General features: G+C 40.6%; 2 gene segments (V, D, J or C); both read left to right on the top strand.

The window, feature by feature from the left end:
• The first annotated feature begins 10,806 nt into the window (after positions 1-10,806).
• On the top strand, positions 10,807-17,245 carry LOC116521937. The segment is given in 5 exon segments: positions 10,807-10,907; positions 10,990-11,310; positions 12,500-12,530; positions 16,138-16,333; positions 17,237-17,245. Coding segments are annotated over 5 exon segments (597 nt in total).
• Positions 17,246-18,528: 1,283 nt separating this feature from the next.
• On the top strand, positions 18,529-19,040 carry LOC116522866. The segment is given in 2 exon segments: positions 18,529-18,568; positions 18,655-19,040. Coding segments are annotated over 2 exon segments (426 nt in total).
• Positions 19,041-72,089: the final 53,049 nt, after the last annotated feature.

The following is a 72,089-nucleotide window of genomic DNA, read 5'->3' on the forward strand; positions in this document are numbered from 1 at the left end:
CCATATCATCTGCGAAGGCCTGTACTTTATATTGTTCTTTTTTTATGGTCAAGCCCCTAATTTCCTGATTTGATCTTATCCGATTTAAAAGAACCTCTAGTGACATAATAAATAGTAGTGGGGAGAGCGGGCACCCTTGTCTAACACCCTTTCCAATTTGTATCCTCTCCGTTAGTTCCCCGTTGACTATGATATTTGCAGATTGCCATGAATATATAGATATAGCTTCATTTTGTATCCAATCTTAGTCACCACATTTTTAAAAAGTTGTGGAAACTTTGGAAAGACGACAGAGAAGAACAACTAAGATGGTTAAAAGTCTGGAGGGAAAAACACATGAAGAACGGCTGGAAGCTTTATTTTGGAAATTTCATATCTATAATGTTCCTGGAGAAGCTGAGAACCTTTATAAAATGATTAATGTTTGTCACCAGATAAAATGTCTGAATATTTCAAATAGCAATAGCAGTAGACTTATATACCGCTTCATAGGGCTTTCAGCCCTCTCTAAGCGGTTTACAGAGAGTCAGCATATTGCCCCCAACAATCCGGGTCCTCATTTTACCCACCTCGGAAGGATGGAAGGCTGAGTCAACCCTGAGCCGGTGAGATTTGAACCCCTGAACTGCTGATCTAGCAGTAGCCTGCAGTGCTGCATTTAACCACTGCGCCACCTCGGCTCTAAATCTTTCCTGGATATGAAATGATTGAGGTGCATATTATATTTGGCTCATGTGGAAAAAAAAACATGTTTAAAAATGCATACAGAAATATACACCAATCTAGAAGATTGTAAAGTTCGCCTCAATGTATTACAAAAGAACTTAGTTGAGAGACTATAATCTTTACTAATAACCCATGTCTGACTTTAGAAGAGAAATCAGGGCTTATTGAAGCTTCCCTGCAACTCAATGTAGTTATTTATTTTTATTTATATATTTTGTTTGTCAAACATGCACAAGGTAACAGGTATAAGTATGAACAAATGAAAAGGGGGTAAGTAGGACACGGATGGTAGGAACACTGGTGTGCTTATGTACAACCCCTCTTAGGAATGGGGAGAGGTCCAGAGTAGACTGTTGGAGGTTGAAGCCGTGAAGGATTTGATGATGTAACAACAGAGTCAGGTAGAGCATTCCAGGCGTTGAACACTCTGTTGTTGAAGTCGCATTTTCTGCAATCGAGGTTGGAGGGGTTTACCTTGAGTTTGTTTCAATTGTTTGCCCATTTATCTTTTTTTTTATTTTAAATTTTTATTTCCATTCCATTCTATACAATCACATGTTTACTGTGCATAACCGGGGCATATAACATTGAATAATAAACACAGCCCTCACTTATATAGAAAATGCCCTCTACAATACAAGCCCAATATACCTCCTTGGCCCACCATAGACCCTCTTTCAACCCCCTCCAACTTTCATTCTTCCTTCTTACATACCCCTCTACTACCTACTTCCCCCCCCTCTATCACTCCCTCTCTTAATCCAATCCCTCCCTTCCTTCTCTTCCTCCTCTCTCTCTCTCCTCCTCTCTCTCTCACCCTCTCCACTCTCCTTCTTCTTTCACTCAACTCCTCCCTTCGGTGTACTTCTATTCCAATATATTCAGCTTGTTCTATTTTAACACTAACATTAAAAAACCACAGTATACAAGTGGAATCATGTACCTTAGAATTTAACACATATTGTATTTTCCCCCTCCCCCCAAAACCCCACCTCCCTTCCCTCCCCCCGACTTCCCAGAGCCCGTACACGGTATAGCATTTTAACAATCACAGTCTAAAATATCTCAACATTGAGCTCAGCTTCTTACTGTTACCCAAATTTTGAACAGTTTAAGTTATTACTAATGTTAAACATAAACTATCTGGAGTTTCTTAGTCCCACAATGAGCAGTTTACATTGTTTGTATACATTAAACTCAGCTTCTCACCATTACACAAATTTAAACAGTTTGCTTTGTTCTGTCTATTTCCAAATCCATTAATTTTGTTCCCTTTGTGCCTCCTTCCTCTATAACACAATTTAGATACATTTCGAATTTTTCTTTCGATTTCCTCTTCCAACTCTTTTTTTTGCCTTGTATTTGTGTGTGTGTGTGTGTATATATATATATATATATATATATATATATATATATATATACACACACACACACATATATACACATATATACACACCTTCACGCACCTATATATGTATATATATACGTACATATATATGTGGTTTTTTTATTTGTGCTGATAAATAAATAAAGGGAGACTAGTATAGATCTATTTCAAGCTATTTAGCTCTCATCAGCTAGCCATACCCTTACTGGGATTCGAACCTGAGCTGTATTGCATCTTAGGCAAACTTCTTAGCCATCAAGCCACAGGTCTCCTCCTTATCAGCTGAAGCCAGGGAAGAAGGTATATATTAGTGTCACAACCCCTGGTAAGCCCCAATTATGGGAGGAAGCTAACTGCTTCCAACATCTGTCAATCGGCTCGTCACAAGAGTCCATCACGACAGAAACCCAATATTTTTACTGTTGCCTTTTGTTATATTTGTGTTTTTTTATTTGTGCTGATAAATAAATAAAGGGGGGGGGGCACAAATCAGCACAAATTGACAGATGTTGGAAACAGTTAGCTTCCTCCCATAATTGGGGCTTACCAGGGGTTGTGACACTAATATATGTACATATATATACATATATATTTTTATATTCATCAGTACTCCTCTCATATATGCTTTTCTTGTGTCTCCTAGAAATTCCCTAAATATGCCCTTATTCATATTCCGAACATGATATTCAGATAGCAATTTTTACCATCATTAATATACTTTTCATATCAAAATAGCTCCCATTCGACCTCCAAGATCTTCTTACCTGCACTACCCTTCCCAATTCCATCCAAACTGGGCCATGATCCAAAAGAACCCACACCACAATATCCGTCCTCTTCGCCCCAGAAAATAAATCATCAGTAATTTATATAAAAGTTCATAATTATCCATCAAGTCAATATCTTTTCTTCAGTATGCAACTATGTCATTTTTCTTTTGCATGACAGAAGTCACAAAGTATTGACCATGTTCAAGATTGAGGCTGTTTGAAATAGCAAAATATTTTCTTTCTCTTTTATAAAATGTTCGGACATAACTCTTTAATCAATGGCCAATAACTATTAAAGTTGTTGCAGTCTGCCTTATTTCCCCATTCGTCTGGTGGTCGTACCACTAGGTCCTTGTTCTCTGATCCTTTGCCCTACCGGGAGGGAAAGATGATGCTTTCTATCTTGTAGTTGTGTAATTTGTTGTTTATCTTGTCCTTCTCGTTGTCTTTCTCCGGATCCAGATGGTTCAGAATGTCCCACCTTCAGGGTCTTATGATAGAAATCTCGGGCTTCCCATACAGAATTGAGACGATATTTTTGCTCACCAAGTGTAATTATAATACCAAATGGCACATCCCATCTATACTGTATCTGATGGTTTCTGAGTTCTTCCACTAGAAAAGCGTAATCTCTCCTGGCTCTTAACATTTGGGGTGGTATTTCTTTGAAGACAATCAAATCCTGTCCGCCAATTTGTAGCTTGGTATTATAAGACTTTTGTAGTATCCTATTTCTAGACTCTCTTGTAGCAAAATATATGATTACATCTCGAGGAAGCTGTCTCTGTTTTGCCGTCCAAGAATTATGGCGGTAAATTTTTTCAATCTGCCAATCAAAGTTGATTCCCGGTCTTCCCACCAGACGACTGAAGGCCTCTGAGAAAATCTGTTTCAGGTTCTCCTGTTCCCTTTCACGCAGTCCCCTGATTCTTAATGCAAGCTCCATCTTTTTATAATTTATCATAACGATTTGTTTTTCTGTATTTTCAACTTTTTGTTGCATCATTTCAATTTTGGATGTCAAGTTGGTATTGGCTTCCTCCAGAAGCTCTAGCTTATCTTCCATTCCAGCTTTTTCAACTTTTTGTTGCATCACTTCGATTTTGGATGTCAAGTTGATATTGGCTTCCTCCAGAAGCTCTAACTTATCTTTCATTCCAGCTTTTTCAACTTTTTGTTGCGTCACTTCGATTTTGGATGTCAAGTTGGTATTGGCTTCCTCCAGAAACTCTAGCTTATCTTCCATTCCAGCTTTTTCAACTTTTTGTTGCATCACTTCGATTTTGGATGTCAAGTTGGTATTGGCTTCCTCCAGAAGCTCTAGCTTATCTTCCATTCCAGCAACATACTCTGTCAATACAGTTACAAATCCTATCATGTCCTCCTTTGTATTAGCAATCCTAGTGTCAAACTTGTCAGAAAAGTCTGTAATAAGTTGCTTTATCTCCTCTCTGAATTCTCTAAGTGTCTCAAAAAGAAATTCTTTCGTTAGCAAATCTCCAGTAGGGGGCGTAGAAGGTAAAGGCTGCGACTTCATGCCAAATGCATGAGGTGTATTGCTAAAAGAACGTCTCCCCGACTTTGATTTTGGTGCCATTATTTCAAACAATTAGTCAAGTATTACTCGAACTCTGCTGGCCCGTTATGTAACTTGCAAGAGAAGAAAGTGTTGAGTCCCCCCTTTATTTGTTCATAGAGGTTTTTCAAAAGATTTCAAAAAGGAGCATTGTAACAAAGCACATCTCAAAAAATTAGCATTGTAATGAAACAATTCATATTCATCTGTGTTTAAAATATCTCTATATTGACAAGGAGGCTTAACAGCTTTTAAAAATTGATAAGAAAAAGAAAAATAATTTCTTGGTAGGTCTTCAAGGAAACAATGTTAATTAGTCAGAGAATGCTATCAGGCAATACCTTTGATCTTTCTCTCTGTCGGCTGTGCCAGGAAGCTAAAAATATACAAATGCGAAAGCTACAAGATCACCATCTTAGAACCAATTACACAAGGGGATTTTTTTATCACGTTGAAACTGGGATTTTTGGTAGGAGAAAAAAAAATAGAGTTCTCAAGTCCAGTCTCTGCCTGTCTTAATTTCAATAACATAGTTACAAAAATTGTCCAAGGGGGGGGGGGGGTCTCGCCTTGCACTGTAAAAAAAACAGCTGAGATTTTCTGGCCGGAGTACATGACTCAGCCTTTACAAAAATCTCCCCCTCTGTTCGCAGCCAAAAAACAAACAAACTGTGAACTTCAAAGAAGACTCTTGCCAAGTGAGTCGCTCTCTGCTTTTTTCTAGCCTGAAAAAAGAGATATCTAATAGATATTAAATAGATAACAAACCAGGAATCTGGGGGCAGCTCCGTTAAGCTGCCGACGACGGCAAGTCCCTCCCCGGAAGCCATTTGCCCGTGTATCATTGTGGTTGAAGCTGGAACACTCGTTGACAGGTAAGACGTTGTAGCAGAGAATTCTGTGTACTGTTGCTTAGATCACATCGTAGGACGTATTTGAGGTTTTCAATAAAATAAAAAAGCAATTTTGCAGCAAACATCAGATGTGGTAGCCTTTTGATTTGGGCTCTAATAAACAAGTTTATTCTCTATTGCTTTGCATCATTTCGAGAAGTGTTGATTTTATTTTCAAGCCTTTGTTTTACTTAATATACAATAAATTTGTCCTTTCTCCATTAACTGACCGGGGGGATGTAACACAATCCTTTTCTTAATTGAAAAATGCACAAGAAATCTATATTCTCTGAAATGTATTAATCAATGCCCTGTGTGGCTCTTTTATCCCAACAGATATGCAAATCGAGAGACAATTTCCCCTTAAAAGAGCCCAATGGTTTGCCTTTTCAGACAACTCCCACCAACATAAACCTTGTGCTATTTCCAGAATCCTCCAGAATCCTATCAATTTCATCTATTAGCAAAAATGTGGCTAAACCTTCTTTCCATACTTGTAGTCCTCAAAGGTAATTATTGCCACTACATGGATTATTGCTATGTTCTCTTCTTGCATGCAAGATATCTATTTTAAAAAGCTCCTTTCTTTTTAGGAGTCCAATCTCAAGTCCAATTTGTACAGTCTGGAGGGGATTTGAGAAGACCTGGGGAGTCCCTCCGTCTCTCCTGACAAGCCTCTGGATTCACCTTCAGCAGCTATAGCATGCACTGGGTGAGACAGGGTCCAGGGAAAGGACTAGAATGGGTTTCATATATCTATACCGATTCTAGTAGAAAGTTCTACTCTGACAAAGTGAAGGGGCGTTTCACAATCTCGAGGGACAATGCCAGAAGCCAGCTGTATCTGCAAATGAACAGCCTCAAAACCGAAGACACTGGAGTCTATTACTGTGCAGGATACCCAGTGAGAGGAAGTGAATTTGAAGCCAGGCTAGAACCTTCCCCACTTAGAGCAACTCTTCAATTTGATTCAGCCTCAAGTCCTGGATTAGTCACTGAGGATGGATCACCATCTATTGAGAACTTTAGGGCTCTTTTCTTCTGGATGTCCATTTGGAGAGTTTGCTGAGGGAAAATGTGAAATGTGGGGAAAATGGCTTGTCATTTACAGCTTCCCAATGTAGAAGGTGATCTGGTTCTGGGGGAGGTGTGTGGAATCCACCGAATAGACAGTAGCCCTTTAGTGTCATGGTGATAGGAGGGGCGGTTTCACATAAGTTTACCACCGGTTTGTACAGAAAAAAACGTGACCCAACATGCGTGCATACTCGCTTTGCAACCATGCACCCCTTCTGTGCATGCACATTCTTCACACACACACAGCTTGCACACATGAGTGTGGCTTAGAAAATGTGGCTAAATAGGACGACATAGTGCTGGAGCAGGTGCCCGAAGCTTCCCAGTAGCAGACTCCTTATCCTGAGGAAAAAACATTTTATTCATTGACTGTGAATTCTCCTCCTTCACATCCACCAAAGTCTTTCAAAAAAGGATTTACAGTCACAGACCTTATCAGACTTGGAGAGCTGCCAGGCTGATATCTGAAAAACTTGTCCAGTAGTCTCACAGAGTCACGAGCCAATGAAGCAAACTAATTGTCTCCTGCAAACTCCACTCCCCTGGTGCTCCTCTTTTATTTCCTCTGGGAAGAGCTATTCACTGTCCACCTGTGATCTTACTCCCAAGTTGACTCTGAAGGGAGCTGATAACTGGCATACAGCCCTGGCCCATCTCTGTCTCTGACACAGAGCCCTCCTCAGAGCCTTTTCCAGACTCCAGGACTGGCCCATCTTCCTCCCCAACCTCCTCACTGTCTGGATATACTGCAAGCTCCACTAGCCCCTGGTGGGCCACAACAGGCATGCCCACCTGCAGGTCCCCAATACCGGTTCACCAGTCCCAACCAGCTGAATACTCCCACTGGGTAGAAGAGTAGAAATGAATCTTTAGGACAATGTTTCAAAGTATCCAAACTGCCCTACAAATATTGAAGAAACATCTGGAGCTAAAGAATCTCTTTGGAGAGTTAGGAAGGTGCAACCTCTCCTCACGTTTGACCCTGAGGGGCAACGTTGTGGCAGAAAACTCCCTGTCCTATGCACACAATGGTTGTGGGGTAGGGAATAAAACAAGTGTCATTAGATATTGTCTCATTTTGGAGACATGAGCATAGAGTAGGATAGGATAGGATAGGATAGGATAGGATAGGATAGAATAGAATAGAATAGAATAGAATAGAATAGAATAGAATAGAATAGAATAAACAATGTTAGAAGGGACCTTGGAGGACTTCTAGTCCAACCCCCTACTTAGGCAGGAAACCTTATACCATTTCAGACAAATGGTTGACATTAGAAGAAATGGATAGTTGAAAAAAGTTCTTTTTTCGTAATCACAAATAAAGTGTTAATATTGTTCATGGGCTAAAATATGCTGCAGTTTCTCTTTCCACCTATATTATCATTTGTGGTTGTTTTGTATGCAAGGAAACCTAGGAGACCAATGCACGGAAGGATTCTTTGATCCCAATGGTTATGAATTCATTCATTCATTCATTCATTCATTCATTCATTCATTCATTCATTCACTCACTCATTCATTCATTCATACACTCATTCATTCATTCATTTGCTTCTTTGTTTATTTATATCATGTTTTATCGTATATATGTATATGTTGTATATGTTGTTGTTATGCATTATCCATTTTAACATTGTAAGCTACCAAAGAGTTATCTTGTGCTGAGAGGAATAGTAATTAAATTTACAAAATAAAGTAAAGTAAAATAAGGTAAGTTAAGGTAAGGAAAAGTAAAGTAAAAGAAAGTAAAAGAAAATATAAAATAAGTAATTAAATACATTTGTATCCTGCCAAAGAGCCTAGGTGGTGCAGTGGTTAGAGTGGAGTATTGCAGGCTACTTCAGCTGATTGCTAGCTGCAGTTCGGCAGTTCAAATCTCACTGACTCAAGGTTGACTCAGGTTTGTGCTGAGAGAGAATGAGTAGCTCAAGGACTCTCACCTGGCTTTCAGAGCTAAGGCAGGCCTGAACTCAAGGTCTCTTGCTTCCTAGCCTGCTGCCTTAACCACTAGGGCAAACATATCTGGTTGGATAGGCAAATTGAGGCAAAATTTCCTCTTTAAAGGAGCCTCAGTGCTTTCCCTTTTCAGCCTACACAGTTTGTAAAGTTTCCTGAATCTGTTTTTATTCATTGCAGGGACAGAAAATGGTCTTGCGGCAAGACTTCATCTTGGCGTCCCTATTAGTCCACTTTCAAGGTCATCCTTTCTTCTCTAAACAATTTCCTTCCATTTGCTGTTTCATGATCAAAAAATCTATTTGAAATATGTTTTTTTTTAAAGGAGTCCAATCTCAGGTCCAGCTGATGGAGTCTGGAGGGAATGTGAGAAGACTTGGAGAGTCCTTCCACCTCTCCTGCGAAACCTCTTCAGCAACCATTACATGTACGGTCTTCTAGGCCAATCCCTGCTTAGGCAGGAAACCCTAAGCCACTTCAGAAAAATGGTTATCCAACATCTTCTTTAAAAACTTTCAGTGTTGGAGCATTCACAACTTCTGGAGGCAAGATGTTCCAATAATTGATTGTTCTAACTGTCAGGAAATGTCTCCATAGTTCTATGTTGCTTCTCTCTTTGATTATTTAGTTACAGAAAGTTTAATTGGTCTACTGGAAGTGAGAAACAGCTGACAAATCTCCATAGTGATGTGTGGAATCTCAGAACTGATCTTGGAAGAAGAAGTGGGGACTCTGTTTAGCGAATCTCAGAGCAGTATTGAATTAGAATAAAATAACAGAGTTGGAAGAGACCTTGGAGGTCTTCTAGTCCAATTCTCTGCTTAGGCAGGAAGCCCTACACCCTTTCAGACAAATGGTTATCCAACATCTTCTTAAAGATTTCCAGTGTTGGATCATTCACAATTTCTGGAGGCAAGTGGTTCCACTGATTAAGGAAATTTGTCCTTAGCTCTAGGTTGCTTCTCTCCTTGATTAGTTTCCACCATTGCTTCTTGTCCTGCCCTCAGGTGCTTTGGAGAATAGATTGACTCCCTCTTCTTTGTGGCAGCCCCTGAGATATTGGAAAATTGCTATCATGTCTCCCTTAGTCCCCCTTTTCATTAAACTAAACTTACCTAGTTTCTGGAACCCTTCTTCATATGGTTTAGCCTCCAGTCTCCTAATCAACTTTGTTGCTCTTCCCAACAGAAATATTAGAGGTAGAAATATGGATTGATGTCCCAGGCTACAAGAAGGACTCCAAGTCCAGGCTTAGGTAGGTAAACTGGCCAAGTTCTACACCACAATCTTGTGAGGTGGGTTGGGCTGAGAGAGAGAATAACCAACTCAAAGTCACCCTGCCAGTTAACTTTTTCTGCACTTTCCCAAATAATTTTCCTATCCATTTAGAAGGGATGTCTTAACAGTATTATGACCCCTCGAACCGTCGAACTCCAAATCTTCCTCATTGAAAAGCTCAGTGTCTTAGCCACTGAGCCACCCTTAAAATTAAACATATATTTATTTTTTGGCACTTCCAACAAAATCTCTGTTGAAACATTAAATATATGCTGGCCACAAAAATTAATTGACATGATAAACATTCGAACAATACATGAGACTTGAAAAACACAATAATGCTCAGTAAGCCATACAGTTGATGTACTTATATGATACAAGATGCATTGAAGGGTTAATGTACACAGATTAGTATGGGGCCCCTATGCTTGGGGGGCCTCAGGCAACCGCCCATCAGGCCCCTCAGTTAAGGCAGTCCTGAGTATCCTGGCATAAGACAGGAAATGAAGCATGAGAATGATGTTTATAAATATCCAAACTGCCACACAGATATTGAGGAAACATCTGGACCTAAAGAATCTCCTCAGAGAATTAGGAGGATTGTGTCCTCTCCTCACTTTGGACACCAGGGGGCAATGTTGTCACACCAAACTCCATGGACTATGGGGGTGGGGTAGAGAACAAAACAAGCATTTTTAGATATTGCTTCATTTTGAAAATGTGACAATTTTTTTATTTTATTTTTTGTCATAGTTCACTGAATGTTCTCTCAAGAGAATTTCACATCTCAGGGGCCCTTTGGTCTAGACCACAAAACTGAGGATTTTAATAAAATTGTTGGTGTTTTTCAGGAGGGAAACTGCCTGGAATGTGTAAGAGTATTTCAAATTTCCATGCAGAGACATCACCCTGCCAACAAAAGTGTGTATAGTCAAGGCTATAGTTTACAATATTGTTGTCCAATTAATGGACTATGCAGCTATTCTGTCTGTAATAGCGTAGCCGAAATAGTATGTCTGTGGCTAAGGGTTAATCAATGCCCCTTGTGACTCTTTTATCCCAACAGATATGCAAATCAAGACACAATTTCCCCTTTAAAGAAGCCCACTTTACTTTTAAGACAACACCCACCCACATAAACCTTGCGCTATTTCCAGAATCCTCTCCTATCAATTTCATCTATTCATTACAGGGAGCAAAAATGTGGCTAAACCTTCTGTCCATACTTGTAGTCCTCAAAGGTAATTATTGCCACTATGTATATTATTTAATGTTCTGCTCTTGCATACAAGATAACTATTTAAAAAGCTCCTTTCTTTTCAGGAGTCCAATCTCAGGTCCAGTTGGTGGAGTCTGGAGGGGATGTGAGAAGACCTGGGGAGTCCCTCCGTCTCTCCTGCCAAGCCTCTGGATTCACCTTCAGCAGCTTCTACATGCACTGGGTGAGACAGGCTCCAGGGAAAGGACTTGAATGGGTGTCATGGATAAGCGATGGTTCTGGTACTATTAGATACTCTGACAAAGTGAAGGGACGCTTCACCATCTCCAGGGACGATGCCAAAAGCCAGCTGTATCTGCAAATGAACAGCCTCAAAACTGAAGACACAGGAGTCTATTACTGTGCAAGAGACACAGTGAGAGGAAGTGAATCTGAAGCCAAACAAAAACCTTCCTTTCTTCACTCTTGAAATTTATGGAGCCCCAGGTCCTAGATTACTCAATGGAAGTAATCCATTTACTCTCCAGAGGGTAGAGAAGAGCAATAAGATGATTGACATGTGGAGGCTAAAACGTACAAAAAACAGTTGCAGGACTTGTGTATGGTTATCTAATGAAAAAAAGGACTAGGGGCAGTGGATGAATTCAAAATTTGTACTATTGGTTTTGTGGGCTTGGAGTGTTGGGCATGAGAGGGGAAGGATACTGCAAAATACCCATTCCTACCCCACTCTAGGGCCAAATAGCGGTGGTATTTGCTGGTTCTCCGACTATTCAAAATTTCGCTACTCCTTCTCCAAAACCTGTCAGAATCTGCTGAATTTCACACCTGACTTTGGACAAAGGGGACGAGGGCAATGAGCCACATGAAATCCCATTGCCTATACACCAGAGGGGGGAGGAGGGAGGGAGGTAATACTTCAATTATCAATGGCTCTTTCTCCACTTAACTTACAGGGAAGAGAAATGGACTGGAATGTTAATTACGAAATGGACATACAAGTTAGGTTCACTGAAATGTGCTAGGCAATGCCATAAGGCAGGGGTGTCAAACTTGATTTCATTGAGGGCCAAATCAGGGTTGTGTTTGACCTCGGGGGGTGGGGCTGGGGTGTGTTTTGCCAGGATGGGCGTGGCCAGCTGAATGTCACTCTTGTGGGGTGTCTGTGGAGGCCCGAATACTCTGCCAGCCAAAAAGGGGATTCCAAGCTCCACCTTTGGCTGCAACGGCCTCTTGCAACCCTCTGCCAGCAAAAATGGAGCTTGCAAGGGCCACGTGCGGTCTTCCCAAACTCCACTGTTGCAGGCTTTCAAACCACGGGACAGTCCTTCGCTGTTTCCAGAGTGGCCCTGCAGGCTAAGTGTAAGCACATTGTGGGACCGATCAGCCCCCCTGGGCCTTGAGTTTGACTCTCCTTCCCTGAGGGGTTCTTTTATCCCAACCGATATGTAAATAGAGGATCAGTTTCCCCTTTAAAGAAACCCCATACTTTCCCTCTTCAAATAACACCCACCAACACAAACCTTACACTATTTCATGAATCCTCTCTTTTCACTTTCTTCTACTCATTGCAGGGAATACAAATGTGGCTAAACCATGTGTTCTTACTAAGAGATCATTATTTCAACTACCTGTATTTTTCAAAGTATAAGACACACATTTTCCCCCAAAAAAGAAGGTGAAAATCTGGGTGCGTCTTATACACTGAATGCAGCATTTTTGGCCCATTTTCGCAAAAGAGCAACTAAGATTGTTAAAAGTCTGGAAGGTAAAACACATGAAGAACAGTTGGAAGCCTTATTTCCAAAATTTCACTTCTGTAATACTCAGAGAGAAGCTGAGAATCTTTATAAAATGTTATATCATTAACATTTGTCACCAGAGAAAATGTCTACGTATTTCAAATCTTTGCTAGATATGAAAACATTGAGGAACATATTATATTTGGCTGATATGATTTTTAAAAAAATAAATTGCATACAAATATATACGCCAATAAAGAAGATTGTAAAGTAATACATTGTCTCAATGTGTTAAAAAAGAACTTGATTTCTCAAGCAGAGATGGGTTTCACATAATTTAATTACCGGTTCGCCGCACACCGAAAATGTCCCTGCACGCCTTTTGCGCATGCACTTTGCTCCCATGTGAAGCTTGCACACATGCATGTGCCTTAGAAAACATAGCTAAATAGAACGGCATAGCGCCGGGTCAGGTGGGTGGGCCAACCTACAGGTTGCCACTACAGGTTCTCCAGAACCGATTCGAACCGTTTGAAAACCTCCACTGTTCTTGAGAGACTATCATCCTGACTAATAAGCCAGGACTGAGTTTACAACAGAAAATCAGAGCATATTGAAGCTTCCCTGCAATTTAAGGTAAGTGCTGGACTTTTGATGTCCTCTCTAATAAATTAGTTTATTCTCTATTACCATGCATCCATTTAATATGTGTTGGATTTTCCAAGCCTTCCTTTTATTTAACGTACAATCAACCTGTCCTTTATCCCATAGACTCATAGGGGGAAAAATGTGTCCCAAAATGCATGTGCAACTTATATTCAGTGAAATGTATTAATCAATGCCCTGTGTGACACTTTTATCCCAACAGATATGCAAATCGAGAAACAATTTCCCCTTTAAAGGAGCCCAATGGTTTGCCATTTCAAACAACTCCCACCACCACAAATCTTGTGCTATTTCCAGAATCCTCTCCTATCAACTTTATCTATTCATTTCCTGGAACCAAAATGTGGTTAAACCTTCTGTCCATACATGTAGTCCTCAAAGGTAATTATTGCCACTACATAGTTCCTTTCTGTGTTCTCCTGCATGCCAGAGATCTATTTAAAAAGCTCCTTTCTTTTTAGGAATCCAATCTCAAGTACAGTTGGTGGAATCTGAAGGAGATGTGAGAAGACCTGGGGAATCCCTCCATCTCTCCTGCCAAGCCTCTGGATTCACCTTCAGCAGCTATGAGATGCACTGGGTGAGACAGCCTCCTGGGAAAGGACTGGAGTGCTTGGCATACATAAATTCTGGTTCTACACTTACTAATCCGACAAAGTCAAGGGACGCTTTACCATCTCCAGGGACGATGCCAAAAGCCAGCTGTATCTGCAAATGAACAGCCTCAAAACCGAACACACGGGAGTCTATTACTGTACAAGATACACAGTGAGAGGAAGTGAATCTGAAGCCAAGCAAAAACCTTCCTTTCTTCACTCTTCACCTTTATGGAGCCCCACGTCCTGGATTAGTCAATGAGGATGGATCACAGTCTACTGAGAGCTTCAGGAAGGACTCTTTCATTCTAGATATCACAGAGTTTTCTGTAAGAAAAATGAAAAAAAATGCTAAGTTCATCAGTCTGTTTAAAAACCAGCGCAACCCTTGGCTGCATTAACAGAGCGATAGAAGCAACGTTATATGAAGTATCACTTAAGGATGTGAATCTGAAACCAGACAAAAACTTTCTCTATCTCTGAGTATCTCTAAAATTTGGGAAGGACTAAATAAATCTATATCAATTAAGTTCAATTTATTACAGTCAGAGGCCAGAGACCAGAACAAATAAAAATGCTCAGTAAATTGAAAATTGAAAATTCCAGGATAAAATAAATAAATAACAACTAAAATCTATGATATAATCCGGTCTGTCAATTATACATGGTCTATCTATACTAACATTATAATCCATAAACTGCGAGAACCCGTCAGTTTAATACTAAAAGGGAAAGGGATAAGCAGTGCAATGGCTTTCCCACATTTGTTCTATAAAACAACTTATGGTGGATTAGACATGTGATGAACTGGGTGAGACAGGACTGCCATCCGTCAAAAAGGTTTACGGTCTCCTGCTTGAACTGGGTGTTGGACGAGGTGACTTACAAGGTTCCTTCCAACTCTGTTAATCTGTATCTCCAGGGACGATGCCAAAACCCAGCTGTATTTGCAAATGAATAGCCTCAAAACTGAAGACACAGCAGTCGATTACTGTGAAAGAGACACAGTGAGAGGAAGTGTAACCAAACATTGAACCTGTGCCAAAGAAGAACCTTCCTTTCTTCAAAAAAATCTCTTCTTCAACTTGACTGAGTCACAGATCAGTCAATGGAGATTGATGACTGTCTAATGAGAATTTCAGGCCATCTTGTTCTAGGTATCAAAGGGTTTGCTGTTACAAATGTAAAAATTCCAAGACAACTTCCCTGTTTGCCAGTTGATTTGGCTTCCCTGGAATGAAATATAGTTTTTTTTTTAGCCTCAGGGCAGAAGGATGGAATGAAACTAATGGACAATCCTTCTCAATATCCAAACCGGCACACAAACATCGGAGAAATAGCTGCTGTGATAGAATCTCCTTGGAGATTCAAAAAGAGGTGTCTTCTACTTAATTTTGACTCTGCGGGCAATATTGTCATAAAATCCAACTGCCTTTTGCACCTGGAGAAGTTGTGAGATGGAATAAAACATGTATCATTGTATATTTTCTAATCACAGGATAACAAAGTTGGAAGAGACCTTGGAGGTCTTCTAGTCCAATCACCAGCTTAAGCAGGAGGCACCATACCTCTGATGATGAACCTATGGCATGTGTGCCACAAATAACATGCGAAGCCATATCTGCCAGCACACAAGCCGTCAGGTCCAGGTTGAATGTGCATGCCAACCATCTGATTTTTGGCCTTCTGGAAGGCCGTGGAAGGCCATTTTCACTGTCCTCAGGCTTTAGGAAATCCTCCAGAACCTGGGGAAGAAAAATGGGTCCAATAGGCCAACCGCCTCAGTGGTTAAGACACTGACCTTGTCAATCAGAAAGGTTGGCAGTTCGGCGGTTCGAATCCCTAGCCATACATAGTGGAGTAAGCTGCACTATGCACATATTGGCTGCACGTATTGGTGAATTATTCCTGAGAAGAGAGTGGAGTGCCATTTGTCAGAAATGGTGTTGGGTCTCCTGTTCAGACAAGGGGTGGACTAGATGACCCACAAGGACCCTTCCAAGTCTGTTAATCTATTTAAGATTGTATAAAAAAAAGAATTGATCAAAACTACACACAAAACAGCAACATGTGGAATTTTCTGCTGCCAGAGTCATTGGTTGTGATGGGAGGCTATAGATGTTTAATTAAGAAATAAAAACTATACTGAAAAGATCTTGGTCTGCATTCAGTTCATCTGAGTTTCTTAAAAAGGGCATAAAAAGGTCAAGGTTCCCCTTGAAGTCAATATGAGCTTCTCTCAAAACAGGGTGAGACATTCTCCTGGGAAAGGACTGGAATGGGTAGCCGGCATAAGTACAGGCTCATATCCTTCCACTTACTACCCAAATAAAGTCAAGGGCCGCTTCACCATCTCCAGGGATGATTCCCGCAGCCAGTTGTATCTGCAAATGAACAATCTCAAACTGGAGGACACAGCTGCCTATTACTGCTCAACTTGCACAGTGAGATGAAGTGAATCTGATGCTGAGCAAAAACCTTCTCATCAGGGCAGCTCTGAAAATTGAGTTAGAATAGAGTAGAATAGAATAGAGTTGAGTGGAGTAGAATAGAATAGAATAGAATAGAATAGAATAACAGAGTTGGAAGGGAGGTCTTCTAGTCCAATCCCTGCTTAGGCTGGAAACCTTACACCACATCAGAGAAATGGTTATCCAACACCTTCTTAAAAAAAACTTCCAGTGTTGGAGCATTCACAACTTCTGGAGACAAGATGTTCCAATAATTGATTATTCTAACTGTCAGGAAATTTCTCCATAGTCCTATGTTGCTTCTCTCTTTGATTATTTAGTTAGAGAAAGTTTAATTGGTCTGCTGGAAGTGAGAAACAGCTGACAAATCTCCATAGTGATATGTGGAATCTCAGAACTGATCTTGGAAGAAGAAGTGGGGACTCTGTTTAGCTAATCTCAGAGCAATATTGAATTAAAATAACAGAGTTGGAAGAGACCTTGGAGGTCTTCTAGTCCAACTCTCTGCTTAGGCAGGAAGCCCTACACCCTTTCAGACAAATGGTTATCCAACATCTTCTTAAAGATTTCCAGTGTTGGATCATTCACAATTTCTGGAGGCAAGTGGTTCCACTGATTAAGGAAATTTCTCCTTAGCTCTAGGTTGCTTGTCTCCTTGATAGGTTTCCACCCATTGCTTCTTGTCCTGCCCTCAGGTGCTTTGGAGAATAGATTGACTCCCTCTTCATTGTGGAAACCCCTGAGATATTGGAAGATTGCTATCTTGTCTCCCTTAGTCCTCCTTATCATTAAACAAGACTTACCTAGTTTCTGCAACCCTTCTTCATATGGTTTAGCCTCCAGTCCCCTAATCAACTTTGTTGCTCTTCCCAACAGAAATACTAGAGGTAGAAATATGGATTGTTGTCCCAGGCTGCAAGAGGGACTCCATGTCCCACCTTAGGCAGGTAAACTGGCCAGGTTCTACACCACAATCTTGTGAGGTGGGTTGGGCTGAGAGAGAGAATAACCAACTCAAAGTCACCCTGCCAGTTAACTTTTTCTGCTCTTTCCCAAATGCTTTCCTATCCATTTAGCAGGGATGTCTTAACAGTATTATGACCCCGAACCACTGAACTCCAAATCTTCCTCATTGAAAAGCTCAGTCTCTTAGCCACTGAGCCACCCTTAAAATTAAACATATATTTATTTTTTTGGCACTTCCAACAAAATTGTTGTTGAAACATTAAATATATGCTGGCCACAAGAATTAATCAACATGATAAACATTTGAACAATACACGAGACTTGAAAAACACAATAATACTCAACAAGCCATACAGTTGATGTACTTATATGATACAAGATGCTTCAAAGGATTAACATACACAGATTAGTATGGGGCCCCTATGCTTGTGGGGCCACAGGCAACAGCCTATCAGGCCCCTGAATTAAGGCAGCCCTGAGTATACTGGCATAAGATAGGAAATGAAACATGAGGATGATCTTTCTAAATATCCAAACTGCCATACAGATATTGAGGAAGCATCTGGACCTAAAGAATTTCCTCAGAGAATTTGGATGATTGTGTCCTCTCCTCACTTTGGACACCAGGGGGCAATGTTGTCACACCAAACTCCATGGACTATGAGGGTGGGGTAGAGAATAAAACAAGTATTTTGAGATATTGCTTCATTTTGAAAACATGACAATTTTTTATTTTATTTTTTGTCATAGTTCACTGAATGTTCTCTCAAGAGAATTTCCCATCTCAGGAGCCCTTTGATCTTGACCACAAAGCTGAGGATTTTAATAAAATTGTTGGTGTTTTTCAGGAGGGAAACTGCCTGGAATGTTTAAGGGGATTTCAAATTTCCATGCAGCGACATTACCCTGCCAACAAAAGTGTGTATAGTCAAGGCTATAGTTTACAATATTGTTGTCCAATTAATGGACTATGCACCTAGAGTGGTCATTCTGTCTGTAATAGCCGGAATAGTATGCCTATGGTTAAGGGTTAATCAATGCCCTGTGTGAGACTTTTATCCCAACAGATATGCAAACCAAGAGACAATTTCCCCTTTAAAGAAGCCCAATTCACCTTTAAGACAACACCCACCAACATAAACCTTGAACTATTTCCAGAATCCTCTCCTTTCATTTTCATCTATTCATTACAGGGAGCAAAAATGTGGCTAAACCTTCTGTCCATACTTGTAGTCCTCAAAGGTAATTATTGCCACTATATATATATATTATTTAATGTTCCGCTCTTGCATACAAGAGATCTATTTAAAAAGCTCCTTTCTTTTTAGGAGTCCAATCTCAAGTCCAGTTGGTGGAGTCTGGAGGGGATGTGAGAAGACCTGGAGATTCCCTCCATCTCTCCTGCCAAGCCTCTGGATTCATCTTCAGCGGCTATGATATGTTCTGGGTGAGACAGGCTCCAGGGAAAGGCCTGGAATGGGTGTCATGGATAACCACTGGTTCTAGCACTTACTACTCTGACAAAGTCAAGGGACGCTTCACCATCTCCAGGGACAATGCCAAAAGCCAGCTGTATCTGCAAATGAACAACCTCAAAACCGAAGACACAGGAGTCTATTACTGTGCAAGACACACAGTGAGAGGAAGTGAATCTGACGCTGAGCAAAAACCTTCTCATCAGAGCAGCTCTGAAAATTGCATTAGAATAGAGTAGAGTAGAATAAAATAGAGTAGAGTAGAGTAGAGTAGAATAGAATAGAATAGAATAGAATAACAGAGTTGGAAGGGACCTTGGAGGTCTTCTTGTCCAATCCCTGCTTTGGCAGGAAACCCTACGCCACTTCAGACAAATGGTTATCCAACATCTTCTTAAAAAACTTCTAGTGTTGGAGCATTCACAACTCCTGGAGGCAAGATATTCCAATGATTGATTGTTCTAACTGTCAAGAAATTTCTCCATAGTTCTATTTTGCTTCTCTCTTTGATTATTTAGATACAGAAAGTTTAATTGGTCTACTGGAAGTGAGAATCCTTGATTAAAATGAAAACAAAATGAAAGGATTTTTTTTCATGGAGTTATGACTATGAGTGTTATTATTATTATTTTGAGTTTTATGGCAGCAGGTATTGGCGAATTATTCCTGAGAAGAGAGTGGAGTGACATTTGTCAGAAATCTTGTTGGGTCTCCTTCAGGAAATGAAAGATGAGGATGATCTTTCTAAATATCCAAACTGCCACACAGATATTGAGGAAACATCTGCACCTAAAGAATCTCCTCAGAGGATTAGGAAGATTGTGTCCTCTCCTCACTTTGAACACCAGGGGGCAATGTTGTCACACCAAACTCCATGGCCTATGCACCCGGTGGGGGTGGGGTAGAGAATAAAACAAGCATTGTTAGATATTGTCTCATTCTGGAAACATGCCAATTTTTTTTGTCATAGTTCACTGAATGTTCTCTCAAAAAAAATTCTCCTGAGTCTCTGATCTCGACCACAAAGCTGAGGATTTTAATAAAAATGTTGGTGTTTTTCAAGAGGGAAACTTCCTGGAATCGGTGAGGGTATTTCAAATTTCAAAGCAGAGACATCACTCTGCCAATAAAAATGTTTATTTTCAAGGCTATGGTTTTCCCAGTTGCTGGGTATGACTGTGAAATTTGGACCATAAGAAAGGCTAAATTGAGGCCTTTGAACTATGGAGCTGGATAAGACTCCTGGAAGTCCCTTGGACCGCAAGGCAAACAAACTGGTCAGTCCTAGAGGAGATCAACCCTGACTGCCCTTTAGAAGACCAGATCCTGAAGATGAGACTCAAATACTGAGAAGAGTCTCCTGGCAGGAAATATTGAGAGCAAAAAAAGAAGGGGATGACAGAGAATGAGGGGGTTGGATGGAGTCAATGAAGCATTCAGCGTGAGCTTGAATGGACTCCAGACGCTGGTAGAGGACAGGAAGTCCTGGAGGAATGTTGTCCATGGGGTCACAATGGGTCGGACACAACTTTGCAACTAACAAAAACAAATTTCAAATCTTTGATTAAAATGCAAACAGGTTTTTTTTTGCATTTTTTTCGTGGAGTTATTACTAAGAGTATTATTATTATTGTACAATTGTATCACAGCGGCCAGTTGTTTCGCCGGATTTGGCATTGGTTACTAGTCGGGCCCCACCCAGGGGCCTAGGACATTGTAACGTATTTTCGTAATATGCGTGCAGATCCAAGCTGTGCGGCTTTTTGCATTTGACTGATGGTGATTTTGTCAATTTTTAACTGTTTTAAATGTAATTCCAGTGCTTTTGGAATAGCACCCAGTGTGCCAATTACCACTGGAATTACCACTGCTGGTTTGTGCCATAGTCGTTGAATTTCGATTTTTAAGTCCTGGTATCTTGCGATTTTTTCATGTTCCTTCTCGGCGACCCTGCTATCACCTGGTATTGCGATGTCTATGATTGTGACCTTATTTTTCTCAACCAGTGTGATGTCTGGTGTATTATGCGCCAGTATTTTGTCGGTTTGTATACGGAAATCCCACAAGATCTTGACCATCTGATTTTCGGTGACTTTTTCAGGCTGATGTTCCCACCAGTTTGTTGCTGTTTTAATATAATAATTTTTGCACAAATTCCAATGGATCATTTGTGCTACTGAATTGTGCCGCAATTTATAATCAGTCTGCGCGATTTTTTTACAGCAGCTGAGTATGTGATCAACAGTTTCGTCAGCTTCTTTGCAAAGTCTGCATTTGGCATCATCAGAGGATTTTTCGATTTTGGCCTTAATGGCATTTGTGCGGATAGCTTGTTCTTGCGCAGCCAGGATTAGTGACTCTGTTTCTTTCTTTAATGTACCTGTTTTTAACCATAACCAAGTTTGTTCACTGTCCACTTTATCTTTTATTTTTTCCAGAAATTGACCATGCAGTGCTTTGTTCTGCCAACTCTCCATTCTTGATTTTATCACATCTTTCCTGTATTGTTGTTTTGTCTGTTGGGCCTTCAGTAGATTTTTGTTCTTTACTTCGATTAATAGATGTTCTTGAGTGTCTTTTAAATAATCAGCCAGTGCATGTTTTTCTTCTTCAACTGTTTGCTTCACTTGTAATAATCCTCTGCCACCTGATTTTCGGGGCAGGTACAGTCTATCAGTATCACCACGTGGATGTAAACTGTAGTGCATTGTCATTAGTTTCCTGGTTTTTCGGTCCAAAAGGTCCAAATCAGCTTGTGTCCAGTTAACTATACCAGCTGTGTATCTTATAACTGGTATTGCCCAGGTATTTATGGCCTTGATTGTATTTCCACCATTCAATTTAGATTTCAAAATTTTCCTAACTCTGTTGGTGTACTCTCGCCTGACAATAGTTTTTACTTCTCCATGCTTGATGTTATCCAACTGCAGAATGCCTAAGTATTTGTAGGCTTCATTTTCTTTGCATTTAATTAATTGGCTATTGGGCATTTCAATTCCCTCACATGCAGTGATTTTGCCCCTTTTTATGGATACAGTGGCACATTTTTCCATGCCAAACTGCATTGAAATATCGGTGCTGAATACTCGGACTGTGTTTGTCAATGATTGGATTTCTATTTCTGACTTTCCATAGAGTTTCAAATCATCCATATATAGTAAATGTGAAATTTTTTCAGCTTCTTTGGCTGTTTGGTAGCCTAATTTCATTTTTTTTAAGATTACTGATAGTGGGATCATTGCGATGATGAAGAGAAGAGGTGAAAGTGAATCACCCTGGAAAATTCCTCGCTTGATATTAACCATTCCATAGCTCTCATTCCCTACTGCCAACTCAGTTCTCCATTGTTTCATTGCCTTTTCAGTAAAGGATGTAATATTTTTGCTAATGCCAGTTGTTTCTAAGCATTTTATGATCCAACTATGTGGCAGTGAGTCAAATGCCTTTTTGTAATCAATCCAGACCATATTCAAGTTCGTTTTTCTGTTCTTACAATTTTCTAATATCATTTTATCAATTAGAAGCTGATCTTTTGTGCCCCTGCTCCTTCTTTTGTTGCCTTTTTGCTCTACTGGCAAGATGTTGTTTGTTTCCAAATAATCCATCATGTTATCTGCAATAATGCCTGTGAGTAATTTGAAGGTTGTTGGTAAGCATGTTATTGGTCTATAGTTTTCAGGTGTTGTTCCTCTAGTTGGATCTTTCTGAATCAAGTATGTTTTTCCAGTTGTCAACCATTCATCAATTTGGCCCTTTTGTAAAATTTCATTCAGTTGCCTGGCCAATATTGCATGTAAACTGGTCAGATATTTGAGCCAGAAACCATGTAATTGGTCCTTTCCAGGTGATGTCCAATTCTTTACCTTTTTAACTCGATTTTTGATCATCTCAGTTGTTATTTCTAATACTTGCATTTGTTTGTTGCCAATGCTTTTCTCAAAGTCATGTATCCACTTTGCTTCCTTGTTGTAGTCCTTTGCATTTTCCCACAATTCTTTCCAGAATTCAACTGTGGCCTGCTTTTCTGGTTTTTCACTTTTGGTGTCACCATTCACATTAAGACTTTGATAAAAAGGCCATTGGTCTGATCAAAATTGCTGATTTTGTTTATATTGGATGATTCGTGCCTCATATCTTTCAATTTTTCTAGCTGTTGCTGTTATCTGCTGTTTTACAATCTCTACAGCTTCATTGATGTTTCTTGTATCCAATCTATATCTTCTGATTAGCCGATCTATGATTTTGTTGTTTTTAAGCCGTTGCTCATGCATGTTCTTTAAGTTACTAGCATCTGCCCTTAATTTTTTGATTTTTTGTTCTAGACGGATTTTCCACTTGGGCTTTGATGCTTTTTCTGTTGTGTGACTAGGTATTTTAATTTTAATGCCTAGTTCATTAGTGACTATTACAGCTGCGCTGTACATTAACTGGTTTGTTTCCAAGATGGATCCCGGTTCAATTGTTGAAAACACTGCATTAACCATTTTCATGATAGGGGCCAAAATTTTCTTAGGCACAGTTTTTAGTGATGGTAAACGTTGCCTTTCCTCATTAAGCAGAAAATGCTCCATGATCTTATCTTTCAATTCTTTTTGTTTTTGAGTTAGTTCATCAGTTGGTTCAGTGATAACTGGTTCTAGTGGTGGTGATGTTATTTCCTCCCTGAGAGCTTCTTCTGGGAGTTCTACTATAGTGTCTTTAGTTGTGTCTTGAATATCAGTTATTTCCGCTTGTGATATTGTTTTTTGGGTTTTGCAATTTGCCTGAATTTCCTCATGTTCAACTTCACTAAACACTTTATTCCGTATAATAAATCGCCTTTGATCTGCTAGTCGTTGTTCACTAACATTTGAATCTGGATATTGTTGTTTCCATAATTCATACATTCGCTTTAAATATCCTCTTTTTTCTGGCTCTGAGTTGTAGTAACAGGCCATTATGGCACGGTTTTCATCTGCACTATATTTTTGTCGTTTTGTTGGCTGGTCCACTTGTAGCCCACTTGTCGACGGATGTCCAGGGACCCCAACATCCGCCGCGGCCCTTGTTAACCCGCGCGACGACCGATGCGGTATGGAATTCTTATTCGTTTTTTCCACCATATTGTATGGGTTGGCGGGGGGTTTTTTACGGGACCAGATGCCAACCTGATCCCAACCTTCCTCCTTTCTCATCCGGGCTTGGGACCGGCAATGGCGGAGTTTTGGGACCGGCAATGGCGGAGTTATTATTATTATTATTATTATTATTATTATTATTATTATTTTGATTTTTAATGGTTATCCATATTGGCGAATGAATCGTGAGAGGAGATTGGACTGCCATTTGTCACCAATGGTGCTGGGCCTCCTGCTAAGGTGTTGGGTGAACTAGATGACCTACAAAGTCTCTTCCAAGTCTGTTAATCTGTCTAATAAAACATTTGATCAAAACACCATAAAGAATAGCAAAATATGACTTGTCTATGGCACAGAGTTGTTGATTGTGATGGGAGGCTATAAATATTTAATTAAGAAATAAAAACCATAATGAAAATACCTTGGTCTGCATGCAGTTTATCTGGATTTCTAAAAAAGGGCATAAAAAGTTTAGATTCCCCTTGCAGTGAATATGAGCTTCTCTCAAAACAAATCCTAGTTAAGGAAACAAAGCTTCTTAAACTTAAGTTCTTACTAGGAGTCATCAGACATCATTATTTCAACTACCTGTATTTTCCCAAGTATAACACCTACATTTTCCCCCCAATAAGAAGATGAAAATGGAAAGAGGGCAGAGAAGAGTAATAAGATGACTGGCGTCTGGAGGCTGAAACATACAAAGAAAAATTACAGGATTTGTGTAAGGCTAATCTAATGAAAAGAAGAACTAGGGGTGACATTATTTTGCATAAAACAAAATCAAGGTTAAGGGGGCAATCTTACAGTAAACATCAGATGTGCTAGCCTTTTAATATATTCCCTAATAAATTATAGCCACATGGTGGCCCAGTGGCTAAGACGCTGAGCTTGTTGATCAATAAGGTCAGCAGTTCGGCGGTTCTAATCCCTACGGCCGTATAACAGAGTGAGCTCCTGCTACTTGTCCAAGCTTCTTCCAGTGTAGCACTTCGAAATCAGGTAAAAATGCAAGTCGAAAAATAGGGACCACCTTTGGTGGGAAGGTAACAGTGTCCAGTGCGCCTTCGGCTTTTAGTCATTCCAGCCACATTTGAAACGGACATGAGCGCACACACACACACACACACACACAAACACACACAAGTCAGTAATGACTGGCAGATATATACACTGCATGTAGGGACCAAAGTGGTCCCTATTTTTCTACTTGCATTTTTACGAGCTTTCGAACTGCTAAGTTGGCAGAAGCTGGGACAATCAATGGGAGCTCACCCCATTACAGGGGGTTAGGGATTTGAACCACCAATCTGATGACCTTTCTCATCGACAAGCTCAGCATCTTAGCCACTGAGCCACCTAGTCCCTTAAAATTGAATATATATTTATTTCATTGGTACTTACAACAAAATTGGTGTTGAAACATTAAAAACATGCTGGGCCTCAACAATTAATCAACATGATAAACATTTGAACAATACACGATGCTTGAAAAACACAATAATACTCAGTAAGGCATACAGTTGATGTACTTATATGATACAGGATGCACCGAAGGGTTAACCTACACAGATTAGTATGGGGCCCCTATGCTTGTGGGGCCGCAGGCAACAGCCCATCAGGCCCCTGAATTAAGGCAGCCTGAGTATCCTGGCATAAGACAGGAAATCCGTCTTATGTCCCTCCGTCTCTCCTGCCAAGCCTCTGGATTCACCTTCAGCAGCTATCACATGAACTGGATGAGACAGGCTCCAGGGAAAGGACTGGAATTGGTTTCATACATCTATGCTGATTCTAGTGGAAAGTTCTATTCAGACAAAGTGAAGGGCCACTTCACCATCTCCAGGGACAATGCCAAAAGCCAGCTGTATCTGCAAATGAACAGCCTCAAAACCGAAGACACAGGAGTCTATTTCTGTGCAGGAGACACAGTGAGAGGAAGTGAATGTGAAGCCAAGCAAAAACCTTCCTTTCTTCACTCTTCAACTTTATGGAGTCCCACGTCCGGGATTTGTCAATGAGGATTGATTACAGTCTACTGAGGGCTTCAGGAAGGGCTATTATGTTCTTGACCTCACAAAGTTTGCTGTAAGAAAAATGAAAAAGGCCAAGTTCATCAGCCTGTTTAAAAGCCAGTGCAACCTTAAGATGGAACAAATATTCCAAAATTCAAGGCAAAACCACATAAATGGCATTCCATTGTCTATTTAAAATATCATCCAACAACATACTATCTTTGTGAAACCTTTTAAATAAAAATTAATTATGTTTGATAACAAAGTTTCTAAACCTCCTTTCTTAATCACTGAGAATCTTTTTAAAATGATATATCATTAATGTTTGTCACCAGATAAAATGCCTGAGTATTTCAAATCTTTGCTGGATATGGAAACATCGAAGCACATATTATATTTGGCTGATATGAAAAAAAAGTGTTTTAAAAATGCGTACAAATATATACACCAATCCAGAGGATTGCAAAGTGATACATTGTCTTAATGTATTATGAAAGAAGTTAAGTTCTCGAACAGAATTGGATTTCACAAAAAATTTTCAAGCTTTCGTTTAACTTAATGTACAATCAAATGGTCCTTCCTCCCATAAACTAACGGGGGGAAAACGGTATCCCAATCCTTTTCTTAATTGAAAAATGCACAAGCAAATTATATTCACTGAAATGTATTAACCCATAACCACAGACCCTCCGTCATAGTGACTGCAACAGTTTTCCAAAATGTACAGAACACCCCTATTTTTAGAAATGGACCGTTCCGTTTGTGTATAGCAACCAATAAGGGTCTATGCAGCATCACAGTTGGGTCAGTTATTGAAGCTTCTGTGCAATTTAATGGATTTGGAGACACAGGAGTCTATTACTGTGCAAGACACACAGTGAGAGGAAGTGAATCTGAAGCCAGGCAAGAACCTTCCTTCCCTCAGAGCAACTCTTCAATTTGATTCAGCCTCAAGTCCCGGATTAGTCACTGAGGATGGATCACCATCTAGTGAGAACTTTGGGGCTCTTTTCTTCTGGATGTCCATTTGGAGAATTTGCTGAGGGAGAAAAGCGAAATGTATGGAAAATGGCTTGACATTTCCAGCTTCCCAATGTAGAAAGTGATCTGGTTCCTGGGGGAGGTGTGTGGAATCCACAGAATTGACAGTAGCCCTTTAGTGTCATGGTGGAAGCAGAGGCCGCTTTCACATAAGTTTACCACCGGTTTGCTGCACACCAAAAATTTGACCCCACATGCATGCACACTCGCTTTGCAAGCATGCGCCCCTTCTGTTCATCCGCTTTGTTCACACACGAACACAGGTTGCACACATGATTGTGGCTTAGAAAATGTGGCTAAATAGGACGACATAGTGCTGGAACGGGTGCCCGAGGCTTCCCAATAGCAGACTCCTTATCCCGACAAAAAAACATTTTATTCATTGACTGTGAATTCTGCTCATTGACATCCAGCAAAGTCTTTCAATGGAGGATTTACAGACCTTATCAGGCTTGGAGAGCGGCCAACCCTATATCTGCAAAACTTGTCCAGGAGTCTTGGAGAATCCCGAACCAATGAAGCGAACTAATGGTCTCCTGCAAACACCACTCCCCTTTTGTTCCTCTTTTATTTCCTCTGGGAGGGGCCATTCACTGTCCACCTGTGGCCTTACTCCCAAGTCGACCCCTGTCCTTTAGCTGTTCCCTTCATCTAGCAATTCTGTGCATGCACACACCGAGAACAGGCTCCAGCTGTTTGTCTGCCTCACTAATGTCTGACTCTGAAGGGAGCTCATAACTGGCATACAGCCCTGGTCCCATCTTTGTCTCTGACACAGATAGGATAGGTTAGGTTAGGTTAGGATAGGATAGGATAGGATAGGATAGGATAGGATAGAATAGAATAGAATAAACAATGTTAGAAGGAACCTTGGAGGACTTCTAGTCCAACCCCATGCTTAGGCAGGAAACCTCATACCATTTTAGATAAATGGTTGACATTAGAAGAAATGGATAAAATATAAAACTTAGCTCTTTTTTTTGTAATCATGACTAAAGTGTTAATATTGTTCATGGGCTAAAATATGCTGCAGGAAAAAAATGATTCTTGATTTTTTTCAGTCTCTCTTTCTGCCTTTATTATCATTTGTGGTTGTTTTGTATGCAAGGAAACCTAGGAGACCAATGCACGGAGGGTTTCTTTGATCCCAATGGTTATGAATTCATTCATTCATTCATTCATTCATTCATTCATTCATTCATTCATTCGCTTCTTTGTTTATTTATATAATGTTTTTTTTCCTTTTTTAATAATTTATTTATTTTTATTAGTAAAAGAAAAATACAACAATCAATAACTTGTAAAAGACAATACAACATCCACCACTGTTTTGCTTTACATTTGACTACGTTTCGAAATATTCCCATAATATCAAAATCATTATAGACATCAAAGGTTAGGTATCTTCTTCCCTCCCTCCCTCTTTCCTTCCCTCGTTTCTTCTTTTCCACTCCCCTCTCTTCCCTCCCCCCTTGCCTCCTTCCCTCCTTCCTTCCCTCCCTTCTTTTCTCCTTTTCTCCTTTCCTTCCCCCTCCCCTTCCTCTCTCCATCCCCCCTCCTTCTCACATACCTTCCCTCCTTCCTTTCCTCCTTCCCTCCTTCCTTACTTTTCTCTTAACTTCCCTTCTTTCTTCCCTCCTTCCTCCCTTCCTTTCTACTCTCCTTCTCTCCTTCCTTCCCTCCCTCTTTCCCTCCTTGCTACCCTCTCCTCTTCCCTCCCTCCTTCCTCCCCCACTTTCTTCTCTTTCTTCTCTCCTTCTTTCTTCCCACCTCTCCTTTCCCTTCTCTCCTTTCTCTTCCTCTTTTTTATCCTTCCCCTCTTCTTCTGCCTTTCCTGTTCCTCTCCTTTCTCCTCTCCATCCTGACTTTCCTACTACCCCCCCTCCCTCCACTCTAACCTTTGTTGCATTTACATATTTTCCTCTACTTAGGATGACCTGGTTCTCTTTTTCTTTCCTTGTTTAAAAAAGGCAAGGTTTACAAAATGCGAGATGGAGAGTTATTTTTATCTTCCATTACTCATCTCGCCTTACCTAAAATGAAACTTGATTGCTAATTCCATGCAGGTAGTTGTAATGGATTTCCTATCAGCTTTTTAAGTTTTTCCAACATTGTGGTCTAGCAGAGTTGCTCAACGGTGAGTTCTCACCCCTAATACATTTCTCCTCTCAGTTATCTCTCAATTTTTGTATGTTATTCGTTTGGGTTATTACTTGAATCGTATTGAGTTAGTCAGCTATCTCTTTTTATGTCTAAGTCTTCACTGACTCATCAAGCCATTTGTACAGCTTCTCCCAGACTTTATAAAAGTCTGTATCTTCTTTATCGTTAATCCGCATCGTCAGTTTGTTCATTTCGGCTAATTCTAAGATTTTATTCATCACCATAGTGCTAGTGGGGGCATTTTCACTCTTCCAGCACTGTGCGTAAGCAATCCTTGCCGCTGTCAAAATATGGACGAGGAGGTATTGATTGGTTTTACATATTTTTTGATCTGTTATCCCTAATAGGAAGGTTTCCGGCTTGAGACATAATTTAATTGACAGGATTCCGTTCAGCCATCTTAGTGTTTGCTTCCAATATGTTTTGGCAACCGGACACGTCCACCACATATGGTAGTATGTGCCCAGCATTGTTTTACATTTCCAGCATTTGGCCGACACTTTTGAAGAATTTTTTGCCAGTCATGTCGGAGGAAGATGCCAGCGGTAGAACATTTTGTATATATTTTCTTTATAGGCCGTCGATTTTGTCAATTTCAGGTTCCATTCCCAGACTCTTTCCCAGTCGTCTAGGTCTATTGTGTGGCCGATGTTTTGGGCCCAGGTTACCATGACTTCTTTTACTCTTTCTGCTTCCGTTTTTCGAATCAGTAAGCAGTTGTATATTTTTGAAATTAGTTTCTCATCTGGTCCAATTAAAATTTTATCTAATTCCTGGTTCTTGTTCTGGAAGCCAAATTGTGCTAGATCTAATTTATGTTTATTTTGAATTTGAAGATATGGCCACCAATCAATGTTTATTCCCTTTTCAGCCAAATTTTCCCTAGGGTATAGTTTATTTTGATCGTCTAGCAGCTGTTGGTAGATAACAATTTTATCAAAATTTATCAAATTCGGGTATATCAGGGCTTCCGTCGGAGATATCCATTTGGGTAATTGAGTGTAAAATTTCCTTCTGATTTCTAGCCAGTCCTTAATTAATACCCGCCTTAAATGGTGTCTACTAAAATAATTGTGGATTTTATTTCCCTCGCACCATAAGTAATTGTGCCACCCATATTGCAGATCATGGCCCTCTATTGTTAAGATTCTTTTGTTAGCTAACATTACCCATTCTTTTATCCACATAGTTGTTGCTGCTTGATGATATGCTTTCCATTCCGGAAAACCCATTCCCCCTTGCGCTCTTTTATCCTGAAGATGCTTATATTTTATTCTGGGATTTTTGCCATTCCATACAAAATTTCGTATCATTTTGTCTAACTCATTATAGAATTTTTCCCCTAATTTGACCGGTGCCGTTTGAAATAGGTAGAGGATTTTTGGCAAGACATTCATTTTAATTACTGCGACTCTTCCCATCAATGATATTTGTAGTTTCGACCAGTTTTTTAAGTCCTTTTGAATGTTTCGTAGTAGTTTATCATAGTTATCTTCTTTTATGGAAGAGCATTTCGCAGACAGCCAGATCCCTAAGTACTTAATTTTTTTGGTTACCTTTAATTCCATTATTTTCTCTAGTTCTCCAATCTGATTTTTGGGAAAGTTCTTTATAATCATTTTTGTTTTTTCCTTGTTTATTTTTAAACCGGCCACACGCCCAAAGTTCTCAATGTCCTTCATCAAATTCGGTCCTGAAATTAAAGGGTCTTCCACGATAAAGACCATGTCATCCGCGAAGGCCTGTGTTTTATATTGTTCTTTTTTTATAGTCAAACCCCTGATTTCCTGGTTTAATCTTATCCGATTTAGGAGAACCTCTAGGGACATAATAAATAGTAGTGGGGAGAGTGGGCACCCTTGTCTAACACCTTTTCCAATTTGTACCCTCTCTGTTAGTTCTCCATTAATTATGATGCTTGCAGATTGCTGTGAATATATAGATTCTATGATCTTAATGAATTTGTCGCCAAATTTCATCATTTTTAATTGTGTGATTAAGAAGTTCCAATCTAAGTTATCAAAAGCTTTCTGGGCATTGACAAAAATTAATGCTAGTTGTTTCTCGGATCTTGTTTCGTAGAATTCCAGAGTATCAATTATTATTCTTGTATTGTTCCTAATGTGCCTTTTTGGGAGAAAGCCGTTTTGATCCGGATGGATACTCTGGTTTAATATTATTTTTAGTCTTTCCGCCAATATTGATACAAAAATTTTGTAATCTGCATTTAACAACGATATAGGTCTATAGTTTTGGATCTTGCTACTGTCCGCCTCTTCCTTTGGTATTAGGGTAATGTAAGCTTCCCCCCATGATTTTGGAACCTTACCATTTTGTAGTGCCTCATTGCATAGTTCTAATAATTTGTCTTCCATGGTGTTTTGAAGTTTTTTGTATATTTCCGACGGAAGCCCATCCGGCCCAGGTGTTTTGTTGTTTTTTTGTTTTTGAATGGCCTTTTTCAGTTCCTCTTGTGTAATTTCTTTATCAAGCATCTCTCTCATCTCCTCCGACAAGACTGGAAGTTTCTGCTTTGTAAGGTATTTTCTAATGTCCTGTTCGCTAATTTCGTCCTGTTTGTATAATTTCTTATAATAGTTCTGTACAATCTTTTTCTTTTCCCCTATTTCTTGTTTCAAATTCCCCTCCTCGTCACACAATTGTTTAATAATTCTTTTGACCTCCGCTTTTCTTATTTTGTGGGCCAGCCATCTCCCAGTTTTATTTGCATGTTCAAAATAATTCTGCTTCATTCTCTTAATGTTTTGTGCTATTTCCTCTTGAGAGATCAAATTTATTTGGTGTTTAATTAACTCTCCTTTTTCCCTGTGTCTGCTATTTTCTGGCTCTTTCTGGATCAGCAGTTCTGTCTCTCTTAATTCTTTGTTCAATGTATTAAGTTTTCCCCTATACATTTTGTTTCTTCTTATTATGTAGGCTATTGATGTTCCCCTCACAACTGCCTTCATCGTGTCCCAAACGTTTTGTATTGAGGTCTGCTCTTTATCATTTTCCTTGAAGAAATAGTCCAGTTCCTTTTCTATTTGTTGTACAAATTGTTTCTCTTGTAATATGTTCTGGCTTAATGTCCACCTAGCTTTTATCCTTGACTTCCCTTTCCATTGCCATAAGACTGGGTGATGGTCGGCCCACTTGTTCATTGTTATTTCAATGTTTACAGTATCCATGAGTAGTTCCGGGTTTGACCAGACCATATCGATACGGGACCATGAATTATGTGGATGAGAGTAAAACGTGTACTGTTGTATCTTGTCATTCATTGTTCACCAGACATCATAAAGGTCTAATTCCTTCACCATATTTACATAGGCAGTCGGTAGCTTCCTTCTTGTACTTTTCTTGTGTGTACCCTTATAATCCATTTTACCGTCTGCTATTGTGTTGAAATCCCCTAGAATACATATATTTTGCCACTTTATTTCATTTATCCTCTTGTATAGATTAACATAAAATCTCTCTTGTTTTTGGTTTGGAGCATAAATTCCAACTAGTAAATTTTTTTCCCCACCATTCATTATCTCCACCATTAATACCCTACCCTCTTTGTCTGCGTGTATTAATTTGGGGTTCAACCATTCTTTTATATACATCACAATTCCTCTTCTTCTAGTTTGTGCTGATGAGCAAAATGTTTTACCTAGTTTTGGACAGTTCAACAGGTTATTATATTTCTCTTTAATGTGGGTTTCCTGAAGACAGATTACATCTAGCTTTTGTTTCACTAGATCCAACAGTACACGTTTTCTTTTGGAAGTTATGTTAAGACCATTTATATTTGCTGATAGTACATTCGTTTCCCATTCCTCAGTTCCTTTACAAGTTATTTGCTTTGAGGGCACCTTTAGATCTTGTCTCAATTGGTGACCTTGCTCTTGAATCTTCTCTGCCATATCTCTCTCGCTCTCTGACCTCTCCCGTCTCTCGCCCCTCCAGTTGGGTTTCAATTATAGTGTCCTCCTGTCTTAAAGGTCCTTCTTTATTAAACCTCTCTTCATCTGCTAGTAATAGTTTCTGGAATTCTTGAGCTTTCTCCAAAGTATCTATCCGGTACTTCTTTTCCCTCCATGTTATTAACATCCCTTCTGGAAGAAGCCATCTGAACTGGATTCTGTCTCTGTTTAAATGTGAAGAGAGGAAGTTGTATTTCCTTCTCTTCTCTCTGACTCTCTGTGGAATCTGCTTTAAGATGAGAATTTATTGACCTTTATATGTTAGTGAGTCCCCTCTTATTGTGCTTAGAATGTCCTCTCTCAGTTGTCTTCTCAACACCCTCACATGAATCTCCCTCGGAAGCCGATGGCGTCTCGCAAAGCTTCTATTGATTCTATAGACTTCGTCCAGTTCGTTAATGACCTTTTTTTTCGGCCTGTCAAGGACTAGTCCCAGAATTTCTCCAATCAGCTCCCGGAGGTTTTCATCTCTTGCTTCCTCCACGTTTTGTAGTCTCAGATAGTATGCTGATCGCTCTAATTCTAGATGGAGGATGGCCTCCTCCAGGTTTGAGTTTATAGATTCCAGTTTGTCCTCTACTTTGTCTATCCTTTTTTCTGCTATTTCCGTTCTCTCCTTAACATTTTGAATTTCCTGTTCATTTTTCGACAGCGCTGTTTGTATTGCCCCTACACGCTCCTCAATCTTTCCCATATTATTTCTAACTTCATGCATTTCATTCTTTACTCCCTCCAGGCCTTGGGTGACACTTTTGCCCATCTTCAATATTGCCTCCTGTAAGGAGTCCATTGTTACCACCTGGCCTTGTGGAGTTGGGGCTGTCTTGTCTCCCATTTGCCTGCCCTCAGGGGACTTTTCCCTCACCGGGGTAGATAAAGGGGTTTGCTTTTTACTCCCTTTGGTTAAAGTTACTGTTCTTGTTGCCATTTACTTTGATTCAGTTCTCCCCCTTTAAGCTGTAAATCTAGTACCTTCTGAATGCTGCTTGAATAATTATACAGTACCCGGAATACATGCAAGGTAGTTAAGCTAGAGCAGAGCTATATAGTATAGACTCAGTTAGTTCTATAGTATCTGGGAGGCGTCTACTAGTCAGGGAGAAGACATTTCAGCGTGAAGAGACAGGAGACGGGAGAGGCCAGAGTTTCTGAAAGTATTTTAGAGCTCACCCATCAATCACTTCCTTTTGTCAGTATAATGTTGTCCTTCTGTTGTCTCTGGCTGTAATATGACACCGCGCTCTCAGTGTTTTAAAGCTGGTTCAAACCCTCGCGACTCATAGGCTTTTTCCCCTTTTTCCCACGAAGGGGGCAGATCCAACTGACTGTCTTTCTCTCCTCCGTCTCGTCCTCCATTAATCTCCAGATTTAAATAATCCAAAGTCTCGGTCTTTCTCTATCCGCTCTGTCACTCGGCTCTCTCAAATCTTTCCTGTCCGTCTTTACTAGCTGCTTCAACCAGATGCGCCCACACACGTATCTGTTCTTATTACAGTTAAGTAGTTTATCCCTTCAGATTTAGGCTTTTAAGTCAAGATCTTACGTTTGCCATCATTCAATCCGCAATGTTCCCTGCAGCTGTCTCTCCCTTCCTTGTTGAAGGCTGGCAGTCACGTCTTCTGGTCGGCCATTAATCAGCCGACCTCTTTTGCACGCGCTCTGAGGGAGCTTCTCGCTTCGTGGGGGGAGATCGCCTTTCTCCCTCTGCTGCTCCGATGCTTCCCCTCTCCACAGGTCCTCGCACCTTGAAGGGACCTTGCCTACTGCGGCCACGCTCGTGCAAAGACCGGGCGAACCGAGCAGAGGATCTGTCAGCAGCTCGCTCCGGCGCGACACCAAACCGGAAGCCCGCCGAGCAATTTCATATCCCCGTGGAGATCCAGACTCTTACTACCCTTCCGGCCTTCCGCAAAGTGACCAAGACCTGGCTATTCCGGCAGACCTGGGGCTGTTGAAGTTGTCCAACCCCACCCTCTGTTGTGAATGTTGTGATCTTTTAATGTTGTCTTGTTTTTGTATGTCCTTCCTCCCCCTTTTTTACTGTAAGCCGCCCTGAGTCTCTTTGAGAGTGGGCGGCATACAAATTAAATCAATCAATCAATCAATCAATATCCAGTAAAAGTACCATTTTTCTAAATCTATGGAGCTGGGGCTTTTCTTTCTTGGATGTTGAAGGAGGCACGCAGGACACAAGGAAAGGCAAGACATCAGGTTCATAGGGCGGTAGCATATGTATGTAATTTGCTAGGGAGCTATATTTGGCTTTGCTAAAATCTGGAGAGCCAGAAGATGGAAGCAAAGAGAAAAAGAAGATCATTTTGGCCATCAGATTTAAGCAGTTCAGATTCAATAGTCCAAATTTTAATTGACATTAAATCAGGGCAACTACTCGATGTTGAAGATCTGAAACCACAGTCAAAGTTCTACTTGTGGACTTAGTCCTACTGATGGATTTAAGCCACCTTTCTTATAAACTGGTTTTAAGTTCCCCATGAAAATCCTATGCAAATGAAGCCACTGAGTTGTTTCTCCTTTAAATAATCACCAACGCCACAAAAGGGCATCACAGAGCCAAAGCTGTCATTGCTCTAAAGGAAATGAGCTTCCCTGACTCCCCAATGGCTCTTGCCATTCTTCTTCTTTGCTTAGCAGCCACTCCTGGGTGTGAGTATCTCCTACGTAGATCTGGACAATGAGATGAACCAAAAGCAAGGTTGTGTTCTCATTCCTGCTTTGTCATTTGTTTAGATGTCCACTCTTCTGTCCAACTTGTGGAATCTGGGCCAGGAATAGTGAGCCCTGGAGGATCCTTCAAATTAACGTGCAAAGTGACAGGGGACTCCATCACAAATGTATGGTGGGACTGGATCCGCCAGGCTCCAGGAAAAGGATTGGAATGGGTGGGCGAGATAGCCTGGGGTGGCAGTAACTGGAGGACATACTATGCCTTATCCCTCCAAAGCCGAACAACCTTGACAGCCGATTCCTCACGCAATGAATACTATTTGACCATGAGTTCACTGACAGCTGCAGACTCAGCCACATATTACTGTGCACGAGCATCACAGTGAGAGAAAGCAAAGGAGGAAGTGTGAAAAACCTCTGGGCCTTTCTCTGATGAAACTTTCTGCATTCACATGAATGGATTGGGAGAACAATTCTTTTTTTCAGGCTGCTCTTCTTTGGAGAGAAATAGAAGCTACTCTTCCAGATCAACAAGAAGTCATACTAGACTTCCGTGTAGCTGCTCGTATTCAGAAGACACACAGCTTTCTATTGGCTTCTTCGTTCTTTTTCTCTTTCTTTTCTTTCCGTTCCCCTAATATTTTCGAGGTCCGGCTGCAACATCATTGTCATGGAAAAAGGAGTAAGAGATGCAGTGCTCTGTAAATTGGGTTGATTGTAAGCCCAAGGAATCTTGTGACCTTTTTCTCTTCCCTTTCCTCCTTGGTATGTCCATGTCTGTTTTGGTTTTCAATTGAGGACCACATGGAAATTTGATGGCAGGAATGGAAGAATGTGATCGGTCAATGTTTTAATTCTATTTCATAAAAAGCAGTTTGACACATTACACATTACCTCTGAGACTATGAGTATCTTCTGAGCCAAGGTGGCGCAGTGTTTAAATGCAGCACTGCAGGCTACTGCTAGATCAGCAGGTCAGCGGTTCAAATCTCACCGGCTCAGGGTTGACTCAGCCTTCCATCCTTCCGAGGTGGGTAAAATGAGGACCCAGATTGTTGGGGGCAATATGCTGACTCTCTGTAAACCGCTTAGAGAGGCCTGAAAGGCCTATGAAGCGGTATATAAGTCTACTGCTATTGCTATTGCTATTACTTAATAAACAAGAGTGTGTGTATTTGTGTCTCTGTATGTCTTTGTATCTCTGTGTTACACACACAAATGTATGGCTGTCCCCCCCCCCTCTATCTCTCCATACATGTTTGCATATATGTGTGTAAACAAATGTATATTTCATCATTAAATGAATATATTAAATGTTCACAAAATGAATACTTATGAAGACTAGTACCAATGGATACTGTATGTCTTAAGGTGGGCTTTATAGCTCATTCTATTCTATTGAGCTCATTCTATTCATTCTGCAAACTCTACAGAACTTCTGATCATAAACATTCTCCCAATCCACATTTTCACACCTATATAATGAAGGTCTCTTCAGATCCCAAGCCTGATGGTTCCCTTCTATCTCCTTTTGCATAAGGGGGCAGAGTGTCCAACAACCTAACATTCTTCACTTAACACAAATAAAAGCGTGGTTTCAGCTTTTGGCCAGATGGTTTCTTCTTGTTCTTCCAAATTGTCATTCAAGAGATCCCTGGAGACCATCCTTCTGCAAGAGAGTTTCTATAATGCCTCTCTACATTTCTATCTCTCTCTCTATTCCTCTGCCCCTCTGTCTTTCTGTCTGTGTCTCTCTGTTTGTCTGTGTGTCTGTCTCTTTCCCTCTGTCTCTCTCTGTGCATGTCTCTAACTATCTATCATTCTATATTTCTATCTTTCTTTCTTTCTTTCTATCTATCTATCTATCTATCTATCTATCTATCTATCATCTATCATCTATGTGAATCAATATATTATATTGTTTTATGCTTATGTATTTCTTGAGTTGGAGTTGTTGAACCCATTTCTTTCAATCAGTAAATTCTGGAGAACTCCTGGACATCGTTATTATTCTCCCAATCCCTATTTTCTTGCCTATATAATGAAAGCATATTCAGACCCTGAGCCTGATGGGCCCCTTCTATCTGCTTGGCACAAGAGGGCAGCAGTGTGCAAAACAAATGTAATTCTACTTTCAACACAAATGAAAGTATGGTTTCTTCGGTTAGCCTGATTATTTCCTCTGCTGCTATTAAACCATCACTCAATAGTTGTCTGGAGTCCATCCTTCCCCAAATAATTCTTTTTTCATAATAATTTCATAATAATTCATAATTCTTTTTATAGGTCGGAAATAAAATTGTTTTCCTTTCTTTCTTCTTCATCTGCAGACAAACTTGATATGTTCGAAAAGGTTCCTCTCTCTTTGCTGATTGTCTGCACTCTTTGTTTATTCATAACTACAGATGGAGGTGAAACAAAAATGAAAAAAAAATATACCGAAAGGAACAAACCTTGCAGTATATTGGTGAATCTTCAAGAAGAGACTGTTAATTGTAAGAAAGGGAAGGGAAGGGAAGGAAAGAAGATAGAAAAAGGGAAGGGAAGGAATAAGAGGACATTTAATAAGAGGAAGGAAAGTTAAATGTTGTTTAAGTGGTGGAAACAATAACATACAGAAAATCCTTATCAACCATCATAATCTGTTGGACAGGCTGTGAAACTGAGGATTGGTTTGTCTGTTTTGAATGGCTGTACATTTTTTCTCATTGGCTAACAACTGAACTGGGAATGTTTTTGTGAATGTTTTCCCATCAGTAAGAATCCTCCTGAAGAAGAAGCAGTAATGGCACTTTGGCTGAACCTCATGTCCTCAAGATATTATTTTCCCCTCCATAGAGAGGACGTATTCCTCAGATTCTTGTGTTTCCCTGCAGGAAGTCTTATTAAACAACCTTTTTTTCTAGGTGTCCAATCTGAGGTCCAATTGGTGGAGTCTGGAAGGGAAGTGAGAAGAGCTGGAGAGTCCCTCCTTCTCTCCTGCCAAGCCTCTGGAATCACCTTCAGCAGCTATGAGATGAGCTGGGTGAGACAGGCTCCAGGGAAAGGACTGGAATGGGTTGCACATATATGGTCTTCAAATCTTTACTGCTCTGACAAAGTGAAGGGATGCTTCACCATCTCCTGGGACAATGCCAAAAGCCTTCTGTATCTGCAAATGTACAGCCTGAAAGTTGAAGACACAGCGGTCTATTACTGTAAAACAGACACATTGAGAGGAAGTATATCTAACACCTAATTACTTTGCAAGAAAAACATTGAGAGGAAGTATATGTGACGACAAGAAAAAACTGCCCAGTTCAAACAGCAGTTCTGAAATTTGCCTTTGGAACAATACACAAGTTTTTAAATTTGGAGTCTCTCTTCATGTCATCATTCAACATATTCAGTCTGTAGGAATGAGCCTCTTCTTCTATTTTCATGTAATGAGCTCCATGCTTCAATTTCATGGTCCATTCAGGTTGATAATTACTTAATCTACTCATTCCTGGCTCTTTCTCTCTCATTCACCCATATTTCTTAGCCTTTAAGTTAGTAATCTACCATAAATTTATTTAAATTAAATCAGGAAAAATAGTTGCGGTTGTAGATGTGAATACCACAGTCAAAGGAAAATTCTGAGATAGGAGGACTGATTGATTCACTTAATCTTCCTATCTTATAAACTGGTTTTAAGTTCCCCATGAAAATCCTATGCAAATGAAGCCACTGAGTTGTTTCTCCTTTAAATAATCACCAACGCCACAAAAGGGCATCACAGAGCCAAAGCTGTCATTGCTCTAAAGGAAATGAGCTTCCCTGACTCCCCAATGGCTCTTGCCATTCTTCTTCTTTGCTTAGCAGCCACTCCTGGGTGTGAGTATCTCCTACGTAGATCTGGACAATGAGATGAACCAAAAGCAAGGTTGTGTTCTAATTCCTGCTTTGTCATTTGTTTAGATGTCCACTCTTCTGTCCAACTTGTGGAAACTGGGCCAGGAAGAGTGAGCCCTGGAGGATCCTTCAAATTAACGTGCAAAGTGACAGGGGACTCCATCACAAATGCATGGTGGGAGTGGAACCGCCCGGCTCCAGGAAAAGGATTGGAATGGGTGGGACAGATAGACTGGTCTAATAATAATTGGAGGACATACTATGCTTCATCCTTCCAAAGCCGAACAACCCTGACAGCCGATTCCTCCCGCAATGAATACTATTTGACCATGAGGTCCCTGACAGCTGCAGACTCAGCCACATATTATTGTGCTCGAAGGACACAGTGAGAGAAAGCAAAGGAGGAAGTGTGAAAAACCTCTGGGCCTTTCTCTCATGAAACGTTCTGCATTCACATGAATGGATTGAGATAACTTAATTCTTTTTTTCAGGCTGCTCTTCTTTGGAGAGAAAAAGAAGCTAGTCTTCCAGGTCAACAAGAAGTCTTCAGGGTAATTGCTTGTATTCAGAAGACCCATAGCTTTCTACTGGCTTCTTCTTTCTTTTCTCTTTCTTTCGTTCCCTTTCTTGTATTTGCACAATATTTTCGGCTGCAATATCATTGTCATGGAAAAAAGAGTAAGAGGTGCAGTGCTCTATACGTTGGGTTGATTATAAGTCCTAAGCGTCTTTTGATCTTCCCTGAGTCTTCCCATGCCTCCTTGGTATGTCCATGTTTGTTTCGGTTCTCAAATTAGGACCATATAGAAATGTGATGACAGGAATGGAAGAATGTGGTCACCTGATGTACAGAATTCTATTTCATAAGTAGCAGTTTGACACATAATGTCATAAGCAGTTTGACACATAAAGCCATCTGTATCTGCAAATGAACAGCCTCAAAGCAGATGACACAGCAGTCTATTACTGTGCAAGAAAAACAGTGAGAGGAAGTATAAGTGAAGCCAAGCAAAACAGCCTAGTTAAAACAGCAGTTCGGAAATTTGCCTTTGGAACAATATATAAGTTTTTAAATTTGGAGTCTCTCTTCATGTCATCATTCAGCACATTCAGTCTGTAGGAATGAGCCTCTTCCTCTATTTTCATGTAAGGAGCTCCATGCTTCAATTTCATGGTCCATACAGGTTGATCTTTACTTTATCTACTCATTCCTGACCCTTTCTCTCTCATTTCACCCACATTTCTTAGCCTTAAAGTTAGTAATCTACCATCAATTCATGTTGTGGGGGTGTTTCTCTATTTCAGATTTTATCTGTGGTGCCTTTGATGTAAGGGAGAAGGTCAATGCCATTGTCCTGTTCTGTGTCTTGGGTCTTGGGGGGAGGGTGTCTCCCTTTGGATTAGGTTGGTAATTGTTTTTCTTTGGAATCTGTTGGAGATTAATATGTTAGTGAGAGTGTGTAATTCAGTTTTCAGGTGGCCTTTGTCAGCTAGGCGTTTGGTTCTGGAGATGAGGGTCTTGGCTACAGAGTTGATCTGTGCGGGGTGGTGATGGGATTGTGCGTTTAAGTAGCACATATTTCATTCCAAAACTGGTTATCATCTGGAAGCCTCAGAAAATGGAAGATTGCTGGAGTGTGTTTGGGGATGAAAAAGAAAAAGCATCTGGAAAGCATTCATTTAATTTTGACAATGGATTCCTATGTTTTATATGTTTCTGACAATGCTGATTCTTTGGCTTTGAAACAGAGATGAGCACAGCCCCCTAGAGTTGGGAACAAGTAGCCTATATGTGCCAGGGGAGTCTTTATCTTTACCTTTAAAAACTGTGGCTTTGATAGATGAACACTTAAGGGACTCTGACTAAAATGTCAATTTCAGTTTTGACTCCATTTCTTTTCTTGGAAATTTGGCAAATAGTTACACTGATTGTGACTTACATCTCCATCATGCAGAGAAGTAGTCAATCGGTTATTTACCAGATTTAAAGTTTCCCAAATACTTCAACGATGCAGCATGTTGAATTTTCAAGATACGATTTTCCTTCTGATAAAATCAACCAATTGCTTAAACATATTTTTCAAGAATTAGAATAAACAAGCTTTATGTGATATTGGGACATTTTCAACATGTCTACAAAGTAGGATGAAGGGACTCTAAGAAGGTCAAAGCAGTGTCTGTCTCTTTTATCCTGAGAGCTATGTAAAATCAGGGACAACTTCCTGTTCAAAGGAACCGTATCTTCCTGTTCTCCTTCTGCATTCAAAAGCTGAAGGTTGAGGGTTGAGTGAATGTTTTCCCATCGTTAAGAGTCCTCTAATCTTTTGAAGAAACAATAATGGCCCTTTGGCTGAACCTCATGTCCTTGTTAGTTCTCCTCAGAGGTATTACTATCCCCTCCAGAGAGAGAGCTTATTCCTCAGTTTCTTGTGTTTAATGCAGGGGATGTTATTAAATTAATCTTTCTTTCCAGGTATCCAATCAGATGTTCAGTTAGTCACATCTGGGAGGGAGGGCAGAAGACCAGGAGAGTCCCTCAAACAAAAGCACTGGATGGACTTTGAGCAGCTCCTGGATCAGCTGGGTGAGACAGGCACCATGGAAAGTACTGAAATAATTGGTAAGGATAACCTATGATGCTGCATATACTTAGACAAAGTCAAGTCACCATCTCCTCATGTCTTCATTCTGAATGTCAACCTTTATAAATTCAATATATAGGAATGAACAACTGTTTTTTTTTTAATGCAGAGAATTCAATCTCCATTCATTCAGTCTATAGGAATTCATCTCTTTTTCTATTTTCATATAAGGAGCTCCACACCTCATTCTAGATTGATGTCCTTGTTAGTTGTCCTTGTGGGTATTATTTTCACCTTGAGAGACAATGGTTTCTTCCTCAGTTTCTTGTGTTTACCTGTAGGAGGTCTTACTAAAAAGGCTTTCTTTTTAGATGTCCAATCTGTGGTCCAGTTGGTGGAGTCTGGAGGGGATGTGAGAAGACCTGGGGAGTCCCTCCATCTCTCCTGCCAAGCCTCTGGATTCACCCTCCTGGATGAACTGGGTGAGACAGGCTCCATGGAAAGGACTGGAATGGGTGGCAAGGATATGCTATGATGCTGCATATACTTACTACTCAGACAAAGTCAAGGGCTGCTTCACTGTCTCCAGGGACAATGCCAAAAGCCAGCTGTATCTGCAAATGAACAGCCTGAAAGTTGAAGACACAGCAGTCTATTTCTGTACACATTGAGAGAAAGTATATCCAAAACCAATCAAAACCTGCCCATTTCAAAAAGCAGGTCTCCCTAATTTCTTTTCCAATTGAAAAAAAAACTTTAATTCAGATTCACACCTCATGACATCATTCTGCACGTCAACATTTATCCATTCAACATATTGGAATGAACCACAGTTTTTTTTAATGCAATGAATTCAACCTCCATTCATTCAGTCTATAGGAATTTTTTGCTTTTTCTATTTTCATATGAGGTCCACATCTCAAATTTGTACTCATTCTAGGTTGATATATCTCTCACCTTACTCATTCCTGACCCTCTCCCTCTCTTTATACCATCCATGTTTCTTAGCCCTTAATTTATTGATGAGATCATTCATTTATCTAAATCTGGACAAATAGTTGGCGATGTAGATGTGAGAACTATAGTCAAAATCCAAATTCTAGACCGGAAGGGTTTGATAAACTTAATCAACCTTTCTTATAAACTGGTTTTACCATTCTCCATGATTTCTGATTTACTTCCAAGGGTCATTTAATGTTCTGATTTCCACCTATGCAAACCTTTGGCTTGGCACAGAGTGAACTAAAGAATTCATCTCTCCATTGGAAATGACTATAAGCTATTGATCAGGTCAGGAAAAGACATCTCATTTTACCCTATATTGTGGAAGGCAGAGCAAATACAAAAGTCATATTTTTGCTCTCTATATTGGTAAATAGTAAATTTGAAGCATGAGAGAGAAAAGAAAAAAAAAAGAGATACTTCAGATTCCAAACTAGAACAATAACCATATATTGAGAAGCATCTAAAATTGCTACAAGGTAAGAAACTGTATTGATAGCTGAACACTTACGGAATTCTGACTAAAATATGGGTTTCAATTTTGACTCTGTTTTTTTACTTGCAAATTTGGGAAAAGGCTCCATTAATTGTATCGTACATCTCCATAATGAAGAGAACAAGACATCTACCAACAATAAAGTTTCTAAAATGCACACATGATGCAGCACATTTAGTTTTACAGCTATGCTTTTCCTTCTGACATAATCAACCTCTTACTCCACATGTTTCTTAAGGATTAAAATAGATACACCATAACTGATGTTGGAACATTTTCAGTCATATCTACAATGGAAGGTGAAGGCACTCTAGAAGGTCAAAGCGGTGTGTGTCTCTTTTATCCTGAGGGCTATGTAAATCCAGTGACAGCTTCCTGTTCAATGAAACCATATCATCCTGTTCTTCTGATGCACTCAACATCTCCAAGGTTGAGTGTGTGTCTGAACATTTTCCCATCATTAAGAATCCTCCAAAATTTTAATCAACCAATAATGGCACTCTGGCTGAACCTCATGTCCTTGTTAGTTGTCCTCAGAGGTATTATTTTCCCCTCCAAAGAGAAGGGTTATTCCTCAGTTTCTTTTGGTTATCTGCAGGGAGTCTTATTAAACAACTTGCTTTTTTAGGTGTCCAATCTGAGGTCCAGTTGGTGGAGTCCGGAGGGGATTTGAGAAGACCTGGGGAGTCCCTCCATCTCTCCTGCCAAGCCTCTGGATTCACTTTCACCGACTATTACATGAGCTGGGTGAGACAGGCTCCTTGGAAAGGACTGGAATGGGTGGCAAATACATGGTCTTCGTTTATTAACTACTCTGACAAAGTCAAGGGCCGCTTCACCATCTCCAGGGACAATGCCAAAAGACAGCTGTATCTGCAAATGAACAGCCTTAAACCAGAGGACACAGCAGAGGAAGTATATGTGAAGCCAAGCAAAAACCACCCATTTCAAATACCAACTCTGCCTGATTTCTTTTCTAATATAAACAACTTTATTAATATTGAATCTTCCATCACATCTTCATTCAACATATCAACCTTCCTCCATTCAATCTATAGGAATGAGCCTGTGCATTTTGCGTGGGTGTATAATGAAGTCAACCTCCATTCATTCAGTCTATATGAGTTTGTCTCTTTTTCTCTATTCAAGTAAAGATCACGACACCTCAAATTTATACTCATTCCAGGTTTATATTTGCTCGATGTACTCATCCCTCCCTCCCTCTCACCCTCTCCCTCCCTCTCACCCACTCTTTATTTCTCTCCATCCATATTTCTCAGCCCTTAATTTATTGATGATATTGGAAATTTATCTAAATTAGGACATAGTTGGTGATGTAGATGTGAAAGTGCAAATCTTGAACTGGGATAGTTTGACAGACTTAACCAATCTTGCTTATAAACTGTTTTTATCTTCCCCATGAAACTCAGATGCAAATGAGGTCACTGAGCTGCTTCTGCTTTATATAATCCCAAACACACAAAGGAGAATCACAGACCCAAAGTTCTCATTGGTGTAAAGGAAGGGAGGCTTTCCTTACTCCACAATGGATCTTCCCATTCTTCTTCTATGTTTAGTAGTGGCTCCTCTGTGTGAGTATCTTTCAGGTAGATATTAACCATGAGATAAAAATAAGAGTTATTTACTCATTCTCGCTTTGTCATTTGTTTAGATGTCCATTCCGCCATCCAACTTGTGGAATCTGGACCAGGAAGAGTGAGTCCTGGAGGATCCTTTAGATTAACTTGCAAAGTAACAGGGAAATCCATCAAGAATATGCTCCTTGCATGGATCCGCCAGGCTCCAGGGAAAGGATTGGAATGGGTGGGTGACATAGAATGGAATTATGATGATGGTGATTGGAGTACAGGCTATGCCTCATCCCTCCAAAGCCGAACAGAAATGACAGCTGATGAATCCCGCAATGAATGTTATTTGACAATGAGGTCCCTGACAGCTGCAGACTCAGCCACATATTACTGTGCACGATACTCACAGTGAGAGAAAGCAAAGGAGGAAGTGTGAAAAACCTCTTGGCTTTTGTCTGAAGAAATTTTATTCATTCACATGAATGGATGGAAATAATTTATTTCTCCTTTCGGTTTTCTGTTCTCCGCAGAGTGGAATAAACTCCTATTCCAGCTCAACAAGAAATAATTGTACTAGACTTCAGAGTAGTGCAAACAGCCCCCAGCATGCTATTTGCTTCTTCTATCTTTTCTCTTTCTTTGGTTTCTCTTCTCCCGTTTTCCACAGTTTTCGCAAGAACTGGCTGCAACATCATTGTCATGGACAAGAATTTAGAGATACAGTGTCCTGGGAGTTGGGTTGATTAACAAGTCGTAAGAGTGGTGAAACCTTTGCCATTTCTCCTCTGTATATCCAGGTGTAGTGACTTTCGATTGAGGTCAGTAAATTTGTGAAGTGGTAGGAATGGGAAGAATCTGATGAATCATTGTGCCGAATTGTCCTTCAATGACAGCAGTTTCACCTAAGCTGAACTACACATTACAACTGAGAACATGAGCATCTGCTAGTTCTAAGGAATAAATAATGTATATTTTATATCATTACCAATTAAATGGATATATTAAATATTTTCATAATGACACATTCTTGAGACTGAGTCCGCGGAACTAAATATACCATATCATTTTAATTTTATTTATTTATTGAGGTGGGGCTATGGAGCTCATTTCTTTCAATCTGCAAACTCTGGAGAACTCCTGGAGATCAGAAACATTGTCCCAAGCCTTATCTTCCTGCTCTCCTTCTGCTCTCAGAAACTGAACCCTGACTGATTGTCTGAATGTTTTCCCATCAGTAAGAATCTTCCAATCTTTTGAAGGAGCAATAATGGCTCTCTGGCTGAACCTCGTGCCCTTGTTAGTTGTCCTCAAAGGTATTATTTTCCACTCCAAAGAGAAGGGTTATTCCTCAGTTTCTTTTGGTTATCTGCAGGAAGTCTTATTAAACAACTTGTGTTTCTAGGTGTCCAATCTGAGGTCCAGTTGGTGGAGTCCGGAGGGGATGTGAGAAGACCTGGGGAGTGCCTCCGTCTCTCCTGCCAAGCCTCTGGATTCACATTCAGTGACTATTTCATGGGCTGGGTGAGACAGGCTCCTGGGAAAGGCTTGGAATGGGTGGCACGTACATAGTCTTCGTATATTTACTACTCTGACAAAGTCAAGGGCTGCTTCACCATCTCCAGGGACGATGCCAAAAGCCAGCTGAGTAGTATATGTTACATACCGTTTTTTAACGGTATAAGCCCCGCCCCTTGTTATTGTTTATGTTTTTAGCCACGCCCCTTTGTGTGACGTATTTTGTTATGATTCCACCCCTTTTGTGACGTGTTTTTGTTTACAGTGTAACCCCTCCCCATTTATGACATCAATACCTAACCCTAACCCTAACCCTAACCCTAACCCTAACCCTAACCCTAACCCCCAGCCCCAACCACCCCTCCCACCCCTACCCAAAATGCCGGAACTCCTTTTTAAATGAAGTACTTTAAGGTCATGGTGAGGCAAACCCCAGTGAACCCGAAAGCCTCATCCCCGGTAGCACGGTTTCAAAAGACGCACCCGCCGGTTGTGACACCCGTGGTCTTTCACACGGGGACGTAGTAACGACAAACACAACAGACCCACAATCCCTTTCGGTATGAATAATTATGACGTCATAATTACTTGCCAGAGGAACTTCACATGGTGCGTTTTACACAGCCTGTTTAAAAGCAGTATACAAGCAAAGAGAGCCCCCGACATGAGGGATTTTTTTACAGAGATGTTAAAATAAAATAAAAACTATATTTGCGAAGAAAATTAACTTTCTTGTACATGAGTTAGCTATCTTACAAAGACAGAAGCTAAAGGAATGAGGAAGCAACTTCTGTGGCTCGTACACGCTTGCTTTCACAAGATTAGAAGTAAAAATAATTAACAGGAATGGGAGTCTGTCAACATAACAATAGTGGATTCCAAATAATGACATTTCTTTACACACAGCAGGGGTTGTATAAACAATATAGAGACGTGTCCGGGCACATCCAGGTTGGGAGATATGTCCAGACATATTCTGGATATTGGTACACATGCGCACAGAGACAGCCAAATCACGTGCCAGGGCCTTGACTAAGGAATTTTGAGGCTTTTCTAAACACTTAAGGCTTAGGCTTCTGAGACCCCAACATGCAAGCTGACAATGGAAATAATAAAAGTGTTCATAATGAAGAACCAATTGATGATTTATTCGATGTGAAAATGACACCAGAGCCAGCAAAGAGACCCCGGCGAATTAGGAAACTTTGTAAAAAAATTTACATTGAGAGTATGCATGACTTACCGGTTAAGATATGTTATTGTCGATTCTGTCAGCCACCAAACAATGAAGGTATGCATTATATGGTATGCATTATATGTAAACAAAAAACAAAAAAAGTTTCACGATTTGAAAAAAAATAGAATATATATTGTAAGATATGTCTTTTTTTCAGAACTGGCACCACAACTGAATACAGGGTTGTTGCAAATTGTCAAGAACTGTATTATCAAAATTCTCCAGCATTGTTTAATGGGATGCCTGCAAAATGAAGACCAAACGGACGGAACCGATGAAGCAAGCCTTATTAAAAGCATGTGTCTTCAAATATCTAGACCTCAAATTGTATGGCTAATTATTAATATTTCAGACAAAATGAGTAAATTATATTTCACAAGAGACACCTTAAATGAAGTCAAGGCGTTTATAGAAAGCATTGAAAAATCAAAGGAACCACTCTTATTAATGAAAAAGATATGTGATGAGACACCTATATCTTTAAAAAGACTGATATGTCAAACTGTTACAAAACTTGATTATAAGTGCATGTTAATGTAAAATTTTGTGTTTCTAATAAAAGCTACACACTAAAGAATTTTTGAAGTCTGTTGTTATTTCCTATTGGCAAAAAGGACATTTAGAATTCTCAGGAGGGGTTGGGGATATTGGTTATACAGAAAGCAAATTTTAGGGGCATGGTTTCAGGAACACCAATAGGTTTGTAGGAATACGTTCTACGTCAACACCATTGGAAAGGTGTGATATAGCTGTTTAAAAGCTGATAAGACGTTGGTGGTCAATTAACCTCAGACACTGTGCACGGCTGACCATAGAAGAAGACTGCTTCAGAATGGCAGAAGCTAATGTGAGTACTTCTATAACTATTTAAAATATAGATCTTCAATATATATATATATATATATATATATATATATATATATATATATATATATATATATATATATATATATATATATATATATATATATATATATATGTAATATCAACCATTATGTGTTTATTAGGAGGAGGTGACAGATTCGCAATGTGTGAAAGCATGTGAAGGTATTATTTTTTTCTTTTCTGGGTAAATCTATAGATTGGGGAGTGGTGGGGGGGGGCAGGGTGGTCGTTTTGTCTATCTGCAGAGCCTCTATTACATTTCAACTATTGTTTCAGAGTGTGAGGAAGATGAGTTATACGCAAATCTCACCATGCCTACAGATTCACAATATAATTTATACATGAATGCAAATCAGTTACAAGGGGAAATAGAAGGTATGTTAATTAATATACAGACATAACTACTGTTTAAATGGTAAAGTTTGTCAGGACTTATGATGAAAGGTTATCAAAAAATGAGTGTGTAAGGGGGGTGGTGCTGGAGGGGCAAGTTTCAAACTAGACATTTAATATATTAAGGTTATAGTTTTCTGTAGCAAGAAGTACAACTATATGAATGATTTTTCTTTTAGATTGGAGTGACATTAATGATGAATTGTTTGCCTTGTTAACTCTACCTGAGGAGTCTCAAGAGATTTCCTATAGTGGGGCCCATGGATATGCTACATTACAAGGGTCACAAGAAAGCGAATTAGAAGGTTTGTTATTTATTTTACAAGATAAGTATTGCTTTAAAAAGATGTATGTTGTTATAGAGTGTAATAAAGAGATAAGCCTAACAGCAATATGGGTGGTGTGGTTATGTGTAATGCTGTATTTAGTAGTATTTATTGTAATAAATATGTGAAAAAGAGGCACACTCACGGTTCTACGTTCCTTTTTTAGAATGGTGGAATAGACAGTTGCAGACATGGTTTCCAAACATCAGTGCCACCCCTGTACAATCGGGAGGTGGTCCACAAGCAAGAACAACACAGGGGCAGGACATAACACAAGGCTCACAAGAAATGGATATGCAAGGTAGGATCTGTTATGTAGATACATGCATTAGAAAAAGCAGTACTTATATATATTTCCAGGCTGTTTTAATATATTCTTTGCACTATAATAAGTAAGAAACCTAACCTAACTGCTAATTACGAATCTACAGATAGTGACAGCGAACAGTTCTCTGCTGATTTTCCAAGGCCACAAAGCGATCGACAGAGTATTGCACCACATCAGCACCCGTCAAGCCCTGCACAGGATTTACAAGGGATGGAAAATGAACCCCAACCATCAACATCTCGTGGAATACAAGGTTAATTTAAATGTAAAAAGTATTAGTAAATAGGGATATTTGAAGTTATTAAACAGTAAAAGATTCTCAAAATGTCTTTTTTTTATTTATTTATGTAGAGCCTGTTTGTAAAAAGTCAAGAATGTGGGCTGACATCCCTCAGAGGACGGTAACAGACAGTGACAATACCAGTGAAGAGGATGTTATGTCAGGAACCCAATCAGCAGATGAGGGGGAGGCATTGGAAGACTCAGCCACGCTAAGTGCAACAGAAATCCCAGAGGTGTTCCTCGAAAGAATGCAAGCATGGCATAGAAACTTTGAGAATTTCACGGCGACAGAATACTATGAGCGTTATAGATTTGTAAATATGGAATATGTTCAATCATTCACGCAAGCTATAGATATTATTCATAATGAGATACAGGGCCTTTTGAACCGTATTTCCAGGGAGATAAGGCCCAATGATTTTATACAATTGCGGATGGATGCTGAGGAATTAGGGAGGCCCTTATTTAGTGTTAGGAGGCATCTGGAGGATTTAAATGCTGATCAGTTCCTTAGTTATGTAGAGAATTTATTACAGAGCAACGTTGAACTCTTGTGGAGGAATTCTTTGGAATTTACAGTCACTATTGTGAAGAACCGGGAGGGTGGAGGTCTTAGGAAATTAGGAACAGTTCTATTCAGTAAGGTATTGGAGAAGAAAAAACAGCACCTGATTGATTTCAATGTGGAGGGGATGTTTCTGTGTTTTGCAGGCAGCCTGCTGACATTGTTAGATAACGGGACGTCTACTAAACAAGAAATTATTACCAGAGCTGTGGCCCTACATAAAACCCTGGGTATTCCTACAGATCACAGAATTGACTTTTCACAGATACACTTATTTGAGGACTACTTCGGTATAACTATAAAGATCGTGTTTTACCATGAAGGGGGTTGGAGATTTTTTGTAACAGGAGGGTCCCTGGAAGTAAGAGTAGAGTTTATGCTGTTACACGACAGTCATTACTACGGTGTAAAAAACATAAAAGGCTTCATGGGTGCTCGTTACTTCTGCAAGATGTGCCACACAGCATATCACCATAAATTTAAGCATAATTGTCAATATTTTTGTCGAGCCTGCACAGGCTCAGAATGCCGCAAATTGCCAGGAAGGAGTGTGAAGTGCCAAACGTGCAAAACGCTTTGCAGATCTAAGTCATGTCTTGAAATGCATGAAAGGCTGGCTTCGGAAGGAAAAATTAGTTGTGAAGCTAATGTGTTTTGTTCTAGGTGTGGTATCTATGTGCCGGCCCCACACACCGAATGTAAGAAGGTAACGTGCGGGCAGTGTGATGCTGTAGTAGATAACTTGGTAGGTCACTTATGTTTTCTGAAAAGGCTTTACAAACCAAATATCGGTGCCAGTTACATTGTGTATGATTTTGAATGTTGTCAAGAAACAGGAACACACATACCAAATTATGTGTATGCTATGGACATGCTGGATGGTCAAGAGGTTAGAAAGTGGGAATGGTCCGGAGTTAAATGTCTGGAGGAATTTGTGAAAACGTTTGTGCAGCCTAAGTTTAAGGGTTCCACATTCATAGCCCACAACTCCAAGAGTTATGATGGTTACCTAATCCTCAGGCAGTTGATTCGTGAAAAGGTGAAGGTAAAACTCTTAACTCAAGGAGGCAAACTGTTATGCATAACCCTACCTATGTTTCACATACGTTTTATTGACAGCCTTTCTTTTTTACCAATGAAGCTTAGTAAAATGCCAAAAGCTATGGGTTTTCAAGGCTCCAAGGGTTATTTCCCTCATTTGTTCAACACTACAGAGAATCAAGAGTATGTTGGAACTTTGCCATAAGCCAGGTATTATAGTCCTGATACCATGATGCCTGGTGAGAGAGAGGACTTTGAGAAATGGTATGCGGCTAATAAAGATACAGCATTTAACCTCAAAAAAGAGCTTGCATACTATTGCAAAGAGGATGTAAAAATATTACGGAGGGCCTGCAATAAGTTTAGAGAACAAGTTATGGAAATGACAAGTAGAGAATGTTTCACAGGGAGGGGGGGAGATATTCTTGAAGAGAGAGAGATTCACTGCATTGATCCTTTCCAGTATGTGACATTAGCTTCAATTTGTATGGCACAGTATCGATTCATGTTTTTAAAGAAGAACACAATCGCACTGGCGCCTTTGGACAATTACCAGAAAAGCAAGAAAAGCTTTTCTGCTTGCTCTATACAGTGGTTGATGTATATAGAGCATACAGAAGGGATCAACATCCAACATGCACTGCAAGGTGGTGAAAAGCAAGTAGGTATCTATTTTTTGGATGGTTTTGCCGTCATAAACGGGATACCCACAGCTTTTGAATTTTATGGTTGTTTTTTTCATGGATGCCCTATATGCTACAAGCCCCAGGACTTCAATAGTCTGCTTGATTCAACCTATGGCATGTTGCATGCTCGCACTATGGCTAAAGAAGATTACCTACATAGTTTAGGTTTTGTAGTACGAAACATCTGGGAACATGAATGGAACGGCCTGATGAAGAGAGATGCGGGATTGAAACGATTTCTAACAGATAGTAAACTCCCAACACCCTTGAATCCCAGAGATGCCTTTTTTGGGGGTAGAACAAACGCCACATGCCTGTACTATAAACCAAAACAGGGAGAACAAATCTTGTATTATGATTTTACAAGCTTGTACCCCTTTGTGAACAAGAACAAGATGTATCCGATAGGTCACCCAGAAATAATCTACCAAAACTTTGGGGATATAAAACAGTATTTTGGACTTGCAAAAGTTAAAGTGTACACTCCGAGAGGCCTATACTTTCCTGTACTGCCGCATAAGGCAGGCGGAAAATTAATGTTTAGTCTGTGTGCAACTTGTACGGAAAATCAACAAGTCACAGAATGCCTCCATAACGATGAGGAAAGAGCCCTAACCGGCACATGGTGTACTGTAGAATTGAATGTGGCTCTAGAGAAAGGCTACAGAATTGCAGAGATCTACGAAGTTTGGCATTTTGAAAGGAAGTCAAAAAACTTGTTTTCAGGTTATATTAACATGCATCTCCGTCAAAAACAGGAGGCTAGTGGGTATCCCGATTGGTGCAGAACAGAGGAAGATAAAGAGCGGTATGTTCGGGATTATGAAAAGAAGGAAGGTGTCCTTTTACGCAGGGAACATATTGAAGTCAATCCTGCTAAAAGACAGATTGCTAAACTGTTTTTAAACTCATTGTGGGGTAAATTTGGCCAGAGTACCAATCATATGACAACATCTGTGGTGACAGAACCTGAAGAATTATTTCAATATCTTTTTGTTCCCTATTACGAAGTGTCCTCCTGCGAATTTTTAGATGATGAAGCAGCCGTTGTAACGTGGAAAACCGCCAAAAACCAACCTACTAAGTCAACGTGTACAAATGTGTTCATTGCCAGTTTTACAACTGCTTATGCACGGCTAGAATTATACAGGTTATTGGATCGCTTGGGGGACAGATGTCTCTATCACGACACCGATTCTGTCATTTTTATTAGCAGAGAGGGGGCGTGGTCACCTTCGCTAGGGGATTATTTAGGACAGTTGACAAGTGAGATTCCCCCAAACACTTCAATCACGGAGTTTGCAGCAGTTGGGCCAAAGACCTACGGGTATGCTTTGTCAAACGGTGCAACTGTGTTAAAGGTGAAGGGGTTGACATTAAATAGTGCCAACTGTGTAAAAATTAATTTTGAAACTCTGAAAGAGCTGATTGATGATTATTGCCTAACAGGGGGTGAGGAAAAGAAAGAGATTCGGGTACAGCAGCCTGGAATTGTTAGGATTAAGAAACAGTGGGCATTGGAAACACGGGTGCTCAGGAAAACTCTAAAAGTTAACTATAATAAAAGGGTGCTCAATAGAGAGGATTATTGTACGCTGCCTTACGGTTATTAAGTATGATGAAAAACAGTGCACAATTTGTACATCCTTTCTCATGTATTATAAGTGGACCTTCCAATTCTGGAAAATCGTATTTTATAAAACAAATGTTAGAACATGGTGAACATGTATTATCTGAAATGCCTCAAAATATTATATGGTTTTATAACTGTTGGCAACCTCTGTACAAAGAATTGCTTAATAAATTTCCCAATATTAAATTTGTGGAGGGGCTTCCTGACTCTTTTGAAGATGCTGAGTTGTTTCCACCAAATCAAACCAATTTAGCAGTGGTAGATGATCTCATGGCTTCTGCTGGTGAAAGTGAGCAAATAGAGAAGGCCTTCACACAGTACGTTCATCACAAAAATCTTAGCATTATTCTCATACTTCAAAACCTGTTTTTTCAGGGTAAGAAAATGAGAACAATAACTCTAAATGCAAAATATTTGGTGCTATTCCGATGCCCCCGTGACCAGATGCAAGTGGTCACATTGGCACATCAAATGTATCCCTCCAGCACGAGGTTCTTTTTAGAAGTGTTCCAAGATGCAACTAGCAAACCCCATGGGTATCTTTTAGTTGATCTATCTGCCACCACTCCAGAAAACTTTAGGCTGAGAACTGGGATCTACCCGCCTGATTGGCCTGTAGTTTATACTATCAAAAAGAAGGGTAAAAAGTAACTGCTGTAATTGGAGAGCCCCCAATTCATCCAGGATGTCTGAGAGGGTGCGCAGAAATTGGGGGGTTCTAAAAATCTTAGTAAAGGCAGGCCCAAAGCAGAGAAAGGCCATCTTATGCAATGCTAATAATGACCTGGTGGGGGCCATTGCTGAAATAGCTCTGAACACTTTAAAAGGTAACCTGCCTCTGAAGCCTTCACAATATCAAAATTTAAAGAGAAAGAAAGACTGTATTAAAAAGCTGAGTGATAAAAAGATCTCGCTGAAAAAGAAGAAACAGGTTATTCTTCAGTCAGGTGGTTTTATAGCTCCGTTATTGGGTGCTGCTATACCATTGCTGACTAGTCTATTAGGCCAGTAAACATGGAATATGCAGAAAAAATGTATTTGGTGCCAAAGCATCAGATGGAGCAGTTACATGGACGGGCACCTACAATAGGCACTACTACCGTTAGCCGATTGGATGATGATATGAGGACCATTCTTCAGAAAACAGATATAAGTGAAGACGACAAGATAAAACTGTACAACAACGTGTTGCAGAGATTTCTAAGGCTGACCAGACAAAATGACTCTGAGAAAGACATTCTGAAATTTATTCAAGCTCCAGAAACATTTAAACAAGACACTGCTGTGCCGGCCCCTGCACCACCACTCTCCACCACGGATCCAACAACGCAGGAGATATTAGAGGGAGTGAGCACGCGTTACAAGAAAAATGCCTCTCTTTTGTTGAACAAAATGAAACAGCATCAAGACATTTTGGGATGGGATGATTATGGAACCATTTTATATAGGGGTACTAAGGTTCCTGGCACTAACATAGCAGACCTGGTCAAAGGGGTTTCTCAACAACGCTCGCGTACTGCAAAATATTACCCTAAGGGCTGGAACGAGTTTCTGTCGGCTATGGCAGAGATGAATGTTCCAACGGGCTTGCTAGGTTCTAATGTTGTTAAAGAGCAGCTTGAAAAGCTGAAAGAGACAGGGCCCTTTAAGCTTGTAAGTTCTACAAAATCACCCTCTGCTATGGCTGATCCTACTGTAGGCTCTGTGTCAGCTCCTAAAAATGTTCTAAATTTTGGTGACTGGCTCCATTTGTGAATAAATAAAACACTGTAAAACATGCAATACGTTTAATGTTTTGTGTTTATTTTATAATGTGCCATACATGTTTGCAGACAACGGTATTGGTTACACGTGCTGGTTCTTCCAGTCTTCATATTTACTACAAACTGCTTCACCATTTGATCGTTTTTGTCATCTTTTTCAGAGTATAGCTTCAAAATATCTTCATAAGGTAATCCTCTCATGCGCTTAATTAGATAAAACAAACAATGCTGTCCACAGGTTATTGCCAGGGGGTTCTGCAGTTGAAGAGTATGGTATGTGTATGTCTTAGCTTGCAGTTCTAAAAACCTCACGATGTCAACGGGGAAGTCAGAGCTGTCTGGTGATCTTCCGTAGGAGTCAAAAAATTCGCCATAACTGTGAGTCGGAAAGTAGAATGCGAGCCAGTGCTGCCCCGGTAAAGTTCTTGGATGCGTGTTCACAATTAGCCCGAAAGGCCTCTTTGAGATTTTTCTCTTGGGTAACAAATCACTGGGGTATACGCCTAGAAAGAGAGCATTTCCAGACAACACCCGTAGTATCTGTATAGTGTCCATTTCTTACATGTAATCATATAGGACGTTGCGTGTGTGGCTTATTTCAATAAGATTTTCAAAGATTGCATAGAGTATCATGTTGACGGTATTGGGGAGGGGCACAGCAAATCTAATTTCCGCCCTCAGGTTGCCATTCTTGATCAGGGAATAGTGCTCTGAGCAACCTTGATCAGGGTTCAAATCAAAACAATATAATGTATAACCATTGTTAAACTCCTCACGGTTAATCAGCACAGAACGGTCTTTCATGGATTTACCGGAAGTCTGTAACAATTGCATATATTCTCTCACAAAAAGGTTATGTTCATAATCGGGTTGAAGGGGTTTTGCAGGAATTTGTTCACCGTCACAATACAGGGCGCAAAAGTTGACATTATAGTGCTGAAAATTGAAAGGGTTTCTTTCATAATTACCACTAAATGCAGCGTTGTCCACGAAGCCGATCACTAACTGTTTAGGTAACTGTCCTAGAAATAGGTTTTCCTGATTACACACAAGACTGCCTGCAGGAATGCTGTAAACCTTCATGCCTACACGATCAATAGGGTATTTGGCGTTAGAGGTAAGCAGCGCCTCCGCATGGCCCAACCGTACACCAGGGGATACTTTTACACGTTTTACAAAGAGAGATGCGCCCAGGATCTGTACTTTGTAATTTTCATTACCATCTCTCATCAGGCAGAACTCGTTTTTACTTCTTGAGAGTTTAATGCTCACATCCACACCGTTAATCAATAGCCTGTCTTGAAAAAATAGATCACTATGCAATGGTCCTAGCAGATCCCATTTACGACTTCCGGCTGTATGTCTAGCTCTCGCTCTGAAACCGGAGTTACCAGCAGCGGTCAACAGTGTGTTCTCCATGAGTGTTGCATCATCCTTGTAAAAACCACCCGCTGAAAATTGGGTGCTCAGGGCATCTCCACCATAGTTCAGAATAAGTTCAATAATTGCTCTGTAGGCGTAGCAATGGTGACTCTGTGTAATCACGCGATCCCCTAATGTGACATCCACCTGATTGAACAATGATGCTATGGGGTAATTGACAAGGCTGACTCTTGCACCATCGTCGATATCCGTGCCATCAGCCTTTACAATTTTGCAGCTCACATACAGCAGAGTATTGTTTAAATCCGTGTAATGCTCGCCGTGTCCGGTTATAAAAAATTCCAAGGGTGCATTCGGTGTCAGCGCTGATAAAGGGGGGATCTCGATGTACGTGCAGTTTTCAATGCTTGTTTGCGTAGGTGCCAGTTGAAAAAGATCTAGCTCTGATTTGACGCATTCCTCTGAAGCCTCGTGGATAAACGCCATTTTATATTAGAAGATGTTCTGTTTGTCACTGCGCTTCCTTCCTTGTGAACGTTTCCTCTTTGTATGGCGTTGCTTTTTCGCAACCTTCCTCTTTTTAGGAGGAGGCATAGGTGGTCCAACAGAACGTTTCTTCCTGATTACAGCCATACCAGACCCCTCCTGCCCCGCCCCTACAACACGTGATACAAGCCGTCCTGACACATCTCTGACAATGTTATTAGCAGCCGCTTTCATGTGAGGTTTAATGATTTCTAGGCCTCTCCTCAGTAAAGGCATCGCTTTTCGAAAAAGTCCCCGGAACAGGCCCCCCTATACCGGTACCGTACATAACAGGGGCTCCTCGAAAACCCGGTAGGCCATTTCCCGCCTGTGCCCTGTAGTAGTCTACATAGGCTTGAGGGCTCCCGCACTTCTTTATCACGACCATCCTTCACTTTTCTGAGGCCTGAAATGAAGCTTGACAATCACCTTACCGTGATAAAAATGCACGTTTTTGTCCTGGTCGGTTTTGATTTCTATAGTAACGGTATCGATGTGATGTTTGCTGACTGGCACATAATGTGGACGGTCATAGGTCACAGTTATGAAATCATTGTCTTGCCCCTGCACAGGTACACAGCGTAGTAACGGCACATAGAAGTCACCTACTATCTGGAGCTCTACAATGTCTGTGTAAACATATAAGGTGTTGAAGCCAGGGAACATACCTAACAGCTGTCCAAGTTCACCGCTAACCAGAATGGTGTGATGTTCATCTCCTTTAAGATTAATTTTCCGACCCACTGAATCGTAATATAGGGTTGTCTTAGGTCCATCCTTGGCATTTGATATAAGTTTATTCATATTTTCTAACAGTTGTCGGATGCTGTTATAGTACCCGCTTCTCAAAGAAAAATGCCATTTCTTTCTCTCATTAGCAATTTCAAAATATCCAGGAGATGTTAATGTATGCCAGCTATGCGGATATTGTATCTCTGCTAGACCTACTTCCCACGGCCCTGAAAGATCCAACGATCTCGCTAATTGAATAGTAAAATTAGAATTTTTGTTGTTGGGAAACGCAGCCGCTGATGCATTGCTGGGTAGTGTAATATAGAAACCCGACATGTCAAAGATGTTGTACTTCAGTAGCCTTAACCCAACTGTTGAACTTCTCTGGCCAACCATTCCATTTAACTAGAAATTCTCTTTGTTTACCCTTCCCTCTTTTTCGGACTATTTTTTCAATTCTATAGACACGCTCTTGGTCATTAGGTATCTTTTGCATCTCTTCTGGGTAAAAGGTTCCCTGGACGACATCCTCTGCATAATCCATTAATTTATATACAGTTCTTTCCCCTCTTGGTAGCTTTTCCTTGATAATAAATATTTCATCTGTAAAGGTTTGGTGATAACCCTTTTCAAACTTGTCCTTTAGTCTGGATATCCTAACATGATCCCCCACCTTAAAGTCTTTAAACTTTCTGACTGCTTTTAACCTTTTTCCATATAGACGTAGCCAAATGTCTTTTTCATTAGAGCAGCTTACCGTCTTGGGGGCCGTCTGGATACTACGATGGTAAGAGCTATTGTAGCCCTGCATGAGAGCTGGTAACACATCCACATACCTGTGAGTATTTTTAGCTGTAAAATACCTCCATATTTTATTTTTCAGAGTGCGATTAAATCTCTCTATAACTGCTGCTTTAGTTTCACTATGTGTCACAAAGTGATGTATGCCATAACGTTCCAAAAGCATCTTCAGAGGCCTGTTTAAGAATTCTTTTCCAGCATCTGTCTGTAACTTTCTAGGAGCCCTTCCTGTTTGGAAGATGCTCTGAAACGCCTCGGCAACCCCCCGTCCAGTCTTATCAAATAAACAGACAGCCCAGGCATATTTGGATAGCACATCGATCACTGTTAAGATAAATTTCATGCCATTGTTTTCAAAGGCAAATCCTGTTAAATCCACAAGGTCTGCTTGCCACTGACAGTCTATGCAAGATACTATTGTTGCATTCCTAGGAAAATTAATTCTTGTGGGTTTATGAAGGACGTAGGCATCTTGCCCAGACAGCCATGCTTTGACCTGTTTCAGCGTTAAGTTTTTAATGCTCTTCCGCCCCGCGTTAAATAGTGATGTTGCACCCCCATAGCTGCCCGTACTTTCTGGTCTATAATACAATTCCTTCAGTACCTTTTTATACTTCATCCTGCACCGTTAACCCGTACAATAAAACACACTTCGCTCTTTAGCATAAACCTTTTATTTGTAATTTACAACATGCTCTCACGAACTTGGTTAGCAGAATAATATCCGTCATCAGAGCTAGCATAATAGACAACCACGTCATCATCGTCCTCATCAACCTCTGTAGTTGCCGTTCAGATGCAATCAACACCCCCACATGCACATCCTACAGCTTCGTTGTCATCGTTTGAAAAGTCCCTTTTACCAACCCTTGGTAGCCAAATGGGGTAATCACGACTCTTCAGAATCACGGGTTTAACATCATCATTAATATCCTCAGTAAACGTACTGGTGGTATACTTCGTAGGGTTTCGATAATACGGGAAGTCATCTGTGGCTTCTTCCTCACTGGAGATGTTTCTAGTGATATACTTCATAGGTCTTCGATAATACGGGAAGTCGTCTGTAGCGTCTTCCTCACTGGAGGTGCTTCTAAAAATCATGTCATAGTTATATCCAGGAACCGCTTCTGTTTAAATATAAAGAATACCCCATTACTAAAACTAACCGCATTCCCCCACATCCCCTCCATTTATCATATACAATTATCATCAATACACTTAGTAAAAAGTCTATTTAGTTTCATTTACCTATGCTCCCCTCTGCAGTTTCTTCACTGGTTGGTAAGTTTGGTGTTAAGGAGTCCTTCTTGTTATAGTCACACCCTGGAATAACACCTGGAAAAATATATTAATTCATTACTTATCACAGCAATAGCTGGATTATCTCCAAACCTCCCTTCGAATATATAAAATATCTTTACTTACAACTTGCAGCAGCAATGTCTTGTGATAAGCCGCTTCTCTTGGCCGTTACCAGGTCCTGGCGACAACATACATCACAGCCTCCGCCATCTTCATAGTCTTTCACGTTACAGCAGGACAGCCAGCATCCATACAAAATAGGTCTGAAGAACTCTCGTTCACCACCGAACTTAGTGCAACATATTTTATGGCAATCTTTCAGAACAGGCCTTCCCTCGCCCCACGGTGTAGAAGGATCTGCAAACCTCTTATTATTTCCATTGTCAGCCTGCATGTTGGGGTCTCAGAAACCTACGCCTTAAGTGTTTAGAAAAGCCTCAAAATTCCTTAGTCAAGGCCCTGACACGTGATTTGGCTGTCTCTGTGCGCATGTGTACCAATATCCAGAATATGTCTGGACATATCTCCCAACCATGATGTGCCCGGCCATGTCTCTATATTGTTTATACAACCCCTGCTGTGTGTAAAGAAATGTCATTATTTGGAATCCACTATTGTTATGTTGACAGACTCCCATTCCTGTTAATTATTTTTACTTCTAATCTTGTGAAAGCAAGCGTGTACGAGCCACAGAAGTTGCTTCCTCATTCCTTTAGCTTCTGTCTTTGTAAGATAGCTAACTCATGTACAAGAAAGTTAATTTTCTTCGCAAATATAGTTTTTATTTTATTTTAACATCTCTGTAAAAAAAATCCCTCATGTCGGGGGCTCTCTTTGCTTGTATACTGCTTTTAAACAGGCTGTGTAAAACGCACCAATGTGAAGTTCCTCTGACAAGTAATTATGACGTCATAATTATTCATACCGAAAGGGATTGTGGGTCTGTTGTGTTTGTCGTTACTACGTCCCCGTGTGAAAGACCACGGGTGTCACAACCGGCGGGTGCGTCTTTTGAAACCGTGCTACCGGGGATGAGGCTTTCGGGTTCACTGGGGTTTGCCTCACCATGACCTTAAAGTACTTCATTTAAAAAGGAGTTCCGGCATTTTGGGTAGGGGTGGGAGGGGTGGTTGGGGCTGGGGGTTAGGGTTAGGGTTAGGGTTAGGTATTGATGTCATAAATGGGGAGGGGTTACACTGTAAACAAAAACACGTCACAAAAGGGGTGGAATCATAACAAAATACGTCACACAAAGGGGTGTGGCTAAAAACATAAACAATAACAAGGGGGCGGGGCTTATACCGTTAAAAAACGGTATGTAACATATACTACTCAGCTGTATCTGCAAATGAACAGCCTTAAACCAGAGGACCCAGCAGTCTATTACTGTGTGAGAGACACAGTGAGAGGAAGTATATGTGAAGCCAAGCTAAAACCACCCATTTCAAATAGCAACTCTGCCTAATTTCTTTTCTAATAAAAACAACTTTATTAATATTGATTCTTCTGTCACATCTTCATTCTACATATCGACCTTCCTCCATTCAATCTGTAGGAATGAGCCTGTGCATTTTGCGTGGGTGAGTAATGAAGTCAACCTCCATTCATTCAGCCTATATGAGTTTGTCTCTTTTTCTCTATTCAAGTAAAGATCACGACACCTCAAATTTATACTCATTCCAGGTTTATATTTGCTCAATGTACTCATCCCTCCCTCCCTCTCACTCTCTCCCTCCCTCTCACCCTCTCTCTATTTCTCTCCATCCATATTTCTCAGCCCTTAATTTATTGATGATATCGGAAATTTATCTAAATTAGGACATAGTTGGTGATGTAGATGTGAAAGTGCAAATCTTGAACTGGGATAGTTTGGTAGACTTAACCAACCTTGCTTATAAACTGGTATTATCTTCCCCATGAAACTCAGATGCAAATGAGGTTTTTTTTTTTTTTTTTTTTATTATCTTTTATTTCATTTTCATTTTCATTTTATACAATCACTTATATACTGTGCATAAAAAAAAAAGAAAAAAGGAAAAAAAAAAAACCCCACATAACACTTCATTCCCCCATACACCCTCTCTTCTCCCCCTCCAACTTTCCTTTCACCCCTCCAGCATTCCCCTCTTCTACTTCCCTACCCCCTCAGACATCTCCCCCTCCCTCCATTTCACCCTCCATACATTCCCTCTCACTCCCTCTTTACTTCTCCCTTCTCTTTCCCTCTTCTCCTCACTTTGGTGTATCCATACAATTCAATTTGTTTTTTACAATAAAAGTAGAAAAAGAAAAAAAGAAAAAAAAAGAAAAACGAGCCGCAGTACACAAGTGAATTCTTATTGTTCTAAGGATTGAAACTGTAATTCCACCCTCCCCCCTCCCCCCTATAATCCCCCCTCCCTAACCCCCTTACGGCTTCGCAGGTCCCATGCCCGGCATAATTCTTTAACAAGCATTTGAGTATAATAAGGCCAGCTAACTTTAAAATTAAAAAAATAAAATAAAAGTAAAGCCAAAAAGAAAAAGGAAAAATAGTAGAAAATAAGAAATAAACAACACCCACACTCACACACAAAAAGAAGAAAGAAACAAAAAGGGTCAATAAACCCACTACGTTAACACAGCTTCCCATTATCTGTAAATCTTAAACAATGTGACTCATTCCAAATTTCGATTATTTTGCTACTTGCAGGGTTTCAAACTGTATTAGAGCCAGGTAAGTTGATCAATTAGAATTCCCCAACTAAAAGTCTCCTTGCTTTGTCTATCTATTCAGACCTTTAATTTATCTCTTTTTTATCCAAATATCCAAACCTTTCTATAACACCATTAAACTCAAATACTTCTTTCATTTTTCATTTCCAACACCTCCCTTTCTATCCTTACCCACCTCCACATATAAATTTTTTACCTTCCACCCTGCCTTTATCCATATCCACATACATATTTTATCCACATTCATTGCTCCTCCCATGTTTACTCCACTTTCCTGAAGATTCTCCGACCAGTCTTTCTTAACTTTATATTGATATAGCAACTCAAACAAACATCAGCTTGCGTTCTAGCCCCAGGTAATCTAATTAAACTTTCGCTGCCCTTCCCTCTCCCACGCACCTCCCAACTCCGTTCGTCCCAAACCGCAACTCAAAAAGATCACAATTTCCGCTCTCCTCGCCTAAGAAAATAGTTCATGCACAATTTGAGTTAGAGTTCAGACAAAACTTCTGTACAATATATGTCCACAATCAGCAACGCTTCTTTCAGTCTCCATGTCTCATCATCGATATGCCACTTTTCCATTTTATCCCAGACAGAAATCATAAAACTTTAAAAACATCGCTTAGTCTTTATTCTTTAGTCTTCTGCCCTTCCGGAAGAGAAAAACAACACCCTCCACCTTGTAGCCACGTGTCTCGCTGTTTGTCTTCTCCTTCTCCTTGCCTCTCCCCAGATCCGGATGAATCAGGAAGTCCCGCCTTCAGGGTCTCGTAGTAAAATTTTCGGGCTTCGCAGACGGAGTTAATGCGGTGTTTTTGGTTGCCAAATGTAACTGTAATACCAGCTGGGACTTCCCATTTGTATGGAATCTGAGAATTTCTGAGTTCTTCGGTTAAGAAAGCGTACTGTCTTCTTGTTCTTAATATTTGAAATGGTATCTCTTTAAAAACAATCAAGTCCTCCCCATCAATTATCAACCTCTTTCCGTAAAGCCTCTGTATTATCTCATTTCTAGATTCCCTTGTAGTAAAGTATATTATTACGTCCCTCGGAAGCTGTCGCTGTTTTGCTACCCAGGAATTCTGGCGGTAAATTCTTTGAATCTGCCAATCAAAGTTAAGTCCCGGACTTCCCACCAGGCGACTGAAAGCCTCAAAGAATGTCTGTTTCAAATTCTCCTGTTGGTTTTCACGCAGTCCTCTAACTCGTATGGCAAAGGCAGCCTTGTTATAATTTATCATGACAAGTTCTTTTTGGGCAGATTCAATTTCCTGTTCTAACGTTTGGATTTTTGATATCAGATTAAGGTTAGTTTCTTCCAAAAGTTCCAATTTGTCCTCCGTTTCAGCAATATAATCTGTCATGACTGTCATTACTCCGATCATATCCTGCTTTGCCTGAGCAATTTTAGCATCAAATTGATCACATAAATCCGATATCAGTTGATTAATCTCCTGTCTGAAATCATTAAGCGTTTTGAGAAGGAATTCTTGTGTTAGCAAATCTCCCGTGGAGGGTGTAGGAGACAAGGGTAGCGACTTCATAGCAGTTTTTGGAGATATGTTATTAAGGAAGCGCTTCTGTTTAGGTTTGGGAGCCATTCCAGAATAAAAATAAAAGACAAGCAATCAAGCGAGCCAAAAATCAAAGTCTGTGCTCCCCTCAGTTAATCTTTTAGCAATTAGTACGGAGAAGCCTTCAGGAGGGTAGGGCTTACTAGGTACGTCACATCAAACACAAAAGCTACGAGATCGCCATCTTGTGACGCAGCTAAAAAAGAAAGGGAGCCTTTTGCGAAATTGAAGCTGGTATTTTAAATAGTAATAGAAGAAATTCCTCGGGAATGGTCCCCGCCCGGATTGGCTTTTAAATAGCTTAGCTTTGTCCTGGGGGGGGAGGCAATCTGCCTAGGCTGCAAAAAAGGCAGCGCGGAAAACTGGCCGGAGTAAAGGCTCAGCTAATGTTGAATCTCTTCTCCATTCACAGCAAAAAAAAAGCTATGAATTACAAAGAGATCCTAACGACTGACCTCCTCTCTGCCCCTTTCTGCCAGAAAGGGGAGATATCTATAGATCTTATAAGATATACGAACCAGAGTCCTGGCAGGAGCTTTTTTGAGCTCCCGACGGCGGCAGCTCCTCCCCTCGAAGCCGCAAATGAGGTTATTGAGCTGCTTCTGCTTTAAATAATTCCAAACACACAAAGGAGAATCACAGACCCAAAGTTCTCATTGGTCTCAAGGAAGGGAGGCTTTCCTTATTCCCTAATGGATCTTCACATTCTTTTTCTTTGTTTAGTAGCGGCTTCTCTGTGTGGAATCTGGACCAGGAAGAGTGAGCCCTGGAGGATCCTTTAGATTAACTTGCAAAGTGACAGGGGAATCCATCAAGAATATGCTCCTTGCATGGATCCGCCAGGCTCCAGAAAAAGGATTGGAATGGGTGGGTGACATAGATTGGGATGATGATGATAGTGAATGGAGTACAGCCTATGCCTTATCCCTCCAAAGCCGAACAGAACTGACAGCCGATGAATCCCGCAATGAATGTTATTTGACAATGAGGTCCCTGACAGCTGCAGACTCAGCCACATATTATTGTGCAGGAGGCTCACAGTGAGAGAAAGCAAAGGAGGAAGTGTGAAAAACCTCTTGGCTTTTGCCTGAAGAAATTTTATACATTCACATGAATGGATGGAGATAATTTATTTCTTCTTTCGGCTTTCTGTTCTCCGCAGAGTGGAATAAACTACTATTCCAGCTCAACAAGAAGTAGTTGTAGTAGACTTCAGAGTAGCTGCTCGTTGTGCAAACAGCCCCCAGCATGCTATTTGCTTCTTCTACCTTTTCTCTTTCTTTGGTTTCTCTTCTCCCATTTTCCACAGTTGTCTGAAGAACTGCCACATCATTGTCATGGACAAGGATTTAGAGATACAGTGTCCTGGTAGTTGGGTTGATTAACAAGTCCTAAGAGTCGTGTAAACCTTGGCCATTTCTCTTCCATATATCCAGATGTGTAGTAGCTTTCTATTGAGGTCAGTAAGTTTGTGAAGTGGCAGGAATGGGAAGAATCTGATGAGTCATTGTACCGAATTGTCCTTCAATGACAGCAGTTTCACCAAAGCTGAACTACACATTACAGCTGAGAACATGACCATCTGCTAGTTCTAAGGAAGAAATAATATATATTTTATATCATTACCAATTAAATGGATATATCAAATATTTTCAAAATGACACATTCTTGAGACTGATTCCAAGGAACTAAATATAACATATCATTTTAACTTTATTTATTTATTGAGGTGGAGCTATTGAGCTCATTTCTTTCCATCTGCAAACTCTGGAGAACTCCTGGAGATCAGAAACATTATCCCAAGCCCTATTTCCTAACCTTTATAATGAAGGTCTCTTCAGATCCTAAGCCTGATGGCTCACTTCTATCTGCTTTGCACAAGAGGGCAACAGGGCCTAATGAAATGAAATTCTCCACTTAACATAAATGAAAGTGTGGTTTCATCAGTTAGCCTGGTGGTTTCCTCTGCTGTCTCCGAACCATCACTCAATGGGTCTCTGGAGACCATCCTTCCCCAAGGGTCTAGAATTCTTATGAAGAATTCATAATATTTTTTATAGGTGGGAAATAAAATGGTTGCTCTTTCTTCCTTTTTCATTTGCAGAGCAAGCTTGATATGTTCAAAACAGTTCCTCTCTCTTGGTTCACGGCCTGTCGTCTTTATTTGTTTATAACTACGGATGGGAATGACAAAATCATGAAAAAAAAAACAAATTGCATGGAAGAAACCTAGGAGTTTATCTGAAATGATCAGTCAAAGACTGCTAATGATGAGGAAGGGAAGGAGAGGAGTGGAGAGGGAAGGGAAGGGAATGGAAAAGAAGGGGAGGGGAAACAGGGCAAAGCAAGGCAAGGAAAGAAATGAATGGAAATGAAAGAAGGAAGAGGAAAGGAAGAAGGAAAGGAAAGAAGGGGAAAGGAAAGAAAATGAAAAGAAAAGAACTGAGGAAAAGGAGAAGGAAAAGATAGAAGAGGAAAGGAAGAAGGAAAGGAAAGGAAAAGAAGAGAAAAGGAGAAGAAAGGAAAGAAGAGGAAAGGAAGAAGGAAAGGCAGAAGGAAACAGGAAGAATAAAAGGAAAGAAGAGGAAAGGAAAGAAGAGGAAAGGAAATAATATGAGAAGAAAAGAAAGGAGAGGAAAAGAAGATGGAAAAGAAAGAAGAGGAAAGGAGAAAGGAAAGGAAAGGAAAGGAAAGGAAGAGTAAAGGAAGAAGGAAAGGAAAGGAATTCAAAAGAAGGGGAAAGGAAAAGAAAAGGAAAGAAGAGAAAAGGAAAGGAAAGAAGACAAAAAAGGCAAGGCAAGGAATTGGAACATCATTGAAAGGGCATTGGACGAAAAGTTAAAATATTGTACAAGCAGTGGAAACAACACAAAACAAGAAATCCTTATCAACCATCATATTCTGCAGGACAAGTTGTGAACCTGGGTATTGGGGGGTCTGTTTTGAATGTCTTAACTTTTTCCTTGATGGCTCACTCCAGATAATCCCGATGTGCTCCCAGTGGGCACAAATTACACCACTTTTGCAAACCACGCAATTAACTTCCAATTGCAATTTAATGGGCTGAATTCAACCCATATGAACCCTTGGTTAGGCACCGGGTAAACTAATTTATTGATCTTGCCATTGGAATTGGCTCTATGCTATTGATCAGGTCAGGAAAAGACGTCTCATTATCCCCCATATTGTGGAAGGCAGAGGAAATACAAAAGGTAAGTCATATTTTTCTGCATTAGTAAATAGTAAATTTGAAGCACGAGAGAGAGAAAGAAAAAATAATAATAAATGCTACAAACTACAACAAGAATCATATATTGAGAAGTATCTAAAAATTGCTACAAGGGAAGGAACTATGATTGATAGAAGAACACGGAGGGGACTCTGGAAAAATATGGATTTCAATTTTGACTCCATTTTGTTTTACTTGAAAATGTGGGAAATAGTTCCACTAAATGTGATTTACATCTCCATCATACAGAGAATAAGACAATAGGTTATCTACCAGCAATATAGTTCCCCAAATGTTCAACTGAGGCAGCCTATTGACTTTTGAAGATATGATTTTCCTTCTGACATAATCAACCAGTGGCTTCACATGTTTCTGAAGGATTAAAATAAATACACCAAAACTGATGTTGGGACATCTCCAATCATATCTACAATGGAGGATGAATGCATTCTAGAAGGTCAAAGCGGTGTGTGTCTCTTTTATCCTGAGGCCTATGTAAATCCAGTGACAGCTTCCTGTTCAATGGAACCTTATCTTCTTGCTCTCCTTCTGCTCTCAGAAACTGAACCCTGAGCTATTATCTGAATGTTTTCCCATCAGTAAGAATCCTCCAATCTTTTGAAGAAGAAATAATGGCCCTCTGGCTGAACCTCGTGTCCTTGTTAGTTCTCCTCAGAGGTATTATTTTCCCCTCCAAAGAGTTGCGTTATTCCTCAGTTTCCTTTGGTTATCTGCAGGAAGTCTTATTAAACAATTTGTTTTTCTAGGTGTCCAATCTCAAGTCCAGTTGGTGGGGTCTGGAGGGGCTGTGAGAAGGCCTGGAGAGTCCCTCCGTCTCTCCTGCCAAGCGTCTGGATTCACCTTCAGTGACTCTTACATGGGCTGGGTGAGACAGGCTCCTGGGAAAGGACTGGAATGAGTGGCACGTACATGGTCTTCATATATTAACTACTCTGACAAAGTCAAGGGCCGCTTCACCATCTCCAGGGACAATTCAAAAAGCCAGCTGTATCTGCAAATGAACAGCCTCAAACCAGAGGACACAGCTGCCTATTACTGTGTGAGAGCCACAGTGAGAGGAAGTATATGCGAAGCCAAGCAAAAACCACCCATTTCAAAAAGCAGCTCTGCAAATTTCTTTCCTAATAAAAACAACAACTGTATTAATTTGGATTCTCGATTCATGTCTTCATTCTGCACTTCAAACTCCATCCATTCATTCTATACAAACAAGCCTCTGTTAGTTATGAAATGAATTCAACCACCATCCTTTCAGTCTATAGGAATAAGTCTCTTTTTACGTTTTCATTTAAGGAGTTCCATACCTCAATTTCAAGGGGACGCGGTGGCTCAGTGGCTAAGAAGCTGAGCTTGTCGATCAGAAAGGTCGGCAGTTCAAAGGTTCGAATCCCTAGCGCCGCATAATGGAGTGAGCTCCCATTACTTGCCCCAGCTTCTGCCAACTTAGCATTTCGAAAGCATGCAGAAATGCAAGTAGAAGAAATAGGAACCACCTTAGTTGGGAAGGTAACAGCGTTCTATGCACCTTCGGCATTTAGTCATGTTGCCCACATGACTATGGTGTTGTCTTTGGACAGCCCTGGCTCTTTGGCTTTGAGACAGAGATGAGCACCACCCCTTAGAGTCAGGAATGATTAGGACATATGTTCAAGGGGAATCTTTACCTTTACCTCAATTTGATACTCAATCCAGGTTGATATTTACTCTACTTGTTCGGATCCTTTCCCAACTCTCAGCTTCGGCGGTCCTTGGATGAAACCGATTATCTAGATTCCTTTCAGTCTGGATTCAGGCCCGGCTACAGCATGGAAACTGCTTTGGTTGCGCTGATCGATGATCTCTGGAGAGCCAGGGATAGGGGTCATGCCTCTGTCCTAGTGCTCCTTGACCTCTCAGCAGCCTTCGACACCATCGACCATGGTATCCTTCTGCGGCGGTCGTAGAGGTGGGAGTTGGAGGCACCGTTTTTTGGTGGTTCTCCTCCTACCTCTCGGACAAGTCACAGTTGGTGTTGGTTGGAGGCCAGAGGTTGACCCCTAGGCCCCTTGAGTATGGGGTGCTGCAGGGTTCGGTCCTGTCCCCGTCCTGTTTAACATCTACATCAAGCCACTGGGTGAGATCATTCGGTGGCACGGGATAAAATACCACCAATATGCGGACGATACACAGCTGTATCTGTCCACCCAGTGCCAACTCAGTGAAGCGGTTGACATGATGTGTCATTGCCTGGAGGCTGTTAGGGTCTGGATGGGTGTGAACAAGCTTGCACTCAATCCCCACAAGACCGAGTGGCTTGTGTTTTTCCCTCCCAATAATTGGCCTTGTATTCCATCTCTCATGGTGGGGGGTGAAATTATACGCCCCTCAGACAGGGTGGGGGAGGGTATAGAAGTCAAACCAAACAATTTGGGAGTCCTCCTGGATCCTCAGCTGACCTTAGAACACCAGTTGTCAGCTGTGACCAGGGGGACCTTTGCCCAGGTTTGCCTGGTGCACCAATTGCGGCCCTACCTGAACCGGGAGGCACTCAGAACAGTCACTCATGCCCTTATGACCTCAAGACTGGACTACTGTAATGCGCTCTACATGGGGCACCCCTTGAAGAACATTTGGAGACTTCAGCTTGTCCAGAATGCAGCCGCGCGAGCGATCGTGGGTGCACCTCGGTACACCCACGTTACACCTATCCTCCACGAGCTGCACTGGCTGCCTATTGGACTCCGGATGCGTTTCAAGGTGCTAGTCGTTACTTTTAAAGCCCTACATGGTATCGGACCTGGGTACTTGAGAGATCACCTCCTGCCAATTAACTCCCTACAACCAATTAGATCCCACAGACTAGACCTCCTCCGCATCCCATCAGCTAGCCAGTGTCGACGGTCGACCCCCCGGGGGAGGGCCTTCTCTGTGGCTGCTCTGGCCCTCTGGAACGATCTCCCTGTGGAGATTCGGACCCTCACCACACTTCCGGCTTTCCGCAAAGCCGTTAAGACCTGGCTGTTCCGGCAGGCCTGGGGCTGATGAGTTCCCAGCCCCTATCGAATTGTTGTGCCTCTTGTGGAGTTTTAATATGTTTTTTGCAATTGTTTGTCTTGTTTGCTTTCGTTGTATTCCCCCCTTTCCTATGAGTTTGTTAGCCGCCTTGAGTCCCTCTGGGAATAGGGCGGCATACAAGTTTAATAAACCATAAACAAACCATAACCAACTCATTTCGCCACCCATATTTCTTAGCCCTTTATTTATTCATGATATTGTGGATTCATCTAAATCAGGACAAATCGTTGGTGATGGGAACGCATGTTTGGCATGGATCCACCAGACTCCAGGTAAAGGATGAGAATGGGTGTGTGAGATAGCCTGGGCTGCAGGGGTGGGTTCCTGCCAGTTCTAACCCTTTCTATAGAAGAGGTTCCACGAATCTACCATGTCATTTAGAACCGGTTCCAGCTCTGTCCCCCTGCCTGTCCACACCATGCTTGCCCCGCCCACTGCTCACTGATTGGCTGGCTCATCAATCGCCCCGCCTGCCTCTAAGAGTCCTATCTAAACCTTAAAGTCTTACAGGTGTCAAGTTTGAACATCCCTGGAGTTTTTTTTTCCTAAAGGATTAGGGTTACAAGGATCTTGTAACTTAACACCTTTACGATTTGCGTGCTTCAAATGCCAGAGTTTCTGAGCCAACATTTTGGTTGCTAAGCAAGAGCATTGTTAAGTGAGTTTCACCACATTTTGCAAGTTGGCCACCCCCACCCGGTCACATGACCTGCAAGCCACTCCCACAAAGCAGGCCCAGCTACAGAAGAGGTTCTAAAAAAATT

The sequence above is a fragment of the Thamnophis elegans genome, chromosome Z (genome assembly GCF_009769535.1).
Source record: "Thamnophis elegans isolate rThaEle1 chromosome Z, rThaEle1.pri, whole genome shotgun sequence".
In the NCBI taxonomy this organism is placed as follows: Eukaryota; Metazoa; Chordata; class Lepidosauria; order Squamata; family Colubridae; genus Thamnophis; species Thamnophis elegans.